General features: G+C 41.0%; 1 long non-coding RNA gene across 1 annotated transcript; it reads right to left on the bottom strand.

Annotated features, from left to right (window-relative positions):
- Positions 1-41,029: 41,029 nt before the first annotated feature.
- Positions 41,030-63,220, bottom strand: LOC134346358 (uncharacterized). Its single transcript, XR_010017917.1, has 3 exons — positions 62,913-63,220; positions 53,947-54,018; positions 41,030-41,230 (listed from the first exon to the last, which is right to left on the bottom strand). It is a non-coding gene; the product is annotated as an uncharacterized LOC134346358 (long non-coding RNA).
- Between the last annotated feature and the right edge of the window lie 8,869 nt (positions 63,221-72,089).

The following is a 72,089-nucleotide window of genomic DNA, read 5'->3' as shown; positions in this document are numbered from 1 at the left end:
GTTTTCTGGTCCACTGCTGGCCATGATCAATTTCGTGCTTTTGCTGATTAATTATTTATTATCAGCCTATCTTGAAATTGCTTTATTTCGACAAATGCCTGAGTAGTAAGCATTAATTTTAGCTGAATTTAAATTAAACCACTTTCTGACTTTATTCACTCCACTCATTCATTTTTAAATCAATAGCTGTAAACTTTAAACCAAATACTTTCTCTGTTTACCATTCCAAGCAATATCACAATCCAGATTATATCTGGCCACTCAGCTACTGCCTCTGAATGCCATTACCAACAATTCTTGGTTTCCCATTAAAACCCCTTGATGATCTACATTAGCTTTTATGATGCAATAAAACTGTAGCAGTTTATAATTTCCAACCCCATTCCAGAATGACAGTGGCTTGCACTTCTCAATATTTCTTGAATACCTCATCACTTCCACAAAAAACTCTTTGCAAGCTGAATAAATACGTACACATCTGCTTTGCCAAGCACATTGGTTACTTGCTTAACAACCTGAGGAGCAATGATGCTCAATTCGTAGACCTTTCACATCTTTCTGTTGGTTCCACCAGTAGACAGAATGGCTTCAGTTCATGCATTCATTGGGCAGGAGGTACAGGAGTCTCAGCACTCACGCCACCAGGTTCAGGAACAGTTAATAACCTTCACTCATCAGACTTCTGAATCAGTGTGGATAACTTCACTCAGTTCAACACTAAACATTTCCACAACCTATGGATTCACTTCCAAGAACTCTGCAATTTATGTTCTCGATAATATTTATTGCTTATTATTATTATTATTATTAGTTTTTATTTTTTTTGTTTCTCAGCTCAAGCTGATAAAACCTGAGGTATAGCCAAGCACGCTCATTTGTCAATTGCTAGGAACTTGCAGACAATTTTAGTGTTGTGGCTTTCTGAAGATTTATGTAGATATTCCTGTGTAGCCCTAATTGTTTAATCCAATTGTGTAGTGCCTTTGGGATGAGACCAATTGTAGATATGCTATCGGGACAATGTATATCTTGTTCATGTTTCAAAGTCTTTCAATTATTATTATTTGTAATTCCAGTTTGTCATCTTATGGTTGTTTGTCCATCTTTGTTTGTGTGTAGTTTCTCATCGATTTTACTGTGAATGCCCACAAGAAAATGAATCTCAGGGTAATATAGAAACATAGAAAATAGGTGCAGGAGTAGGCCATTCAGCCCTTCAAGCCTGCACCGCCATTCAGTACGATCATGGCTGATCATCCAACTCAGAACCCTGTACCTGCCTTCTCTCCATACCCCCGATCCCGTTAGCCACAAGGGCCATATCTAAATCCCTCTTAAATAAATCTAATGAACTGGCCTCAACTGTTTCCTGTGGCAGAGAATTCCACAGATTCGCCACTCTCTGTGAAGACGTTTTTCCTCATCTCGGTCCTAAAAGGCTTCCCCTTTATCCTCAAACTGTGACTCCTCATTCTGGACTTCCCCAACATTGGGAACAAGCTTCCTGCATCTAGCCTGTCCAATCCCTTTAGCATTTTATATGTTTCAATCAGATCCCCCCTCAATCTTCTAGATTCCAGAGAGTATAAGCCTAGTCGATCCAGTCTTTCATCATATGAAAGTCCTGCCATCCCAGGAATCAATCTGGTGAACCTTCTTTGTACTCCCTCTATGACAAGAATGTCTTTCCTCAGATTAGGGGACCAGAACTGCACATAGTACTCCAAGTGTGGTCTCACCAAGGCCTTGTACAACTGCAGTAGTACCTCCTTGCTCCCTTACTCAAATCCTCTTGCCATGAATGCCAGCATACCATTCGCCTTTATCACCGCCTGCTGTACTTGCATGCCCACTTTCAATGACCGGTGTACAATGACACCCAGGTCTCGTTTCACCTCCCTTTTTCCTAATCGGCCTCCATTCAGATAATCTGTTTTCCTGTTCTTGCCACCAAAGTGGAAAACCTTACATTTATCCACATTAAATTACATCTGCCATGAACTTGCCCACTCACCTAACCTATCCAAGTCACCCTGCATCCTCTTAGCATCCTCCTCACGGCTAACACTGCCGCCCAGCTTTGTGTCATCCGCAAACTTGGAGTTGTTGCATTTAATTCCCTCGTCTAAGTCATTAATATATAATGTAAACAACTGGGGTCCCAGCACTGAGCCTTGCGGTACCCCACTTGTCACTGCCTGCCATTTTGAAAAGGTCCCATTTATTCCCACTCTTTGCTTCCTGTCTGCCCACCAATTCTCAATCCACATCAATACCTTACCCCCAATACTGCGTGCTTTAAGTTTGCACACTAATCTCCTGTGTGGGACCTTGTCAAAAGCCTTTTGAAAATCCAAATATACCATGTCCACTGGTTCTCCCCTATCCACTCTACTAGTTAAATCCTCAAAATACTCGATGAGATTCGTCAGACATGATTTTCCTTTCACAAATCAATGCTGACTTTGTCCGATGATTTCACTGCTTTCCAAATGTGCTGTTATCACATCTTTGATAACTGACTCTAGCAGTTTCCCCACCACCGATGTCAGGCTAACCGGTCTATAATTCCCCGGTTTCTCTCCCCCTCCTTTTTTTAAAAAGCGCAGTTACGTTAGCCACCCTCCAATCCTCAGGAACTAATCCAGAATCTCAAGAATTTTGAAAAATTATCACTAATGCATCCACTATTTCTTGGGCTACTTCCTTAAGCACTCTGGGATGCAGACCAGCTGGCCCTGGGGATTTATCTGCCTTTAATCCCTTCAATTTACCTAACTCCACTTCCCTACTAACATGTATTTCCCTCAGTTCCTCCATCTCAGTAGATCCTCGGTCCCCTACTATTTCCTGAAGATTATGTATGTCCTCCTTAGTGAAGACAGAATCAAAGTAGTTATTCAATTGGTCTGCCATGTCCTTGTTCTCCATGATCAATTCACCTGTTTCTGACTGTAACGGACCTACATTTGTCTTAACCAATCTTTTTCTTTTCACATATCTATAAAAGCTTTTACAGCCAGTTTTTATGTTCCTTGCCAGCTTTCTCTCATAATCTTTTTCTCTTTCCTAATTAAGCCCTTTGTCCTCCTCTGCTGGACTCTGAATGTCTCCCAGTCCTCAGGTGTGCCGCTTTTTCTGGCTAATTTGTATGTTTCTTCTTCAGAATTGATACTATCCCTAATTTCCCTTGTCAGCCATGGGTGCACTACCTTCCCTGGTTTATTCTTTTGCCAAACTGGGATGAACAATTGTTGTAGTTCATCCATGCGATCTTTAAATGCTTGCCATTGCATATCCACCGCCAACCCTTCAAGTATCATTTGCCAGTCTATCTTGGCTAATTCACGTCTCATACCTTCAAAGTTACCCTTCTTTAAGTTCAGAAACTTTGTTACTGAATTAACTATATCACTCTCCATCTTAATGAAGAATTCCACCATATTATGGTCACTCTTACCCAAGGGGCCTCGCACGACAAGATTGCTAACTAATCCTTCCTCATTGCTCAATACCCATTCTAGAATGGCCTGCTCTCTAGTTGGTTTCTCGACATGTTGGTTCAGAAAACTATCCCGCATACATTCCAAGAAATCCTCTTCCTCAGCACCCTTACGAATTTGGTTCACCCAATCTATATGTAGATTGAAGTCACCCATTATAACTGCTATATATGGTAATATATATGTAATTTGATAATAAATTTACTTTGAACTTTGAAATTTGATGGTGTCAGTTCACAGCAATGCATTACAATGCCACGTCAGGTGGCACTGGCAAACTAAAGATTCAGAGAATTATAAAAAAGAGTTATTGCTTGAAATCACCCCATTTGGTCCTTTGAACCCAGTTTGGTACTTTCCAAGAACCGGCCAGTGAGTGTTAGTCATCTACCTGCTCCTCAAATCACAGGTCAGTCCTCCCCCTGCATAATCAATATGTGGATGGCAGTGAATCTGCGGAATTAATTGTCACAGCTGGCTGTGGAAGCCAAGTCATTGGGTATATTTGAAGTGGAAGTTTGATAGGTTCTTGATTAGCAACAGCATCAACGGTTATGGTGCAAAGGTAGGAGAATGGGGTTGAAAGGGATAACAAATCAGCCTTGATGGAATGGTGGAGCAGACACGATGGGCCAAAGGCCTAATACTGATCCTCTGTCTTATGATCAAATCATCAGATGGAACAATGGCTGTTGAACTCAATGCACAACCCCAGCAGTCCCGAAGATACCCTGTCACCATATTGTCTGACCAGAGCTACACTGATAAGATCCAAGGTGGAGGTATGGCATCTTTGAGAGGTTTGTGAATTCAAAATGGTGGGGCTGTACACATCCATTATCATATCTTCCTCAATTACCCATTATCACTGCAATGGGGACTATTTCTCTGCTGTTGGATCATTCTGCATATGTATATATAATTGGTCCTGCTCTGACCACCAACGGTAGGATCGTATGCATCTTTCAGACAGTGATAGCCAATGGTTTCTACTTTCTCACTGGAATGATATTACCTTATGTGGGTCAGCTTCAGCCAGTTAAAGAAAAAGGAAATGATTTACAGAGAATGCCTGACTCCCACTACAGCTGCAGAAAAACATCTAATACCCCGTGGAATCCTTCTCAGAACAATGCAGAACTGGTATAGCAAATCCACATGAGGAGTTGTGACAGGAACATGACAAGGGCGTTAGGGTAACTGAACAATTTCCTGTGGGAAGGAGAGAGATGGACCACCCAGAGCCCCTAAACAGACCGTCTAGCCAAACTGGTTGCTCAAATTCAACATGGACAACCATACTTGCAAATGAGAACATAGAATGTGGAACTTAGAACATGGAACAGTACAGGTCCTTCAGCCTACGATGTTGTGCTGACCCTTTAACCTACTTCAAGATCAATTTAACCCTTTTTTTCATCCACGTGCCTATATAAGAGTTGCTGAAATATCTTTAATTTATCTACCTCCACCACCACCCCTATCAGCAGTGTGTTCCATGCACTTACATTCACTTTGTAAAAATCCTCTTCCATTCCCTCTATGCTTTCCCCCAATCACCTTAAAATTATGCCCTCTCATATTAGTAATTTCTGCTCTGGGGAAAAAGGTATTGTCTATCTATACCTCTTATCATCTTTTGCACCTCTTTCAAGTCACCTCTCATCCTCCATTGCTGCAATGAGATAATTCTTAGATCACTCAACCTTTTCTCATAAGATATCCTCTCGGATCCAGATAGCGTACCGGTAAATCTTCTCTTCCTCCTCTCCTAATCTTCTACCCTCTTCCTACAATGAGGGAAGAAGTTATTGGCGTGACATCTTCTAGAGTGCATGTTGCTTGGGAACATCCCAGGCACAGATCGACATCTTAACTAGGGTAATCTGCGAGCTTTGCAATGCTCCCAATAATGTAAAATCCATGATTTTGGTGGAGGGACACAACAAGAAGATCTGCCTCGTAGTACTCCACTGTACATATCTGGAAAATTATATTAGATGTGAGATTAGTAACTTGCTCAGCGGAAACATTTGCTGTCTACTTGCGTCATCCATCTCCTTCCTGTGTTTGAATAGGGACCAGTTGAATGAACAATAGTTCAATTTATTTCCTCAGCAAATTTAAAGAATTTTATAATTGTGAAATTATTTCATAAAATCATTTAACAATGTATTTGTAGCTCATTTTATGCAAGGAAAAAGATCTGATAAATGACCTTGTTCTAAAGGGGCCTTTGGGAAGTAGTGACAATGATGTATAGGAATTTTACTCTGAGTTTGAAGGTGAAATAGTTCAATGCTAAATAAAGATCTTAAATACTAACAAAGAAAACTATTAAGAGAGAAAATTAAGGGGTGAATTACTGAAAGATCACATAGAAAAGGGACAGGCGATGGTTAGTAGTTAAAGATGCTTAATTTGCAAAAGAAATACATTCATTTAATACACAAAACCCATAACAGGAAAGTGGAATTAAATTTGTTATTCAGTGAAAGGAAGAAGTTTATAAAGTTGATAGAAGTAGGCTAGAGGATTGGGAGCATTTTAGGACTCAGCGAAAGAGCATCATGAAAGTGATAAAGAAAGTAAAGATAGAATATAAAACTAGTCTGGCATGAAACATAAAAAACAGATCTGAAGAGCTTTTATGGATATGTAGAAAGAAAAAAAACTTCAAGGAAATGTGTAAGCCCTTTACTGTCAAGAGACAAGAGAATAAGTAATAGAGAATACGGAAATGACAGAGGAATTAAGCAAGTTTGTTTCATCCATCTTCATGGAAGAATACACAAAGGCTGAATACATTAAAGAATAAAGGATCTAGCAAGAATGAAGAATTGAAAGAACTAACTAACAGTCAAAAAAAAGGAACAAAAGAAATTGCTGCACGAGGTTGGACTAGGATTGGGGTAACATTCTGAAATTGATAGAGATTCGCTTATCCACCTTAATTCTAGATAGCCAACCATTTTACTTCCTATCCCCATTCCCATTCTGACATGTCAGACCATGGCCTCCTCTGTTGCCATGATGAGGCCACTCAGGGTGGAGGAGAAACACCTCATATTCTGTTGAGGCAGCCTCCAACCTGATGACATGAAAATCAACTTCTCCTTCCCCCTCCCCCCCCCTTCTTCTATTCCCCACTTTGGCCTCTTCTCCTTACCTGCCTGTCACCTGCCTCTGGTGTCCCTCCTTTTTCCTTTTCTCCCATGGTCCTCTCTCCTCTCATCAGATTCCTTCTCCAGTCCTTTACCTTTCCCACCCACCTGACTTCACCCATTATCTTCTAGCTAGTCCTCCTTCCCCTTCCCTCACTTTCTAATTCTGACATCTTCCTCCTTTCTTCCCTATCCTAAAGAAAGATCTTGACCTGACATCAATTATTTATTCATTTCCACGGATACTGCCTGAGCTGCCGAGTTCTGCCAGCATTTTGTGTATGTTGTATCTGTTAAATGGTGAGATTCTGTGTTGTATTGGTGTTCAAAGGGAGTCTGGGTGTGCTTGGTCAACATGCAGGTACAGAAGGTGATTGGGAGGGCAAATTGAATACTGTATTAGCCTTTATAACCAAGCTGTGGGTATCACAAATCTTAAAAGAAACCATCAGTTATGGGAACTCTCAGCAGGTCAGACAGCACCTATAGAAGAAAAAACAGGATTAATAATTCAGACTTAAAGATCCCGTTCTTTGTCTCCACAGATGTTGTTTTGACCTCAGAGTTCCTCCAGCAGTTTGTTTTATCATTCTGATAAAGCTGCAATTGTTAAGCAGTTAACAGACAGATTTTATTAGTATCACTTTATAAATGTATATGGAGGTGTGTTTTCAGGGGTGTTGGATTCAAATATGGATGTTGGACTGAAATCTATGGCCAAATTCCAAGCTGTAGCATATAGCCAGAATCCACAATTTATCATAATACTCATCAAAGTTGCTGGTGAACGCAGCAGGCCAGGCAGCATCTCTAGGGAGAGGTACAGTCGACGTTTCAGGCCGAGACCCTTCATCAGGACTCTGCCTGAAATGTCGACTGTACATCTCCCTAGAGATGCTGCCTGGCCTGCTGCGTTCACCAGCAACTTTGATGTATGTTGCTTGAATTTCCAGCATCTGCAGAATTCCTCGTATTTACCATAATATATTGTTTTTCTCTAATGTCAATGAGTGGTGATTTTCTTCTCTTCTTTGGAACTATGTGAGCATTGTGGTTAAGTTACTACACTTGCAATTCAGAATCACTCAGTGGGGAGGTAATTTAGGCATCGTTAATGGCTACTCTGAAATTACTGGGTTAGTGTTGTAACCAAACATGTACAAGCATGTCCTTTGGGGCAGGAGGTCTGCTGCACTTACCTGGTTTATATTTAATTCAGTTGTTGACTCTGAATTGCCCACTGAAATGACCTAGTAAGATATTTTTCTCTTAGATTGTTATGGAACAGTGGCGAGCATTTGGCTAATCACGACTATGCCCTTTCCTACAACACAAACAAATTGCGAGAGGAATTCAGCAAGTCAGCCATCATCTATGGAGGAGAGTAAACAGTCCAGCTTTCAGTCCTGATGAAGGGACTTGGCCCGAAATATCGATTGATTATTCCCCTCCATAGATGACACCTGACTTGCTCAAGATTTCCAGCAGCTGCAGAATCTCTTATGTTTCTGCCGTTTCTCAATAAATCAATCCTGTCGGCTCCTTTTCCCCATTTATTTTCATATATATTTGTAAATTATTCCCTTCTAGGTGCCCATCTGTCTTTTAAAGTCACTGATTCTGTTTTCATCACTCTTACAGAACCGAGCTTCAAATCATAACTCCTCTCAAAGTAAAAATGTTCTTCTTCATCCCTCTTGTATGTTTTGCTCTTTGGCCTTTGAAATGGAAAGAGCTTCCTTTATTTCCAAACCAGTCGCAATCTTATCCTTTCACTTAATCTTCACAGGTCTAAAACATACCGGTTCAGTTTTTTTATGATCTATGCTTTCAGCTGAAGTCTCACATTGGAAACATCTGGTAGATTGTTTCCACATTCTCTCTCAGGACTTTACGTCATTCTTTTTGGGAAGCAGAAAGTCCTTGCCGCTTGGTGAAGTATTGAACGTGTTGTACCCTGAAACTGTAATGCTCCATGATCCTATCTCCAGTCAGTAGGAAGTGCATGCAAGAGATTAGGATGAGCTGCTGTTCATCATCTTTCCATGAAGTCATATTCTGGATATGCAAAATGCCCCGGCTAACTAGTTTGTTAGACCATTCCAACTATCACTTCATAAGTAATACATGCTTTTCCATAGCAATTTTGCCTCTGCATATTTATCAATTATTTTCACGTAGTCATAGTCATAGCACAAAAACAGGCCCTTGTCCCTTCTAGTCTGTGCCAACCTGTTTTTCTGCCTAGTTCCATCTATCTGCACCTGGACCATGGCCCCCCATACCCTTCTCATTCCAAGTATGTATACAAAGATTTCCTAACTGTTGCAATTGAATCTGCTTCCACTATTTCCACTGACAGCTTGTTCCACACTCACACCATCCTCTGAATGAAGCGGTTCCCCCCTAGGTTCCCTTCAAATATTTCATCTTTCACCCTAAACCAAATCATTCTCATTCTTCTCTCACCCAGCTTCATGGGAAAAAAGCTTGTATGTAGTTATCCTGTCTATTTCCCTTATAATATTTGTATATTTCCATAAGATCACTGCTCATTCTCCCATGTTTCAGGGAATAGAGTCCTAATATATTCAATCTTTCCTTAAAACTCACATACGACTTGGATCTTATATCTGATTTTAATGGATTTGAGTATATAAACCCGGATTTCTCTGTGTCTCCTGTCATATCTTTAAAACAGTAATGAACTGATCTAACGGAGGTTCATATCTGTCTGTGGAGAGATGCTCATGACATTACTATCCCATAGGCAAAAGGACATACTGATTTCCATTTTAATCTGCTCTTCTCAAGCAAGGACAAAACAATATTGCAATTTTCAACAACTAGCATCAAATTATTAAATAATGTTCAATAGTACATGAAATCTTCTCTGCTAAATTACAGTTTACAACAGACCTCCTGAATTACTACTCATACTGATCAGTGACACAGTGGAGACTAGAATCATCAATGCTCACAGTATTAAAAATAACCAACTCTGTTCATCAGACCTGTCTTAAATCTTGGCCCAATGGATGAAGAGGTAGTAACCGGACAAATGTCTACTGCCACCCAATGCATAAGTCATCACAGTTTGGAATGCAGCTGCAAATTCTTCAGGCACAGCAGGTCTTAGTATAGCTTTGGTCCAGCTGTTTGTTCCCACTTCGCTAACTCTGATTCTTCCTCAGGTACATGTGTTTTAATGTTACTGTAGTTGTGTCAATCATGCATGGCTTTTTCCTTCTATGCTTTTACCTGTTTTTCTATCTTTATATTTCTCAGTCTTTGTCTATCTATCTGTCTAGCAAGCTGGTTAATGAGCCATATATAGCTATCTAGCTATTTGTCTATCTGTCGGTCTGCCTGTCTTACTATCTATCTACCTATTTATCAATCTAGCAAGCTAGCTATCCACATACAGAACTGTGTAAAAGCCTTAGGCACATATGGAGAGGGTGCCTAAGACTTTTGCACAGTACTGTATATCTAACTATTTGCCTGTCTATCTCTCTATCTATCTATCTATCTATCTATCTAGCTAGCAAGCTGGCTAGCTAGCCATAGGTAGTTATCCAGCTATTTTCCTGTCTTTCTGTCTATCTATTCATCCTATAAAAAGTATTCACCATCTTGGGGATCACCTTTGCGCAGTCAAGGTGTTTCAATTGATTATGGTAAAAATACACCTGTATCTGGAAGGTCCAATGACCGGTGAGTCAGTATCCTGGCAAAAACTACACCATAAAGACAAATGAATACTTCAAGAAACTTTGCAAAAAGGTCATTGAAAAACACAAGTCGGGAAATGGATACAAGAAAATTTGCAGGTCACTGAATATTGTTTGGTGTACAGTTAAGTCAATCATCAAGAAATGGATAGAAGATGGCACAGAATAAATCTGCCCAGAGCAGGCCATCCTCAAAAACTGAGTGACCGTGCAAGAAGGGGACTAGTGAGGGAGGCCACCAAGAGACCCGTGACAACTCTGGAGGAGTTACGAGCTTCAGTGGCTGAGATAGGAGAGACTGTGCATGCAACAACTGTTGCCTGGGTGTTTCACAAGTCGCAGTTTTATAAGAGAGTGGCAAAGAGAAAACCACTTTTAGGAAAAAAAACTTACATGAAATTTCAGCTAGAGTTTGCCAGAAGGCATGTGGAAGAGTCTGAAGTCAGCTGGAAGAAGGTTCTATGCTCTGATTAAACTAAAATTGAATATTTTGGCAATCAGACTAAGCCAAACATCGCACATCATCAAAAACACACCATCCCTACTGTGAAGCATGGTGGTGGCTGCATCATACTGTGGGGATGCTTCACTGCAGCAGGCCCTGGAAGGCCTGTGAAGGTAGAGGGTAAAATGAATACAGCAAAATACAGGAAGATCCTGGAGAAAAACCTGATGCAGTCTGCAAAAGAACTGCTACTTGGGAGAGGCTTTGTTTTCCACCAAGACAATGGCCCCAAGCATAAAGTCAAAGCTACACAGGAATGGCTTAAAAACAACAAAATTAGTGTCCTGGAGTGGCCAAGTCAGATTCCAGATCTCAGTCCAATTGAGAATTTGTGGTTGGACTTGAGAAGGACTGTTCTCTCACAACCCCCATGCTATCTGACAGAGCTTGAGCAGTTTTGTAAATAAGAATGGGGAGAAATTGCAATGTCCAGATGTGCAAAGCTGATAGAGACCTATCCACACAGACTAAAGGCTGTAATTGCTACCAAAGGTGCATCTACTAATTGCTGACTTGAACGCGGTGAATAATTATGTAATCAATTATTTTGTTTTAATGATTGTAATAAATTTGGACCAATTTGTAGAAATTTGTTTTCACTTTGACATGAAAGAGTCTTTTCTGTTGATCAGTGTCCAAAAAGCCAAATTAAACCCACTGTGATTCAATGTTGTGAAACAATAGAACATGAAAACTTTCAAGAGGGGTGAATACTCTTTATGGGCACTGTATCTATCTGTCTATGTGCCTGTCTATCTGTCTATCTATCTATCAAGCTGGCTGGCTCACCATGTGAAGTTTCCTAGTTATTTTCCTCTCTGTCTGTCTATGTACCTGTCTATCTATCTATCTATCTCTCTAGCAAGCTGGCTGGTTAGCCATGTGTATCTATCTAGCTATTTTCCTCTCTGTCTGTCTGTATCTGTCTGTATCTGTCTGTCTGTATCTGTCTATCTGTCTATCTATCTGTATCTGTCTATCTATCTGTATCTGTCTATCTACCTAGATAGATTATTGATCCCAAGGAAATTAAAGTGCGACAGTAGCATTACAAGTTCACAAATATGCAATATTAGAGAAAAAGTAAGAAGAATAAATTTAAAAAATATAATTTACTTTAAAAAGTCTAACAGTAGGGAGGTCATCACTTTCCCAGCTAAAGGTTGACTCATTATGGAGCCTTATGACCAAAGGGTAAGAATCACCTCATAAAGTGCTCTTTGGAGGTGTGCAGTTGTCTTAGTCTATTACTAAAAGTGCCCTCCTCTGTTCAGCAAAGCTGGCATGCAAAGGGATGAGAAACATTGTCGAGAATTGCCAGGATTTTCCATAGGGTCCTTTGTTCACCTCAGCCTCCAGCGTGTCCAGTTTGACTCCTAGAAAAGCTGGCTCAGTTATAATCAGTTTATTGAGCCTGTTGGCATCACCCATGTTGATGCTATTGCCCCAGCACATCACCGCATTTAAACATTTTACTGACGACAACAGAGTAGTAGAACATGTGAAGGAGAGGCCTGCATACTCCAAAGGACCTCAGTCTCCTCAGGAATTAGAGGCAACTCTGGCCCTTCCTGTAGACAGCCTCTATGTTGGTACTCCACTCATGTCTCATCCAGGTGCACCCCCCCCCCCCCCCCCAGTTACTGTAGGTCCTCATCACATCCACATCCTGACCATCAATAGCAACTGGGAGCAGTGCAGTAATAGACTTCCTAAAAAGTCCATCTCCATCTCCTTTGTCTTACTGATGTTGAGCTGCAGGTGATTCAGCTTGCACCATTTGACAAAACCCTCCACCAGGGCTCTGTATTCATCCTTCTGTCCTCCCCTTATACACGCAACTATTGCTGAGTCATCAGAGAATTTCTGCATATGATGTGACTCAGCATTGTATTTAAAGTCCGAAGTAAACAGGAAGGTAACCAATACCATCCCCTATGGCAGGGGTCCCCAACCTTTTGCACATTGTGGACCGGTTTAATATTAACGATATTCTTGCGGACCGGCCGACGGGGGTGGTGGGGTGTTCAAGTTCAACAGTGCGTGACAGGGAATGAGGGAAGGTGCAGCTGACTCATATTGGTTCATATCGGCAAATCATATTATTTTCTCGCGGCCCAGTACCACGTGCTCGCGGTGGTTGGGGACCACAGCCCTATGAGGACCCAGTGCTGCATATAGCCATGTCTGACACATAGCTTTGAAGCTACACAAACTGTCAACTGTCAGTCACCTATCCAGGTTACAATGGAAGTGCCAATCTGCATTCAACGGAGCTTTTGCCCCAGCAGTGAGGTATTGAAGGGCACTTGAGAAATCAAAAAACCTTGTATGTAATGATCCAGATTTAGCTAGGGAATTTAAGGTAGAGGAAGCTTAGGAGGCAGTGATATGATAGAATTCACCCTGCAGTTTGAGAAGGAGAAGATAAGATAGAATGTATCAGTAATACAGTGGAGTAAAGCGAATTACAGAATCATGAGAGAGGAGCTAGCCAAAATTGATTGGAAGGGGACATTAGCAGGGAAGATGGCAGAGCAGCAATAGTTGGTGTTTCTGGGAACAATTTGGAAGGCGCAGGATAGATACAACCCAAAGAATAGGTCTTCAAAAGGCTGAATGACACAACCATGGCTGGCAGGGGAAGTGAAAGACAACATAAATCAAAACAGAGGGCATATTACAGCGCAAAAATTAGTGGGAAGCTTTTAAAAACCAACAGAAGGCAACAAAAAAACCATAAAGAGAGAAAAGATGAAATATGAAGGTAAGCTAGCTAATAATATAAAAGGATACAGGAAGTTGTTTTCAGATATATAAAGAGTAAAAGTGGGAATAAAGGGAGATTTTACTGGTTGGCTGCCGGTGACTAGAGATATGGAGCATCACTTCCCAGCTATAGGTTGACTCATTATAGAGCCTAATGGTCAAGGGTAAGAATGACTTCATATAGCGCTCTTTAGAGTAGCACAATTGTCTTAGTCTATTGCTAAAAGTACTCCTCTGTTCAGTCAAGGTGGCATGCAGAGGGTGAGAAACATTGTCAGAATTGCCAGGATTTCCCATATATGTTTTACCACAGCCTCCAGTGTGTCCAGTTTGACTCCTGTAACAGAGCCAGCCTTTCTAATCAGTTTATTGAGCCTGTCAGCATCACTCATGTTGATGCCATTGCCCCAGCACACCACCGCATAGAAGATTGTACTGGTGACAACAGACTGGTAGAACATGTGAAGAAGAGGCCTGCAAACTCCAAAGGACCTCGGTCTTCTCAGGAAGAATATCTATCTTTATCTGTCTGTCTATCTACCTATCAATCTGTATCTCTCTGTATATCTATTTAGCTGTATCTGTCTGTATATCTATCTATTTATTTATCTATCTATCTGTCTGTCCATCTATCTATAAGTTTTCTGTACTGCACTGTTACACTTGACTGGCATGTCAGATGAACTTGATTATGTTTATTTCCTTTTGAGATGCTGAGTTGTTGTTACCATGTACCAGTTTTACACAGTAATTTGGTAACATTGTTAATCGGTGTCAATTAGGATCCTTGAAGACGTGTTTGCTGCACCGTGGTGGATTAGAGTGAAACGGAGCTGCCGCACTGTGTTCTGTGCAAGCTACTTTCCATGCAAGCCAGGAGGTAATGCCTTTACAAAATGCTAATCTCAGCATGATTGGCAGTCTGATGCTTGAAGGGCAGAATACGTCCTTCGCCCATGGAGGAACCTTATAAAAAGCACATTCTCGAAGCTCGTGTGTCTTCTGTTAACCAGCCCTTGGAATAAAGGTAGGAAGGCAGACTGATTATCATTTTATTTAGTGAGATGTTTAAGATTATGCAGAATTTATCCTGGCTATAAAACCATACAGCATAGGAGCAGAATTAGGCCATTTGGCCCATCCAGCATGCTCTGCCATTCTATCATGATTGGGTTAATGTCGTCCCAATCCCATTCTCCTGCTTTGTCCCCATAACGTTTGATACCTTCACTAACCAAGAACCTATCAACCTCTATCTTAAATAAATCTAATGACCTGGCCTCCAGAGCCGTCTGTGACAATGAATTCCACAGATTCACCACCCTCTGGCTAAAGAAATCCCTCCTCAACTATGTTCTAAATGGATGTCCTTCTATTCAAAGGCTGTGCCCTCTGATCCTAGACTCCCCCACTATAGGAAATACCCTCTGTAAATCCACTCTATCTAGCCTTTCAAGTTACCGCAAGAAGAATCCCATTTGTATTTTTCTGCGTTAGAAACTTGAAATATTGATCTGGAATTTAATCCATTTGTAATGATTAGCCAGAACTATTAATAAACCCAATTATTTGGATTCAGACCCAAACATTAAATTCAGATGAATATGTTCAATTGTAATCATCTTCCAAACTTTTTCTTCATTGTCATTTTTATCAAGTTTAAATCTTCACCCCATGTACAATCTTACTATCTTGATGAACAAAAGACATATGAATGAATATTTGACAGTATTAGGGAAAAGTAACAGATTGTTTTGAGAGCAGCATCAAGAAGAGAAGGGGCTGGTGAAATGAGGGGACGGCAGGCAGGTCCATTTAGAGTTTGCAGAGACTCAGAATTAAATAATTGGCCTTGACAATTTGTTTGATTTTTACCTCATGTGAGATGTCCCAAAGACATTTTTCAGATTTTGCAAAGTACAATTTATCATGTGAGCAATAAGTACAGTGTAGGCACATAGGCAGCAGTGGCAATGCTAAGAATTTCCAATGTTGCTGATTTCTTTTTTTTCACTACACAGTGTCTCACAGTCCATTGTTTCAAGTTATATTCAGAGGCTTTCAAAGTAGTAGTTTGGAACTCTAATAGACTTGTGAAGGGCAAGTCTTGATTGATTAATCAGATTGACATTTTATGATTGGAATTAACAGAGGTACATTCCTCGAAGTGTCCAGATGAAGGAGCTCGACCTGAAACATTGTCTATTTTCCTCCATGGATGTCGCCTGACCACCTGAGCTCCTCCAGCGGTTGGTATGTTGCATCAGTTTACGGTATCTACAGACTCCTATGTTTCTAAGTTTCTCAAAGGTGGTTCCCCTCTAACGGTTAATAGGACCCAACTAAATATTAATAAACCAATTTACCAATTTATGAAAACAAATAGCCCACTCCTGCTTCTATTTCTTTTGGTCTTATAGGAAAAACAATATACAAATCATAGAATGATATCTTTTTTCCCTCCCACATGAACCTCATCCCTTTTTCCATTACAATATTTAACAATCAAATAAGCTAATGGCAAAATTGTACACCATGAGTGACAATAGTTGGATAAAATATTTGCTCAGGAAACTAGTTTTTGTGTTCTCGTCAATACTCTGTGTGTGTGTTATCAATTTTCCTTTCAAAGCAAGAATGCAGTGCAGGATGTGTCACTTTCTCCTCCATAGGTATTTAGTTAATTATTGCAAGGCCTTGATATTCGATTACACACCTAATTCTCTCTTCTGGTGGGCGGCGGAGGCTGGCTCATCATGAGTCTGAGATGTGCAGGTCCTGACACAATGCCATAGGGAAACAACCTGCAGGTTTTGATCCAGCAGTCACAGGGTAGTACTCCCAGTCCTGGAGTACCTGGCTGGGTGCTGAAGACCATTGCTGACCAACTGGCCGGTGTGTTCAACCTCTCGCTCCGGCAGTGTGTGGGATCCAGGCTTCAATCATACTGGTCCCCAAGAAGAACATGGTAACCTGCCTCAATGATTATCACCCAGCGGCATTTACATCCACAGTGGTGAAGTGTTTTGTGAGGTTGGTGTTGAAGCATATTAGCTCCTGTCTCAGTGGTGACTTGGATCTACTCCAATTTGTCTACTGAAGCAACAGGTCTACAGCAGATTCTATCTCATTGGCTCTTTACACAACCCTGGAACATTTGGATAGTAAAGATGCGTACATCAGAATGTGCTTCATCAATTACAGCTCAGCATTTAATATCATAATCCCCTCAAAACTAATCGGTAAACTGTAAGACATGGGCCTCAATATCCTCTTGTGCAATTGGATCCTGGATTTTCTCACTTGTAGACCCTAGTCAGTTTGGATTGGCAAAAACATCTCCTCTGTAAATCCATCAGCACAGGAGCACCACAGGGATGCGTGCTTAGCCCCTGCTCTACTGCTTTACACATATGATTGTGCTGCTAAGTACAGCTCCAAAACGATATTCTAGTTTGCTGATAACACCACTGATCTGGCCTGTATCAAAGGTAGTGATGAATCAGTGTACAGGAGGGAGACTGAAAATTTGGCTGAGTGGTAATAGTTCAATTAATAACCAATGTATTTTGCTTAAACAATGGAGACTACAATGGGATGAGGGAGGATTTGGCTAGTGTAGACTGGGAACACAGGCTGAATGGTGGGACAGTTGAGGAACAGCGGAAGACTTCAAAGAAATTTTTCACGGTGTTCAACAAAAGTATATTCCAGGTTAAGCAAGGACAGTAAGGATGAGAAGAGCCAGCCTTGGGTAACTAAGGGAGTAAAAGAAGGCATCAAACTAAAAGCTCTTGTGTACAAATTGGCCAAGAGTAGTGGGAAACTGGAAGATTGAGAAAACTTTAAAAAGCAACAAAGAACCACTAAGCAAGCAATAAAGAAAGAGAATATAGATTATGAAAATAAATTAGCACAAAATATAAAAACGGGTAGCAAAGGTTTTTTATAATTATATAAAGCTGAAAATGGTGTCTAAAGTAAACAGGTAAAAGATAGGTAACTATAGGCCAATTAGTTTAACATCTGTAGTTGGGAAATGCTGGAAGCTATCATTAAAGAATGATAGGAAAGAAATGGATTCATCAGGCAGGTGCAGCATGGAGTCAGTAAAGGCAGGTCATGTTTGACAAACGTACTGGAGTTCTTTGAGGATATAACAAGCACAGTGGATAGAAGGGAATAGATGGACATTGTTTACTTGGATTTCCAGAAGGCATTCGATAAGGTGCTACATAAAAGACTTGTCTATGAAATAAGGAATTATGGAGTTAGGGGTGATGCATTAGCATGGATAGAGGATTGGTTAACTAGTAGAAAGCAGAAAGTTGGGATAGATCGGTGTTACTCTGGTTGGCAATCAGTGATGAATGGTGTGTCGCAGGGGTCGGTGCTGGGCCCACAACTGGTCACAATATACATTAATGATCTGGAAGAGGGGACTGACTGTAGTGTGTCTAAGTTTCCTGATGATACCAAATAGAGTGGAAAAGCACATTGTGCAGAAGACACAGAGAGTCTGCAGAGAGATATAGATAGATTAAGTGAGTGGGCAAGGGTCTGGCAGATGGAGTACAATGCTGGTAAATGTGAGGTAATCCACTTTGGAAGGGAAAATGGAAGAAAAGATTATTATTTAAGTGGTTAAAAAAAATTGCAGCATGCTGCTGTGCGGAAAGACTTGGGAGTGCTTGTGCATGAATCACAAAACATTGGTTTGCAGGTGCAGCAGGCTATCAAGAAGGCAAATCGGATTTTGACCTTCATTGCTTGAATGGATTGAATTTAAGAGCAAGGAGGTTATGCTGCAACTGTACAGGGTACTATTGAGGCCACACCTGGAGTACTGCATGTAGTTCTGGTCTCCTTACTTGAGGAAGGCTTTAGAGGCAGTACAGAGGAGGTTCACCAGGTCAATTCCAGAAATGAGGGGGTTAGACCATGAGGAGAGATTGAGTTGCCTGGGACTGTACTCACTGGAATTCAGAAGAATGAGAGGAGATCTGATAGAAACATATAAAATTATGAAAGGATAGATAAGATAGAGGCAGGAAAATTGTTTCTACTGATAGGTGAGACTAGAACTAGGGGACATAGCCTCAAGATTCGGGGGAGTAGATTTAGGACGCAGATGAGGAGGAACTGCTTTTCCCAGAGGGTGGTGAATCTGTGGAATTCTCTGACCTATGAAGCAGTGGAGGCAACCTTAGTAATATATTTAAGACAAAGTTGGATAGATTTTTGCATAGTAGGGTTCTGGGGAAAAGGCAGGTAGGTGAAGACAAGTCCATGGCCAGATCAGCCATGATCTTATTGGATGGTGAAGCAGGCTCGATGGGCCAGATAGCCTACTCCTGCTCCTATTTCTTATGTTTTTATGTTCCAGATGGTTGAAAGGCCTGTTTCTGTGCTGTACTTGTCTATGACTCAATGACTCTAAGAACATTCAGTGATGGTTGAATAGGTTTAAAGTATAGATAGGTAGGCCTTTTGGCCCAATTAAACCATACTGACAATAGTGTCCACCTAATCTAGTTCCATATTAGCAAAATTTGTTTGTTCATTTGAGGGCCTTTGCCTGATGAATTTAATGTCATGTATATTACTGGGTGGTGGGAATGGGGTTCAACTTTAGTTTTATATTTTTTTCATTTTATTCCCACTCACCTTCATTGGTCAGGACACTAAATACTGGAGTTGGAACTCCATATTGCAACTGTACCAGTCGTTGGTGAGAGTATATTTGGATGGGGGGGACGAATGGACAAGGGAGTTGCGTAGGGAGCGATCCCTGCGGAATGCAGAGAGCGGGGGGGGGGAGGGAAAGATGTGCTTAGTGGTGGGATCCTGTTGGAGGTGGCGGAAGTTACGGAGAATAATATGTTGGACCCGGAGGCTGGTGGGGTGGTAGGTGAGGACCAGAGGAACCCTATTCCTAGTGGGGTGGCGGGAGGATGGAGTGAGAGCAGATGTACGTGAAATGGGGGAGATGCATTTAAGAGCAGAGTTGATAGTGGAGGAAGGGAAGCCCCTTTCTTTAAAAAAGGAAGACATCTCCCTCGTCCTAGAATGAAAAGCCTCATCCTGAGAGCAGATGCGGCGGAGACGGAGGAATTGCGAGAAGGGGATGGCGTTTTTGCAAGAGACAGGGTGAGAAGAGGAATAGTCTAGATAGCTGTGAGAGTCAGTAGGCTTATAGTAGATATCAGTGGATAAGCTGTCTCCAGAGACAGAGACAGAAAGACCTAGAAAGGGGAGGGAGGTGTCGGAAATGGACCAGGTAAACTTGAGGGCAGGGTGAAAGTTGGAGGCAAAGTTAATAAAGTCAACGAGTTCTGCGTGCGTGCAGGAAGCAGCGCCAATGCAGTCGTCGATGTAGCGAAGGAAAAGTGGGGGACAGATACCAGAATAGGCACGGAACATAGATTGTTCCACAAACCCAACAAAAAGGCAGGCATAGCTAGGCATAGGCCTGCTGCGTTCACCAGCAACTTTGATGTGTGTTGCTTGAATTCCCAGCATCTGCAGAATTCCTGTTGTTTGCGCTAAAACAGAATGTAATGGATTTGAAGTCAAATCACTGTTTGGGGTTTGGTAGTGTATTTGTGAAGGTCCAAAATCACTTCACAAAATAATTTCTTTACTGGGGTCACTTGTTGATTTTATGATTCACATCAAATATGGCATTTAGTGAACGGGGATGTGATGGGTTCTATGGGGACCGCTTCATGTTCTTGCGTACTGTACTGAAATGTATGACTAACAGTGTTTCAAAACACTTGCAGCAATGAATGACATACAGGCCTATTGATTTTGTAACCGCTGTAAATCCAGAAGAATGCAAAATAATACACTTGTTGCGTTGAGTCAGAACTGGATTCTTCTTGTGGGTGGCTGCAACTCATTGAGATCCTCTTTGCTGATAGTTTGGGAGAGACTTTTTGTAGAGCATTTCGGGTTAATGAAGGGAAAAGGTTGTCAAGAAAACCTGTTGAACTGAAGGCTAGGCTTTGATCACCTTTAATATAAGGTTATGTAGTGAATTGGGATGTGGTAGAAAAACCCTCCAAATATCTGGACCTGCCTCTCAGTTTTTTTGCACTACCTTGCTTCCCATTTTTCTATTTTCTATTTATGATTTATAATTTAATTTTTTAATATTTACTAATTTTAACTATTTTAAATAGTTTTAATATTTAATATTTGTAATTCAGGGAGTGTGAAGCGCAGAATCAAATATCACTGTGATGATTGTATTTTCTAGTACCAATTGTTTGGCGACAATAAAGTATAAAGTTGAAAGCAGCTGGGAGCATCTTGCCAGAGGTTTGTACAACAGCTAATTTACATCAGTACTGTAAGATATAAATATTGCCATAATTACAACAAAAATAAAAATACTAACAAACAAATAAGTCAATAAATACAGTGCTGCTCAAAAATCTTGGGCACATATATATAGCTCGGGTGCCTAAGGCTTTTGCACAGTGTTATATTTATCAATGTGGAACAGAGCGAGTTTGTAAATCTGGCGGGAGCAAAGGATGTTGAGAATGAAGAGGGTGGAGCACCATGGGAGAGGTGTGAGACAGGTGGCTGAGAAGGAGTGCCAGGGGCAGGGGGTTGGCACAGATGTGGGCACACCCAGCCCTGATACAGCAGGCAAGGTGATTTGATTCCAAACAATTGGGTTATTGATCATTACAGTATGTCTGTTCAGTGCTTCCTGCTTCTTCTCTCCCTTTCCTTTTTCCCAACCATGATTCCCCTCTTCCTGCCCCCTTCCCACTCTCAGTCCACATAGAAATCCATATCAGATTCAGAAATCTGATGGCAGAAGAAAAGAAGATGATCCTAAAACATTGAGTGTGGACCTTGGGCTCCTGTACCTCCTCCCTGATGTTAGTAATGAGAAGAGGTCACATCATAAGTGGTGGGGGTGCTTAATAATGAATGCCACCTTCTTGAGGCACTGCCTTTTGAAGATGCTCTCATCGGGAGGGGGAGTAGTGGGAAGTTTGTACTAGTGATATAGCTGGTTGGGTATATAACCCTTTGCGGCATCTTCTCATCCTGTGTACTGGAGACAGTGATGCAGCTGTTCAGAGTGTTCTCCAGGGCATACCTGTAAAAATTTCCATGAGAAATATGAAGACTGCAAACACTGCTACGTCAGTACACGAGAGACACAAGTGGCAGCAGATGCTGGAAGTTAGGAGCAACACACAAAGGACCTGGAGGATCTCAATAGGTCCGGCAGCATCTACAGAGGGAAGTAAACAGTTGGTGTTTCACCTTGAGAACTTTTATTGGGAATAGGAAGAAAGAGGAAAGATAGATAGTATAAAAAGTAGGGGGAAGGCTGCCTATCACGCCCCTCACTTGGATCTACTTGTTACCTGCTAGCTCTTGCTACACCCTGTCTCCCACCTTTATGCTGGCATTTGATCATTGTGCACCTACATACAGAACCTTACCATACATGTACATATGACAATACTTCGACTTGATTTGACTATTAAGTACAATCTTCTATGCAGGTGTGTTTTATTAGTAGAGTGTCCGTTTCTTACCTACTTTCAGTCTTTAGTTAGAGTAAAGCCTTCTGTCCTTCCTTTCAAATCTGCCGTAACTTCAAAGGATAGTGTCCATCTAAACATTTGAAACATTTTGTTTTCTTTAAAAAGTAATATCTAACATGGCCTAAACCACATTCTTCATTCTGAATATATTGGGGAACCAATAGGAAAATCTCCAATTTGACTTAAGTGCAGGGATTTGAAGAGTTTCCTCACTTAACTTGTTTGGTTAGATAGATCTATATAATAGATTGACAGCAGAGGAAATGTATGATAATCAGAGACAAGGTTTGGTCAGGTATTGTATGGGCAGAATAATAAGTTTGTTGAGAATTTGATGGTAAAATCTTTCATTAAAAAAGTAATGATATTGGAAATGTATATTTCCATTAGAAAATATTGTGGTTGCAGGATGGGAATAAGAATTATATTCAATAGATAATTAATTATGTTGAGATGAAATATTGATGTTTTATTAAAAAAATATTATAGTGCTAGGATCAGTTCATAGGGTCATTAAAGCAGGAAATGACCATCCAGAGAGTGTGCCATGTGACCAGATAGATCTGTGACATCTTGCATTTTCCCTAAGCCATCATGAAAGTTTACAAACAAGCTTAGAACTGGAGGAATAATTTCAGTATTTGTGTTTCTTCAATATCACTCAGTCCCGATCTTTCCTAATTAGGAACTCAGCAATTATGCAATTAGACTCTTCTTGCTCAAATAAATTTCAACAATCTCTTCATAACATCAAGGTCACAACTCTCATTAAAAGGATGAGTATCCAGACATTGGAAATACAGAATTTGCTCTCAAATTGAACAGAGGAGATTGTGAACATTTTTTCAGTTTTGCCGTAGTAATTTACCATTAATTGGGTTACAGATCATTAAATCATTTTAGGAAGGGCTTCTTAGATAACAAGGATACAACCAATGGTAGCTAGTTAATCTTTATAGATATTGGAATTTACCTGCTGAAATTAAACAATGATTTCAAAAATTGTGAATCGTCCTTTAAGTCACATCTTAAATAGCCATTCTTTCACCGAGCTTTTTTATCTTTGGAATCTAATTTCTTCTTTTGTGGCTTTGAGTTAAGTTTTGTGAGGTGACTTGAGATGATGACAGCATGAAGATGTGACACAAATGCACATTAATATATGGATTAACTGGTTAATTCTCTTTCCCTGGGAAGTCAGACCTATTAACCCCCAACTGTTCAGCTTTATGTTCCTAAGATTAATGAATCTTTGGTAAACATAGCCATATGACATAGCTAGCCAAACTGATTTCTTACAGTACCTGTGTGGAGTTTGCACATTCTCCCTGGAAGTTCATGTTTTTTTTTCTCTCTCCTGTTCCATTTCATATCCTGAAAACGTGCAGGTGAATTGCCCACCGTAAATTTTCCTGAGAAAAAGTTTGAAGTTTCAAGTTTGAAAAAAATGGGCTGAAAAATGGCAGATGGAGTTTAATACAGGCAAGTGTGAGGTATTGCATGTTGGAAGGAGAAACCAAGGTAGAACATACAGGGTTAATGGTAAGGCACTGAGGAGTGCAGTAGAACAGAAGGATCCTGGGAATACAGATACAAAATTCCCTAAAAGTGGCATCACAGGTAGATAGGGTCGTAAAGAGAGCTTTTGGTACATTGGCCTTTATTAATCAAAGTATTGAGCATAGGAGCTGGAATGTTATGATGAGGTTGTATAAGGCATTGGTGAGGCCGAATCTGGAGTATTGTGTTCAGTTTTGGTCACCAAATTACAGGAAGGATATAAATAAGGTTGAAAGAGTGCAGAGAAGGTTTACAGGGATGTTGCCAAGACTTGAGAAACTCAGTTACAGAGAAAGGTTGAATACGTTAGGACTTTATTCCCTGGAGCATTAGAAGAACGAGGGGAGATTTGATAGAGGTATATAAAATTATGATGGGTATAGATAGAGTGAATGCAAGCAGGCTTTTTCCACTGAGGCAAGGGGAGAAAAAAACCAGAGGACATGGGTTAAGGGTGAAGGGGGAAGAGTTTAAAGGGAACATTAGGGGGGGCTTCTTCACACAGAGTGGTGGGAGTATGGAATGAGCTGCCAGGTGAGGTGGTAAATGTGGGTTCTTTTTTAACATTTAAGAATAAATTGGACAGATACATGGATGGGAGGTGTATGGAGGGATATGGTCCCTGTGCAGGTCAGTGGGACTAGGCAGGAAATGGTTCGGCACAGCCAAGAAGGGCCAAAAGGCCTGTTTCTGTGCTGTAGGTTTCTATGGTTTAAAGTTCAACGTTCAAAGGACATTTGTTATATATTATACAACTTTGAGATTCATCTCCTAACAGGCAGCCACAAATCAAAGAAACCTATAAATACCTATACAAAAAGAAGTCCACGAACACCCAACGTGCAGAGAAAAAAATTTAACCAAATAGCGTTCTAGGCTGAAGTCCGCAAGAGTCCCATAGTTCAGCATAGTGTAGCACAGAGCCGAGTAAAGCCAGGTGGAACAGCGATCTGAACTGGCCCATCCCCTTTGGGCCCTTATACCCTGACCTTTTCAATCTGGCCGGTGTCTAAATTGACGAACAAACATCTGGTTTAATCACCTCAATATGCTCTGGGATCTCGACTTCGCCATCTCCATTCAGCCTGTAACTGACCCTTCGATTTGGCATGTTGCTTAAATCTCCGTCCAGACATCGAGTTTAGTCAAATTGGCACACTCTAGTGCCTGAACCTCACCGCCTCAATTCGGCCTTCGGCATGGCGCTTAAATCGATTGAACGTCGAGTCCTCCTTGTTCCGGCGACAGGCCTCATCTCGCCTCAGTTCTGCCACATTGAATTGCCTTCAAGTCCAAAGGGAAGTTACAGACTTTTACTTGCAAAGATCATTTGCCAGAATAAGTGTGATTAACAATGGTTTTAGTTGTTTTCCTTGTTTCATTAGCCATCAGCCAGCGTCACTGAAGTTCACCAGGGTCATCCAAGGGCTGTAGAACAAGGAATCTGAAGGGAACGGAAAATAACCAAATAATATGTGGTTTGGGTGGGAGGGGAGTAGTGGGCGGAGTTTGTGGGTGATGGGCAGATGGAATCAGTGGGGAGGGGGAAGGGAAAAGCTAGTGATAGAGCCAATAGCAGGTGTGTATGTGGGAGGATTGGTGTAGATCAGGAGAGGGGAAGGGGCCTGTGGGGAAAACATACCTGAAATTAGAGAGCTGCATATTTTCAACTACCAAGAAAGAAAACAAGGCGCTGTTCCTCTAGGTTGCTTTTAACTTCACCATGGCAGTGGAGGTGGTCAAGTACAGACAAGTTGGTATGGGAAAGTGGGGGTGGGGGGGGGTGGAATTGAAATGGCTTGCAATCAAGTGCTCCAGGTAGCCACCACACAGTGCATATGCTTTGCAAAGCAATTGTCTAGTCTGTGGCACCTACTTCATCTGCCCACCACACATCTCTCCTCCTCTGCATCCTCTCCTTCCAGTTACCATCTGTTCTCTACACATTCTTTACTTGATCCCATGGTCCAACTCCCTTTCCCACCAGATGTCATCATCTGTAGCTATCTATTTCCTCCACTTATCTCCAGACAAAGCATTCTTTGGCTGGGTTTGTTTCCTTCAGAGCAGAGGAGGTTGAAGGAAGACCTGCTGGAGATGTTGGCTTACAGACAGATCTCAGGAATAGACCCCTTATGACACCTGAGCTCTGCTCTGGTCACTGCTTCAAAATTCAGTCAAATTCTGCTTCTATTATGTTATAGTCAGGGTAGATAGTTAAAAGTGGTTCACCATGTCAGAATTATCTGAAAACAGAGAGTATTGGATTAGGGTAAGCAATATAAGGAAGAATTTGGCCAAGATGGGTTGATCCTCACCTAACGTTTAAGAGGCTGGGTTAAAGAATGAACCAGAAGATGTTCATAAACTGCGCAGATAATTTTTGCATAGGATGCAGGGAGATGCAAGGTCTTGCTGAAGAACTAATATGAGAGGATGGTTGAAGTTTGGAACATACTGCCTCAGAGGTGGAGGAAGCAGGGACTCTCACAACATCTAATTAGTATCTGGACAAGCACTTGATTTGTCAATGGACCAGGTGTTAGTAAAGGGATTAGTATAGATGAATACCTGATGATCGGTCTGTTCACGGTGAGCCAAAGGACTTGTTTCTGTGCCTCATGACTCCATAACTTTATAAGCCATAGATATTAAACATTAACATTAACCTCTGAGACACATTTAGAAAAGTATATGTAAAAAATCACTCAAAATGACCTGTAGCCATCACCATGTTAGGAAATAAAATATCTCTAGAAGTTTGACATTGTGACAAGACAGATGCTAATGTTTCTCTACAAGTATCTACATCCCTGAGGTAATGGGTATACTGGAACCCTGAGGGCAGTTTTCTCTGACAAGTTACTTTGCTGTAAAAATTTAATAGAGCTTCTCAGATCTAAAGCAGGATGAGAGACAATGGCATCGAGGTAACATAATAGAAGCAGCTCATCAAAACGCATGGCTTCCCTCTGCTGAAACTTAGCTTGAAGGACAAGTCATGGCTGATGAACTTGATTGAATTTTTGAAGCAGTGGCTGAAGAAGGGGACAGGGGAATATTGATGAATATAATTTATGGGGTCTTTCAGAAGTTGTTTGATTAAGCCCCTTCCAAGAGACTGCAAGCTTAAGCTGAAGCTCATCAAACTGAAGGCAAGTTATTGACCTGGTTAGTATGCTGGTTAATTGGCAGGAAACAGATGAAGGGGAAAGGGACGGGCTCACAAATTGCCAGGACGAACTGATAATTTCCCACAAGGATCGGTGATGTGGCAGCATCTATTGATGCATTTTTAAGTGACTTGGATGATGGGGTTAGAAAGTCAAGGATGGTCACAGAAGAAAGATGGGGTGGCTTTGCAAATCATTAAGTGACACAGGGATGGTGACAGATGCAGTAAACAACCAAAACCTTTGACAAATGGATTTCGACATAAGCAATTGTAATTCTAGATCAATGAATCATGGGGGAAAATACTTTCTAAATAATGAAAATCTAAAAACAAAGGACTTTTAAATCAGACAAGTGAAAAAACAGAATGAGAAATATAAGTAGAATGCCTATATATCCTAAATGATTCCTAAAAAAGAAGCACAAAGAATAAATGGATGACAGATGAAATCAAAAATCTAACAGAAGAAAGAAGACGGAAGAAAGCAAATCCTATAGAATATAAGTCCATAGATAAAAAAGTTAAAAGCTTATGTCAAAAAACCAAAGAAGAATGGTTAAACCAGGAATGTGAGCAATTAGAATGAATCCCTATTACTGATCCAAAAAGGTTACGTTAGCAAATCAAGAACATCACTGGTAAAAAGCTCCTCTGTTCTTCAGGCAGATGTTTGAAAGCAAAAGACGGTACCATTATCATGGAAAAAGATGAGATTATGAACAGATGGACTGAGTATATTCAGGAATTGTTTGAAGACAATCGAGGCAAAAACCCAGAAATTAAGAAGAACATTGAAGGTCCAAGTATTTTAAAATCTGAAGTTCGTAATGCAATAAATAAGATGAAGAAAGGAAAGGCAGCAGGTCCTGATGAATTAGTAATAGAACAAATTATCACCCTTGAAGATTATGAAATTGAAAAACTTACTGATTTAATCAATGACATTTATGAGACTGGAATAATACCAGAAGAGATGAAAAGATCAGTATTTATTACTCTTCCTAAGAAACCTGGAGCAATAGAATGTGAATTACATAGGACCATAAGTTTAATGAGTCATATCACTAAGATACTACTAAGAACTTTGATGACTAGAACTAAAAGTAAGATCCAAGCTGAAATAGGTAAAGAAAAATGTGGTTTTGTGAAAGACAAAGGTACAAGAAACGTGATATTGATGTTAAAGATACTATCAGAATGAGCTATTCAAGTGCAAAAAGATTTGTTTGTTTTACAAACAAAAAGCTTTACAAAAAGCATTTGATGAAGAGAAGCAAGTTATTCAAAATGTTACAGGAAACTCTAGATCTAGATTTGAAAAACCTCCGCCTAATCAGAAATCAGTACTGGTAACAAACTGCGGCTGTAAGAATAGATGGAGAAGTGAGTCAGTTTACGAAAATCAGGAGAAGCGTTAGACAAGGGTGTGTTTTCTCCCCTGATTTGTTTAATGTGTACAGTGAAACAATATTACAAAAAATAAAAGACATCTTTGGAATCAAAGTTGGTGGTGAAAACATCAATAATTTCAGATATGTGGATGACACTGTTAATTGCAAGTACGGAGGAAGAACTACAAAACTTAATTGATATAGTTGTTGAAGAAAGTGCAAAAATGAGTCTATCAATCGCAAAAAGACAATGTATGGTGATATCCAAAAAGAAGGAGAATCCTATCTGCAGGCTGAGAATAAACAGGGAAGACATAAAACAAGTACAGAACTTTTGCTACTTAGGAAGCTGGGTGACATCAGATGGCAGGTGCGACATGGACATCAAAAGGAGAATAGGGATGGCAAAAGACACCTTTATGAGAATGAAGAGTATACTGACCAATACTAAACTAGGCATGACAACCCACCTCAGAGCACTAAAAACATAAAATGTTATATTTATCCAGTTATGTTATACGGCTCAGAATGTTGGACAATATCTAGTAACATGAGGAAATGGATTGAAGCAGCAGAGTTGTGGTTTTTGAGGAGGATGCAAAGAATACAGTGTATCATGGACGAAACAAATATCTAATGAGGATGTCATGAACAGAGCAAACACAAAAAGAGGAATAATGTATGAGATCATGAAAAGGCAATGTGACTTTATTGGACACGTGATTAGAAAAGAGGAGTTAGAATGCACGGTAATTATGGGAAAGATTGAAGGGAAGAAAGCAAGAGGAAGACAAAGACAAATGATGATGGAGACAGCAGCCAGAGAACTGGAAATGAATACCAATGAATTGATCCACTTGACCCGAAACAGGAGTATGTGGGCCATGGCAGTCAAAGCTCAAACTGGGTGTGGCACATGATGATGATATATCTAGAGTGCTAGAGTACAAGCAAATGGATGTTAGGGTGCAACCAGATCATGAAGACCATCATACCTTTCAGGGACACTTATTGGGAGGAGCAAGTAGTGGCACAGACCCCCTTATAGCCATCCAAATTAATGTGTCAAGAGATTAACTTACAGTATACATGCAGTCCCATCCAAAGGACCAATTACCATTCAGTGCTTGACATCACTGGATCCTTTATTAGATACGTGGATCAGAAAGTATGCATCAGCTTGCAAGAGTCATTCAGCTAAGAGTTAAACTACAGAGAAAGGTTACACACTTGAGATATATGATGGTATACAGTAGCTGTTACTGTAATGTGTTACTGCTCCATTTCCACTACTCCTTGTAAGTTTGCATGTTCCCCCTGTGATGGGACGGTTTTCCTCTGCGCGCTGTGGTTTCCTCCCTCATTCCAAAGCCGCACGAGTTGGGATTAATAAATTGAGCACATGTTATGTTGGTGCTGAAGCAATGGTGGCTGTCCTCAGTGCATCCGCTAACTGTATGGATCACTGACCCAAATAGATATAAAGGCATAGATCATTGCTTTGTTGTTTCAGTGTACACGTGACGACTAAAGTGAATCTAATCTAGATTTGCACTAACTGGAATTTGGAAGCTTGACCAATAATTTTCACGCGGTTTTAAATGTAACAATGTGAGTTTCTGCTGAGTGATGTTCTGAAGGAAGGAAAGGTCTTAATCAGCCGATGCAGAAAAGTGGCTGATTTTCTTCTTCCATCAAGGTCTGTGAAATCTTTTAACAAATGCCAGTAGTTTCACTATTGCTATCACCAATATTACCAGCTTTTAAAAGTATACTCCTATTATTATATATAATTACTTGAATTTAAATTCCCCCAGTGGTTATGGGGTTTGAACTTCTGTTTCTGATTTTGCAACTAGACAGTTTAACGATCAATGCAGGCGGCCCTGATGGCTGCATGCTTAGTCCACTGCTCTATTCGCCCTACTCTTGTTAAGGCACTGGAGCAACTCAGCAGGTTCAGCGGCATCTTTCGGGGGGAAAGGAACTGGTGATAGTTTGCAGTGAAACATTGTAAACAGGAGGGAGAGTGGGGAGGGAAAATGATCAGAATAAAGAGGAGGGGGTAATACAGGCTGAAGGTGATAGGTGGATGGGGGTGTTGAGGGTGATTAAGAGATCAAGGCAGGTGGAGGAGGTGGAGAGGTGGCATTCGGAGAAATGAGGGACAGACAGTAAAAACGAGGAAGGTGGAGCCAGATAGAGGATGAGGAGAGTGAAGCTGACCACAGCTGTCAGTCAGTGAGAAGCATGAACACAATGGCTATTATTGCCGGAACCTGATAAGGTCCTTCATTTGAATGATCTCTTTTTCTCTCCCTTGATGCCATTGGAATATGGTGCCAAAGTAAGGTTTAATCAATGTGGATTGTGGACTCTACTTCACATTAAAGATGTGTTCTAGTTTCTGGTTACTCTTTTTTGTTGCTATTTTTGGGTGAGTTTTGAATAATAGTAAACACTGAGCTGAAATATGCCTTTTGATATTGTATTTTATATCCGGTGTTTTTGCTCATTTTTTGTTGTTTGCGTGATTTGTTTTGGTTTGCATGTGTGGACTGCGGGGGTTGATGCATTTTCTTTGAACAGGTTCAATGGTTCTTTGTTTCGTGGCTGTCTGTGGGTAAGACGATTCTCAGGGTTGTATACTGAATACGTACTTTGATAATAGATGTACTTTGAAAGGAAGATGATCATGAGAACCATTACATGAAAGGTTAGAGGCAGGAGGAACCAGGTCTGGATAGGGGAGGAGGGGATTCAGATTAATTTATTTATCACATGCACATTGAAACATACGCAATGCATTGTTTACGTTAACAACCAACACACACAACCTATGGATGTTCTGGGGGTGGCCTGTAACTGTTGCCACACATCCAGATGCCAATGTAGCATCCCTACCATGTTCAGCAGAACCACGTGGAGATCATCTCCTTATCGCTGACAAATAGAGCTGGAAAAGTATGGAGTGAAAACACATGATAGATAGCTGTGGGCAGCAGTGGTTTAACAATTCTGTTTAATCAGAGCTTAAAGGCAGAGCCGCCAATGGGTAACCTATGTGGATATGTCCAGAGAAGAATAGGTTATGGAGAAATGCACGGGGGAATGGGATTAATGAGATTACTCAGGAAGCTGTTATTGACAAGAAGATTAAAAAATATAAAATATTCTCAAGTACAAGGAAGACTAAAGATGCTGGAAATCCAAACCAACACACATAGAACACTAGAGGAACTCAGCAGGTCAGACAGCATCTATGGGAAAAGAATAAACAATCAACGTTTCAGGCTGAGACCCTTCCCCAGAATGGGTGATATAAAATATTTCTTGCAAAGAGAGCTGTTTACTATTTCAACTCCTGAAAGGCCTGATAGTCGTTTTTAATTTCTGCCCATTTAGTTTGGGAATCTTCTTACTCCAGCCCCAACAGAGAAGTTGGCTCTTAACTTTCTTAAAAAGCATGTAGTCCTTTTATTGGAAGGCCAGCATTTAACATCCTTTATTGCCTTGGCTTGCCAGCTGGTAGCATAGTGGCATCAGCGCTGGACTTCGGAGCAAAGGCTCCCGAGTTCGAATCCAGACAGCTCCCTTGCATGCTTTCCATCCATGCTGTGTTGAGCATCAAGCTAGCAACTCTGCCTCAAAAAATAAGAAAACCTGCTAAAAAAAAAAAGAACGCTGTCATGACAGCGTCCCGATGACTCCATTCGGAGTTAAGGGCTTTCTTCTTCTTCTATTACCTTGTCTGCAAACACACCGGTGGCAGCTCTACATTACATTCTTCTGTTTCCTGTCTTGAACTGTCTTCATTTCCCCACCTTTGCATTCTTTTGTTTGTTTTCTCTCTCTCCCCCCCTCTCTCCCCCACCCCCCTTACTACCCCCATTAACAATTCTCCAGATGACGTCATTTACCCAAATCCCTCTCCTGATAATTCTGGTCCTCCCATATCAGATGTTTCCTCTGTCCGGTCCATGCCTTCTCCATTCCCTCTGCAGCTTAAAACCTACCTGATGAAGGCTCTCAGACTGAAATCTAGATTCTTTATTCCTCTCCATTGATGCTATCTAACCTGCTGAGTTCCACTAGCATTTAGTGTGTGTTGCTCTTAAAATCTACCAGTTTTCTCTCTGACAAAGAGAAAATCTATTTCTCTTTCCATAGCTGCTGAATATTTCTAACATTTTCTGCTTTCATCCTTGGTTTTCCAATACCAGCACTAGCAACTTAATAATTGCACAGAAAACCTTGCTCTTTGCATTGCTGAGTAATTAAAGATGAAAAATTGTAGCTAGTGATGCCAGTGCATCCTGCAGACAAATAGGTAAACAAGGAAATAACCTTTCGAACTGATAAACCACCATTTCATCTGAACATTGCCATGACAATGATTGTGATGTTTTCAGTGCACTTCCTCGGAGGTAAGACACCGAGAAAACAAAAGAAAAATATTGTTGATGCGATACAGCACAAACAGAAAAAGAAATTGCTGGGAGTATTCAGCAGCCTCTGTGGAGAGATATCAGTGGAACCTGCATCGCTGGAGCTCTGATTAAACAGAGTTGTTAACCCAATGCTACCCACTGCTATCTACAATGTGTTTCAGCTCTGTATTTTTCCAGCCCCATTTGTCAGTGACAAGAAGGTGATTCGCTGCTCCTCAATAGACATCCAATAGGGGGCGCCAGGAGCAGAGTCTCTCTGAAGAAGATTCCCTGGTTCTGCTTTGTACCTCCATCTTGTGGACCAGTTATTCAAAGGATGAGGGAGGGTGAGATTTGAGTGTGTGTGTGTGTGTGTATCTGCATGTGGGTATGTCTGTGTCTGCTTGTGCACATGTGTGTGCCTGTGTCTTCATGAGTACACAGGTATGTATGCATATGTGTTTTCTGTGTGTGTGTGTGTGTGTGTGTCTGTTTGTACGTGCACACATATACACAATTATAACCTTTGGAATTCCGACTTTTTGTTGTTCTTTTTGCCTCTTGAAGGTGATATTGCTTTTCTCAGGTTGTCTGAAGGAGGGGTGAAAATGGCAGGTCAAGAGATAATGGTGGTGGGGGCAGATTTCAGACCTGATGAACGAACTGGTCTTTCCTTTCCTGTCATTGTGGTTGTTCTATCTGTATCCAAGTTGTATTCTGCCATCCAGACACTTCAGTGTGGTGGTATCTCCAATGTGGGTTGTTTGTCTATTTCATTTGACATTGGTAGTGCTTCGGTTCCACAATATCTTTATTCTTTTACCTCAAAGGGTTTCAGCTCTAGCCATAAACTTAACCAATATAATTTTCTGGAGTGTTTTAAACTGTGTCACTGGTTCACTTTCATTTGACTATCACCCAGGCATAAAGGTGATGAAGTTATAAATGTGGGAAATTCTACAGAGGCTGAAAATCGAAAACAAAACACAAAAATGCTGGAGGAACTCTACAGGTCAGATAGTATCAATGGAGAGGAATAAACATTTTACGTTTCGGACCAGACCCTTCATCAGGACGTCCTGAAGAAGGAAGGGTTTCAGACCCTAACGTTGACTGTTTATTCATTTCCATAGATGCTGCCTGACCTGCAGAGTTCCTCCGACATTTTGAAGGTAATGAAGTGCTTTGCGTGATCTGTATTATTTTATGCTGACACGTGCCCTGGGATAACATCATGCCTTTTTTCTATGGAATTCACAGGAATAAAAAAAAATGGCAGGAACACAAGGACCTCTCACTCAGTTTAATTTAATTTTCACTTGTCCCCACTGGTAAATTCTAACTAAATTAGGTAAATACATCTTAACCCAACTTAACTTAGGTGTAGTTACTTGTAGGAATGGTTTTCTGATGTGTGCATATTAGGATACTTATTGTGCACTGCTTACTCAATTGGAAAAAATTAGATTTTACTATACCTTCAGCAGGCTAACAAACAATTCAATCTGTAAATTACACTTTAAAATTTCTTTCCATAATACTTAATGATCCTGTTTTTGCCTCTCCTTATTTTTCTGTTGGGTCTGTTGCTTTCCTTTGGAAATTTGCAAGCACCATTAAAAGTGCCTTCATGTTCTGACCATCCCAATCCCAGTTCTACAACTCTACGACTCGATAACTCGTTCTCAGTACTACTTATTTATTACTATTATTGTGCTTTTTTTTTGTATTTGCTCAGTTTGTCTTCTATTGCACATCAGTTGTTGGTCAGTCTTCGTGTGTATTTTTTCATTGATTATATAGTATTTTTTGTTCTACTCTGAATGACTATAAGAAAATGAATGGTGAAATATATGTACTTCGATAGTAAATTTAATTTGAACCTTGAGTTCCCCATTTAACTCAAAAATCCGAATGCCTTATCAAACATTTTGTGCCAAAGATCTAAAAAAAAAATACTGGAAGCTTAATTTTAATTCAGGGGAGGGTGACCAATGCAAAAAAATCACCTGATTGTTCCTATAGTCAGGTGAAACCTGTCACCTTGTGATTCTATGTTTAAGTTAATCAGAACCAGAAGCAGGTTTAATGTCACTGGAATATACTGTGAAATTTGTTATTTTGCAGCAACAGAATATTGCAATACATAATATCTACACATTACAATAAGTACATACTAAAAAAATTAAATTAAATAAGTAGTGCAAAAAGAGAGAAAAAAATACGAGGTGGTCCTCATGAGATTATTGTCCATTCAGAGATCTGATGGTGGAAGGGAAGAAGCTGTTGCTGAAACAATAAGTGTGTGTCATCATGCTGCGCTACCTCCTCCCTGATGGTAGCAATAAGAAGAGGATACTGTGTGTCTTGGGTGATGGAAGTTCTTAATGATGGATGCTGCCTTTTTGAGGCATTGCCTTTTGAATTTGACCTGGATGCGAGGGAGGCTACTGCTGATAATGGAGCTGGCAGAATTTACAACTTTCTGCAGCTTTTGCCAATCCTGTGCAGTGTCCCTCCATACCAGACAGTGATGCAGCCAGTTTGAATGCTCTGCATTATAAATCTGCAGAATTTTTTTGTCTTTGGTGACATACCAATTCTCCTCAAACTCCCAATGAAGTATATCTGCTGTCATGCCTTCTTTGTAACTGCATCAATATGTTGGGCCCAGGATAGATCCTCAGAGATGTTGACACCCGGGAACTTGAAACTTCTTACTGCTGATCCCTCGATAAAGATTGGTGTGTGTTCCCTCAACTTTGCCTTCCTGAAGTCCACAATCAACTGCTTGGTTTTACTGTTGTTGTTCTGACACCACTCAAGCTGCTGACCTGCCTTAGTCCTATACTCTACACTGGACAGCAAGATGTTTCAAGACTGCAGATAGTTCCACTGTCCCCTTACACGATTGAGTTTTTCTGTCATCTGAAGAGCTTCTTGCAAATCATGTTCAAGGTTGGTTTCAGTCGAAGCAAGCAGCTGAAGAAGGGAGTGGAAGAATTCGGGTAGAAAAAGTTGTTTTTTTTTCTTAAAAACTGCTCGGGGAGAAGGGTCTGCACTGTGCAGGCGTGTGACGTAGCGCGCCAAGGTTTAAAAGCAGACCACCATATACAGCGGCCATCGTCGGAGTGAACTGAGTCAGAGTGGGACGGCTTTGGCTCAACAGGCAGAGGCCAGGGTAGGTTCCGGTAAGTTTTTTGTTCAGATTGTTTAGTGCAGAGAGAATGCCAGGCAGGATGTTGGAATGCTCCTCTTGCAGGATGTGGGAAGTCAGGGAGCCCTCTGGTGTCCCTGACAACGACACCTGCAAGAAGTGCATCCAGCTGCAGCTCCTAACGAACAGCGTTAGGGAACTGGAGCAGGAGCTGGTTGACCTGTGGATCATTCAGGAGAATGAGGAGATTATAGACAGTAGCTACAGGGAGGTAGTTACGCCAAAGGAGCAGAGGACAGTAAATTGGGTCACTGTCAGGCGAGGGAAGAGGAAAAGGCAGGTAGAGCAGGGTTCCCCTGTGGCCATTCCCCTCAACAACAAGTATACTGCATTGGATACTGTTGCGGGGGATAATTTACCTGGGACAAGCTGCAGTAGCCGGATCTCTGGCACTGAATCTGGCTCTGCAGTGCTGAAGGGAGGGGGGGAAAAAAGAGGAAAGCGGTAGTGATAGGGGACTCGATAGTTAGAGGTGCAGATAGGAGGTTCTGTGGTCGTGACAGAGAATCCAGGATGGTTTGTTGCCTCCCAGATGCCAGGGTCAAGGATTTCTCTGATCGATTGCATGACATTCTGAAGTGGGAGGGTGACCAGCCAGATGTCGTGGTGCACATCGGTACCAATGATGTAGCAAGGAAGAGTGAGGAGGTCCTGGAGATTGAGTATAGAGAGCTTGGTAGGAAGTTGAAAAGCAGGACCTTTCGAGGGTGGTAATCTCAGGATTGCTACCTGTGCTAGGTGCCAGTGAGGGTAGGAATAGGATGCTCTGGAGGATGAACAAGTGGCTGAGGAACTGGTGTAGGGGGCAGGGTTTCAGAGTTTCAGATTTCAGGATCATTGGGACCTCTTGGGGCAGGTGGGACCTGTACAAGAGAGACGGGTTACACTTGAACTACAAGGGGACCAATATCTTTTCAGGGAGGTTTGTTAATGCTGTTGGGGAGGCTTTAAATTAGATTTACAGTGTGATGGGAACCAGAGTGCCAGAGCTGACAGTGTGGCTGGGGTTAAAATAAATGATGTTAAAAGTTCAAGCAAATCCACTAATAGAAAGGTTGTGAGTGGTGGTAAAAATCTTCTGAGGTGTATATATTTCAATGCTAGGAGTATTGCGGGGAAGGCGGATGAGTTGAGGGTGTGGATTGACACGTGGAATTATGATGTTGTAGCAATTAGTGAAACTTGGCTATAGGAGGGGCAGGACTGGCAGCTTAATATTCCAGGGTTCCGATGTTTCAGATGTGATCGACGCAGAGGAATGAAAGGTGGGGGAGTAGCATTGCTTGTTAGGGAAAATATTAACAGCAGTGCTCAGGCCGGACAGATTAGAGGGCTTGTCTACTGAGTCCTTATGGGTGGAGCTGAGAAACAGGAAAGGTATGGCCACATTAGTGGGATTATATTACAGACCACCCAATAGTCAATGAGAATTGGAAGAGCAAATCTGCAGAGAGATAGCAGGCAACTGCAGGAAACATAAAGTTGTGGTGGTAGGGGATTTTAATTTTCCATATATTGATTGGGACTCCCATACTGTTAGGGGTCTAGATGGTTTAGAGTTTGTAAAATGTGTTCAGGAAAGTTTTCTAAATCAATATATAGAGGGACCAACTAGAGGGGATGCAATATTGGATCTCCTGTTAGGAAACGAGTTAGGACAAGTGACAGAAGTCTGTGTAGGGGAGTACTTTGGTTCCAGTGATCATAACACCATTAGTTTCAACTTGATCATGGACAAGGATAGATCTGGTCCCAGGGTTGAGGTTCTTAACTGGAAGAAGGCCAAATTTGAAGAAATGAGAAAGGATCTAAAAAGCGTGGATTGGGACAGGTTGTTCTTTGGCAAGGATGTGATTGGTAGGTGGGAAGCCTTTAAAGGAGAAATTTTGAGAGTGCAGAATTTGTATGTTCCTGTCAGGATTAAAGGCAAATGAATAGGAATAAGGAACCTTGGTTCTCAAGGAATATTGCAACTCTGATAAAGAAGAAGGAGTTGTATGACATGTATAGGAAGCAGGGAGTAAATAAGGTGCTTGAGGAGTATAAGAAGTGCAAGAAAATACTTAAGAAAGAAATCAGGAGGGCTTAAAGAAGGCATGAGGTTGCCTTGGCAGTCAAAGTGAAGGATAATCCAAAGAGCTTTTACAGGTATATTAAGAGCAAAAGGATTGTAAGGGATAAAATTGGTCCTCTTGAAGGTCAGAGTGGTCGGCTATGCGTGGAACCAAAGGAAATGGGGGAGATCTTAAATAGGTTTTTTGCATCTGTATTTACTAAGGAAACTGGCATGAAGTCTATGGAATTAATGGAAACAAGTAGTGAGATCATGGAAACTGTACAGATCGAAAAGCAGGAGGTCCTTGCTGTCTTGAGGAAAATTAAAGTGGATAAATTCCCGGGACCTGACAGGGTGTTCCCTCGGACCTTGAAGGACACGTGTTGAAATTGCAGGGGCCCTGGCAGAAATATTTAAAATGTCGCTGTCTACAGGTGAGGTGCCGGAGGATTGGAGAGTGGCTCATGTCGTTCTGTTGTTTAAAAAAGGATCGAAAAGTAATCCGAGAAATTATAGGCCAGTAAATTTAACGTTGGTAGTAGGTAAGTTATTAGAGGGAGTACTAAGAGACAGAATCTACAAGCATTTGGATAGACAGGGACTTATTAGGGAGAGTCAACATGGCTTTGTGTGTGGTAGGTCATGTTTGACCAATCTGTTGGAGTTTTTCGAGGAGGTTACCAGGAAAGTGGATGAAGGGAAGGCAGTGGATATTGTCTACATGGACTTCAGTAAGACCTTTGATAAGGTCCCGCATGGGAGGTTAGTTAGGAAAATTCAGTCGCTAGGTATAAATGGAGAGGTGGTAAATTGGATTCGACATTGGCTCAAAGGAAGAAGTCAAAGAGTGGTAGTAGAGAATTGCTTCTCCGAGTGGAGGCCTGTGACTAGTGGTGTGCCACAGGGATCAGTGCTGGATCCATTGTTATTTGTCATCTATATCAATGATCTGGATGATAATATGGTAAATTGGATCAGCAAATTTGCTGATGATACAAAGATTGGAGGTGTAGTAGACAGTGAGGAAGGTTTTCAGAGCCTGCAGAGGGACTTGGACCAGCTGGAAAAATGGGCTGAAAAATGGCAGATGGAGTTTAGTACAGACAAGTGTGAGGTATTGCACGTTGGAAGGACAAACCAAGGTAGAACATACAGGGTTAATGCTAAGGCACTGAGGAGTGCAGGGGAACAGAGGAATCTGGGAATACAGATACAAAATTCCCTAAAAGTGGCATCACAGGTAGATAGGGTCGTAAAGAGAGCTTTTGGTACATTGGCCTTTATTAATCAAAGTATTGAGTATAAGAGCTGGAATGTTATGATGAGGTTGTATAAGGCATTGGTGAGGCCGAATCTGGAGTACTGTGTTCAGTTTTGGTCATCAAATTACAGGAAGGATATAAATAAGGTTGAAAGAGTGCAGAGGAGGTTTACAAGGATGTTGCTGGGACTTGAGAAACTCAGTTACAGAGAAAGGTTGAATAGGTGAGGACTTTATTCCCTGGAGCGTAGAAGAATGAGGGGAGATTTGATAGAAGTATATAAAATTATGATGGGTATAGATAGAGTGAATGCAAGCAGGCTTTTTCCACTGAGGCAAGGGGAGAAAAAAAACAGAGGACATGGGTTAAGGGTGAGGGGGGAGAAGTTTAAAGGGAACATTAGCGGGGGGCTTCTTCACACAGAGGGTGGTGGGAGTATGGAATGAGCTGCCAGACAAGGTAGTAAATGTGGGTTCTTTTTTAACATTTAAGAATAAATTGGACAGATACATGGATGGGAGGTGTATGGAGGGATATGGTCCGTGTGCTGGTCAATGGGACTAGGCAGAAAATGGTTCAGCACAGCCAAGAATGGCCAAAGGGCCTGTTTCTGTGCTGTAGTTTCTATGGTTCTATGGTTGAGACCCAGTCCATGAAAGATAGGAAAGGTGGCGAGGAAGTAATAATGACTTGTTATAAGGGGTTTCATTAGGTAATCTTTAGTACACCACCTAGGTGTCTGACCCATTTTGGTAGATTGAATAGTGCAAATAGGGTCCCAGGAAAGAATGGTTGTGATAGGCAGGGGAGTTTGGGCTGATGGGTCTGGCACCATCATAGAAGTTGTAGATTGTAACTGGGGAGATGGGGGCTATTCTTTACTCCAGTTACCTTTGGGTGTTTTTATTGTTTTATTGTTACAGTTTTCTATTTAAGATAGAGTTGATAGCTCTGCTCACTTCTCCATGGGGGATTTCTTGTCTCTGCACTGAACTGTGGCTATGGCCTGTAACTAACGGGCTCCTGGATTGGCTGCAGAGATGATTGGCTTCGTGGCTGTGGACTCACTTTTGTGAACTTCAGTTCTAAAGGTTACTTGTTTACTCTCATTGTATGTTCCATTTTTTTCCTGCACATTGGGTGTTTGACAGTCTTCTTTGTAATGGGTTCTGTTCAGTTTCTTTGTTTTGTGGCTGGGTGTAAGGAGACAAATCTGAAGGTGGTATATAGTATACATACATTGATAATAAATGTACTCTGAACTGGAACTTTATTGTCGTGGTTAATTCTTCAATGTGTACCATTTGAGAATCTCATTCCCTCATAGGGATTTCTCAAAATTCCATACTGTTTAATCGAGCCTGTCATACATAGCAGAAATGATTGCTTTCTGAACTCCCCATGGCTCTATTTTGTACTATTTGCGAAATGCAGTGGAATTTGACAGCACCTCTCAAATACATGACTTCTACCATCAAAAACAACAAGGGCAGCAAGACCAGCATCATTAGACAGTTGAAAACTGCACACAATCCTCACTTGAAAAAGTCACCACCACCACATTCAGGAGCAATTATTTCTCTACAAAGAATCAGGCTCCTGAACCAGCGTGGATAACTTCACTCATCACAACTCTGAAATGATTCCACAATGTACAGACGCCGTTTCAAGGACTCTGCAATTCATGTTCTCAATATTATTTATTTTTTATATGCACAATTTGTCTTCACTTCCACATTGGGTATTTGTCACCTTTGCTTATGTAACATTTTTTCATAAATTCAATTGTCAGGATCCATTGAGAGTTCTGCTGCCACACGAGTCGCCTCGAGGCGCCCTGGAAGTCATAATTTTTCTTATTTCTTTTCTTTCCTGTAAATGCCTACAAGAAAATAAATCTCATGATAGTATATGGTAACGTATACATACTTTGATAATAAATTTACTTTGACTTTAACCAAAACTTCTTTATTATTGCTAGTTCTAAACTCTGAAACACACTACCCAAATAACATGAGAAGTACGTCAGTAGTTATGGAAGATGGCTCCCGACCACCTTCTCAAAGATAATAATAGTTTGTAATAAGTACCTACTTTACCAGCAATAGCCACATTCCAAAATCTGAAAATGCACAAAGGTTCATTTAAGGCGAGGCAAAATGATATCAAAAGCCACACGGTATCTTTGAACATGTAAAGAGAGATGGAGAGTACAAAATCAAGGAAGCTAGCTTTACCTTCATAAAACACTGCTTTACTGGAAAATTCTAGGGAATTGTTTCCAGTTTTGGGCACTACATGTTGGGAAGATTGTCAAAGTTTTGGAGAGTGTTTGAAGGTTTCCACAGAACACAAGAGATTGTTTCCAGTGATGGAAAATGTGGTCATTGTCGTACACTGTGCTAAAGTCATTCATTGTCATCAGCGTGTCCTGGGTCAGCATTGAAGATCAAAGCCTGAAGGTCGATCGAAAGTCTAAAAGTTGAGGTGTGATGGCCGGAGTCCTGGGTCTGTGAGTCCGCTGGAGAAATTGAAGGCCATTTGTCTACATGTCTGAGTCTGCTGAAGTCTAGAGGCTGAAGATGACCTGTCCTGGTTTTGGAGAACTGTCTTGTGTGTGCTTGGCTGAGTAGGAGGGAGGAAAGGGATTTATTTTGCCGTTGTTTTTTTGCAATTGTTCTGCTGCTGTTGTTTTTTATGTTGTTCCGTGAACACTGTGAGCATGCTATGCTAGCACTAGAATGTGTGGTGACACTTGCAGGCTATCCCCCAGCACATCCCTACGTTATGTTGATTGTGAAAGCAAATGATGCATTTCACTGTATGTTTCAATGTACTTACGATAAGTGGTTGAATGGGAATCTGAGGGTAAGTTGAGAAAGGAACATTAAAGTTTTCTAGCAGTCAAAAAAGAAATAGATTACTTTTTGGTAGAAATATCAGTAGGATGCTTCAGAAAGAACATGTGAATAGGATGAATCCTTAAATCAGCCAGCACATACACAAGGGGCTGAATGATCTCCTTGTACACTGGAAGATTCATTGAGTCTTGGCTCATCCATCAGTCACTTTGCTGAAAAATTAATAGGTAAATATACAGAATTGATTCTGTTTGACTTTTGTTGAATAGGTGCTTTCCTGGAGTTATTTGATAGGTTTGGCAAATCCAATGATCCTAACCGTAGTTTCAGTGATATTAATGTGTTTAATGAGCTAGGCACATTGGTGGAGTGAAGCAGATGTCCCTCTCTAAGTCACAAATCAAATACTAATACTTAATTATGACTTCAAAATCTGTAGCTAGTTGAATATGTTTTTCTTTGAGGATCTATGGGAATTGTAATCTTAATTAATTATTATTTGACATCTGGCAGAAATATAGTCATTGAAGAAAATATAGCTGCATTTTGTTGCATATATTAAGTTAGTTGACACATAGAAACTGTTTTGACAACACCATAAAATATGCAGCAAATCTGCTTTATTCTGCATTTTATCACATTGCCAATTTTTCAGCTGATAGTCCTGTCTAAACGAGGGACTAGATTGCCATTTTCTACAATTCCTTAATGATTCAATGCTTTTGCGGTAGTGATAGGGCATAAAAGCTTTTAAATGGAGAGATTTTCCCAGTGTTATCAAGATGCAGGCATTTTATCCACTACATTAGCGTGCATCTAACAAGGACAAATATTTCACTTGATTGAGTCCAATGGTCATTATAAGTAATAAAAGTTTCAAGACCATGTGTGCAGTTGTCAGGGGTCAGAACCCTAGCCTTTCAGTTTCCTAATTATTACTTTAACTGTTGTAGTTTATTTTATTAACTCCCACTTACATTCTATGCTCAAGGAATTATATCTAAAAGTGTTCTACAATGGTATTTAAAACAACATTAATGGAAGGCCACACAGAAATTTTTATTTGGATTAATGGAGGATAAGGTGCAGTCTAAAGACAACAAACCCTGGGAGTTGGGTTGGCAAGTGCTCTGGACAAAGACCAGTGATCCCCATGGCTGGCAAGTCCTGGACATCCCAGCTCCGTGAACCCTGGGTTATGAGGTCTGTGTGGTCAGGAGGCACGATGACCAGTGATCTCCCAGGCTGGTGACCCGGTGTCAGAGGTCTGTCTGTGATCAATGGGTCCTGGGGTCAATACTAGAGGTCGAAGTCCAAAGTTCCAAGCCCAAAGTCGGCAAGTCTGGAAGTCTAGACCCAAAAATGCTTGGGTCAGTGTGTCTGGAAGTTGGAGGCTTGATTTCTGCAAGTCTGGACCATGGACTGGAGATTGGAGGCCAATTGTCTGACAGTCTTCGGCCAAAGAATCTGGAGGCAGCCTGTCTTGTGGTTGGACACCTGTTTGTATATGTGAGAGGGTGAGTGTGTGGTGGGAGGAAAGGGAACTTTTTTTTGCTGCTGTTTTTGTTTGTGTTGTTTTGCTGAACATTGTTAGTATGCTATGTATGATGCTGGAATATACAGTATTCTTTAGCACACATATATAGCTAGCTTGCCCAAGGCTTTTGCACTGTACTGTAGCATAAATTTCTGTGGCTGGGAAAGAGAAACTAGGATGTTATGTTGCCTCCCAGGAGATCAGCCAGCATGTCTCAGAGCAGCTGCAGAAAATTATCAAGGGGAAGGGTGAGTAGCAAGAGGTCATGGTGCACATTGGCACCAATGACATATGTTGAAAAGGGGAAGAGATCCTGTACAAAATGTATAAAGAGTTAGGAAAGAGGCTGAAGAGTAGGACCTCTAAGGTAGTAATCTCTGGATTACTCCCGGTGCCATGTGCCAGTCAGGGGCAGGATTAGGTTAATATTACAGATGAATGAATGGTTGAGGAACTGCTGAAGAGGCAGGCTTTCAGGTTCTTGGATCATTGAAACAACTTCTGGAGCAGGAGTGACCTGTACCAGAGGGACTGGTGCACCTAAATTGGAAGGAAACCAATATCCTGGGAGAGAGGTTCACTAGTGCTACTCAGGAGGGTTTAAGCTAGCTTGGCAGGGGGATGGGAACCAGAGTGCCAGAACAGAAAGTGCCGGGATGGAGAGGAAGGTAGATGCCAGGGTCAATAAAAACAGGAAGGAGCAAAGTAATAGATACAAAAGGAAAGATAGTTTGAACTGTGTGTATTTTAGTGCTTGAAGTATGGTGGATAAAGAAGATGAAGTCAGAGTATGGGTCAGTACATGGAACTATATTGTTGTAGCCATTACAGGGATTTGGTTAAGAGAGGGACAAGAATAGGTGCTTGATGTTACAGGGTTTTGATGTTTTATAAACGATAGGGAGGGAGGTAAAAGAGGGATGGTGAGTTTCACTACTAGTCACAGCTGCACCCAGAGGAGACATAATGGAGTCGATATGGGTAGAATGCAAAAATAGAAAGGTTGCAATCACTCAGACCCCCAATAGCCACCGAGACATTGAGAAACAGATATGCAGGCAGATTAAGGAAAAGTGAAAACAATAGTGTAGAAGACTGGCAAAGAATACAATGGGATACAGAACAATTGCAGATATGGGTGGAGAAATACCAGATGGAGTATAAACCAAGCCAAATGTGATCTGTTTGCACCTTAGTAGGTCAAATGTAAAGAAACAGTAAGGGCAAGACCCTTAGCAGTGTTGATGAGCAGAGAGATCTTGGGATCCAAATTCATAGCTGCTTGAAAGTGGCTACGGATATTGATAGGGCAGTTAAGAGGCATATAACATGCTTGCCTTTATTTGTCGAGGCATTGAGTGTAAAACTCAAGAGGTAATGTTGCAGCTTTATAAAACCCTAGTTAGGTTGCATCTGGAATATTGCATAAATTTCTAGTCACCCCATTATAGGAAGGGTGTTGAGGTTTTGAAGAGGTTTCAGAAAAGCTTTACCAGGATGCTGCCTAGATAAGAGGGCATAGACAATGATGAAAGGTTGGACAAACATGGGTTGTTTTCTCTGGAACGGCAGAGGCTGAGGAGAGATCTGATAGAAATGTGTAAGATTATGAAAGGCATAGATAGAGTAGACAGACTGTTTCTTTTTCCCAGGATCAAAGTGTCTAATACCAGAGGGCATGTATTTAAGGTGAGAGGGGGCAAGTTTTTTTTACACAAAGGGTGGTGGATGCTTAGAATGTATTGCCTGGGGCGATGGTAGAGGCAGATGCATTAGGGACTTTTAAGAGATGTTTCGATAGGCACAAGAATGTGAGGAAAATGAAAGGATATGGACATAGTATAGATAGAAGAGATTAGTTTATTTTGCTATTTGATTATTAATTTATTTGGTCCAGCTCAACATTGTGTGCTGAAGGACCTGTTCTTTGCTGCACTGTTCCATGTTCTTAATCACACATGTTCAAGGTATGTTCATATCCAACCTGGCAAGCATTTGAACTGATTTCTACATAATGTCTCTCTACCATTATCATTAAGAGACTGATAGATTACCTTTACCATGGTTATGACATTTAGAATTATTATTAAAGTCTAGGATAAATGTCTTAGTCATCCTCCAAAATCCTGACATATTTACCTCAAGAATAATCTTCAATTTAAAGAAAAATGAGATAAGGTGATGTCATTTTAATACATTAAAATGTAACAATAAAACTCATCAAGCTCTAACTACTGTATGCATTGATTATCATTTCTTGCAGCAAGGTTAAATTAAAACAGTGGGAAATGAGAAGTAATCATCTTATTCAACAAATCTCACTGAATTAGAAGACTATCCACTCAATCAGAATCAAATTCAGGTTATATATCACTGACATCTGTGTGTGTGTGTGTGTGTATATATATATATATATATATATACACACACACACACACATATATACACACACATACACAAAAAACTATACATATACATTCAACGAAGTAGCACAAAAAGAGAGTAAGTAATAAAGAGGTGGTGTTCAAGGGTTGGTTCTTTGTTCATTCAGAAATCTGATGGCAGAATAGAAGAAGCTGTTCCTAAAATGTTGAGTGTGTGTCTTCAGGCTCCTAAACTCTGAAGGTTTTCACAAATAAAATGACGTGAGGCATTTTATGCTTAAGAAAAACCATAACAACTCAATTATTATACTCCAAACACAACACAAAGAGCTTGGTAACAAATTCACATGATACACCATCACGTAAGACCGGCCTCTCAAACTGAACCCTAATTCAATGTCCCTAGTTGTGAATTATGCGCGTTTCCACCAATTGCATTATCCCCACCCCCAGAATTCACTAAAAATGGCATTATAAGCCTGTCTGGAGCTGGTCAAACTTCAGTTCAGGTCCTATGTTTTATGGGTGGAGGACAGCAGGTGCCTCTGGCTCGCCTAGAGGTGTGTTCACATGCTCAAGGTCATGTCATGACAGCAGGGACATGGTAGCAAAATCTTCCAAATCTTGGTGGGCAGGTTTAAGGTGGACTATTGAAACACATTCAGGTTTACCCCTCTTATCTATGATAAAAGTCTTTTCTCTCCATTCCAAAACATGGAACAGGCCATCATGAGGGGCCCTAAGGGAATGTTGGTGTGCATCATGGCAGATGAAAACAAACGAGGCAGAATGTAGGTCCACAAGAACCCAAGAGTGATGCAAAGGAATTGAATTTACTGAGGAGAGTGGAACGCTGTTAAGAGGCTGATCAGATAGTCATGGCACTAGGAATAAAATCTACTGGCACACATAACGGCTGCTGTATACTAACTCAGCTGCAGATGACTGCAGGTCCTCCTTTGGAGTTGATCTGAGACCCAGCAGGACCCATGAGAGATGATTGTTCCAATACTCATCCATCCGGGAAGCACTCAGAGCAGCCTTTAAAGAGCGGTGAAACCGCTTTCATGGACATTGAACTGTGGGTGACACACTGTGGTGTGATTATAGCCTAACGTTGAGATTCTGGGCTATCGCAGCCCAGAGGTCTGATATGAATTGGGGACTGCGGTCAGAAAAAATGCCAAACCGAGCAGCCCAAGTGCTGATGAATGCCTGAACCACATCTGCGGCCATCATTGATACTAGAGGGATGATCTCAAGCTACCTGGTGGTATGGTTCTCCATGGTAAGGAAGTGTGTGAAACCACGGGAGAACAAACAAGGTCCACATTGATGTGGTCAAACTGTCACGCAGGGGCCTCAAAAGATGCCAATACCACCTGAACATGAAGGTAAATTTTTGCTCCGTGGCACTGATCACAGACTGCCGTCCAATTACACAGATCCTTCCTCAACCTTAGTCCAACCATTTTCAGTGAGGCCTTCCAACCTTGATGTGAAAGGCCACTTATGGAGTCAAGAACAATAGTGATGACTGGGCTTTTTGAGGTAGGGAAAGGAGGACGAATTATGAATCGCAGCCTGGCTGCGTGTTGACTGTCAGCCATTTTAGCAAGCTCCCTATAGCCCTTCATGGGTACATTAGTGCGGGCTATGTGAACTTGATCAGGTATTTGCTGCATGAAGTACTCAAAAACTTCTATGGATGTGCCATGGAGAGCATTCTGACAGGCTGCATCACTGTCTGGTCTGGGGCTGGGCTACTGCACAGGACCGAAAGAAGCTGCAGACATTTGTAAATCTAGTCAGCTCCATCTTGGGTACTAGGCTATAAAGTACCCAGGACGTCTTCAGGGAGCGGTGTCTCAGAAAGGCAGCGTCCAGGGCATGTCCTTTTCTCACTGTTACCATCAGGTAGGACATACAGAAGCCTGAAGGCACACACTCAGCGATTCAGGAACAGCTTCTTCCCTTCTGCCATCCAATCCCCAAATGGACATTGAACCCTTGGACACCACCTCACTTTTTTTTTAATATACAGTATTTCTGTTTTTGCACTTTTTAATCTATTTGATATATGTATACTGTAATTGATTTACTTGTTATTTATTATTATTTTTATTTCATTTATCTTTCTTTTTCTATATTATGTATTGCATTGAGCTGCAATATTGAGCAGCTATCCCCTGATTGTGATTCTGATTAAAAATAAAACAAGATGGTGATTTCCCAGGAAAGACAGCATGTGATCCATTAGCCCCAAAAGTCTGTTAAAGGTGACCTTTCAATGATCGGTATTTGTTGTGTTCATCTGGGTGTTCTAGTAGACTTGACTGAAGCTGCTGAGCGATGCTACCTCATAGGAATATTTGATGTTGTCAGTGGAGAATTCTTGCAGTGTGAATTGGGCCTCGGCTTGTATGAACCAAACAACGGCATTTTGCTCCCAAAACTCTGACAGTTTCAAAGTGACTACATCGGCCGACATGTTTAATAAACTCTGGAATCGTCCTGAAGCATCGTGGTCACCAATGTAGGTGTTCACAAATAAAACAGCGTACGGCATTTTACATTTAAGAATAACTGGAGAGGCCTGCTGGCAGCTGATGGGGTAACATCTTTTTGAACTTCCTCCTACCTTATCTATCTTTTTGTTTCCTACTAGTTTTTTGAAACCTTATTATAAATCTCAATGTTGCTCTATTATGTCTTTGAGAAAGACTAAAGCTTCTGCAAAAGAAAAAGAAGATGATTCTCCAACCACTTTGGAATCAATTGGAGATTTCCAAGAACAGAACTCTCTGAGGAATTTCAATATCTTAATGTCAAGTTGGACACTATTCAACAAACGCTAATCGAACATGAAAAGTGAATTAAGGAGAATAAAGAAACTTTGTCGATACTGGAAGCAGACTTGGAAGACATGAGTAAGCTCTGAAAAAAATTATTATTATCTAATGAAAAATTAACAAAGAAGGTAGTCAACCTGAAAAGCAGGAACAGAAGGAACAATTTACGTTTTCTGGGTCTTGAAGAATCAATTTAAGGTGCCCACCCCATGGAGTTCTTTGCAAGCTTTTTGAAGCAGCTATTCCCTGATTTATTGCCGTCTGTGCCTAAGTTGGACTGCACCCATCGGTCGCTGGCCCCCAAATCAAAGTTGGGAGAGCAACGTAGGTCGGTTATTTTACGTTTTCATAAATTTCATACTAAGGAGCTTTTAATCCGTCATACCCATTGAGTAGGAATGATCGATTACAACGGGAAGATGATCAGATTTGTGGAAGATTATACACCGGAGGTAATTGGCTGAACGTGCTAAGTACAAAGAGGTTATGGTGCTGCTTTATAATAAAGGGTTTAAGCCCTCCCTTTGCTTCCCCACACGGCATAGAATCGTTCTGAAAAATGGTGTGCAGAAATGGCTGGGATTGGTTGAACATGCACAGAAGTTTTTGAAAGCAGAAGATTAATTGTGTTATATCTTTTACAAGAGCAATTATCTTTTTAATGTTGGATAGAGTAAGGTTTTAATAAACTTATGTTTTGACCGTTTATATATCTTGTTTTTTGATATTTTCTTTGATTTTCTTACTACTTCATTCTTTTTTTGAGGTTTCTCTATATTTTTTTTGAAATTGTTAAAATGAATGCTTTTATGTTTTGGATTTCTGATATAAGTTTTTTTTGTCTGTTTTGTCTTGGTAGGAACATAGTAACCTTGGATGATTGGAGTTTTGCCAGCAAGATTTCTTTGGGAGGGTTGTCTTTAAGGTTAGTATGCTCACTGTCCTTTAGCCGGCTTTTTAGCTTTGGGAGGGGGAGGGGATGGGGTCTCTTTTTTCTTTTTTCTCTGGAAGCTGGGTTGGGCTACCATCCAAATTTTCTGTTCGAGTACCTTATTTTATGGTTCGTTCTCTGGTTTTAATACTTTATGGTCAGATCTTTTAACTCTTCTGTTAATTATTATTTAAAATGGATCGAAATACTAATTTACTTAGTTTTAATGTGAAAGGGTTAAATCATCCTGTGAAAAGGAATAAGATTTTTGCTTATTTGGAGCGATAGAGCAGTGAAAGAAGTGCATGGAGTAGAGCCAGATCTAACATATAGAGAGGCTTTGAGGAAAGAGGAGCAGAATAAACGGTGTAAAGACAGTAAGGTAGAAGGGCTGAAATGTGTGTACCTTAATACAAGAAGCATCAGGAACAAAGGTGATAAACTGAGAGCTTGGATACATACATGGAATTATGATGTAGTGGTCATTACAGAGACTTGGCTGGCATCAGGGCAGGAATGGTTTCTCAATATTCCTGAATTTCAGCACTTTAAAAGGGATAGAGAGGGTGGAAAAAGGGGAGGAGGGGTGGCATTACTGGTCAGGGATACTATTACAGCTAAGAGAGGGTGAGTAATGTAGCAGGATCCTCTTTTGAGTCAATATGGGTGGAAGTCAGGAACAGGAAGGGAGCAGTTACCCTATTGGGGGTATTCTATAGGCCCCCAGGTAGCAGCAGAGATACAGAGGAGCAGATTGGGAGGCAGATTTTGGAAAGGTGCAAAAATAACAGGGTTGTTATCATGGGTGACTTTAACTTCCCTAATATTGATTGGCACCTGATTAGTTCCAATGGATTGGATGGGGCACAGTATGTTAAGTGTGTCCAGGACGGATTCCTGTTACAGTATGTGGACAGGCCGACTAGGAATGCCATAGTAGATCTAGTACTAGGCAATGAACTGAGTCAGGTCTGTGACGAATACACATAGATAAGATGTTAGCTGTCCTGTGTGATCAGCAGTTGGTCTGCCACCTGTCTTCAAGAGAGGGATAAGGGACACAATGAAACAGCATCTGGAGATGTGTAATGAAGGGACGGGGGAGAGAGAGCTGTCTGGAGCGGCTCCCCCCTTTGAATCTTGAACTGTTTGAAGTGATGGACAGGCGATACCCCAGCAGGGGGATAAAAAGGGACAGGTTCGCTAAGGCAGGACACACACGCCACCCGAGGTAACGAGACCCTGGAAGCGGTATGCCTCTCACGAGTCGGTGGGAAGTACCAGACAACGGCCAGGGTGGAAAGGTACGATCAGCAGGAACCCGGTGTGTGTCCGCCCTTGCCTGGGTGCCGGGTTCACTGCAGAGGATCGACCGCATCTGGAGGAGGGGTCACAGTCGGTGACCTCAGGTGACATCACCAAGGACCTGCCCAAAAGCTGCTTGTGAGCCATATCGCCGGTCTGTGAGTGAAGCCGTGTCTGAATGATCAGTTGTTCCTGTTCTCTCTCTCTCCCCCCCCACGTTGTCCATCGCCATGGCAACGATTACTGCGAACTGAACTACTAAACTGGACTGAACTTTGAGTCACTTTGAAATTTGGTGATTTACCCCTAGACAACAATAGAGCTTGTTTGATGCTGTTATCTTAATTCTGTGCACATGTGTGTTTATCATCGCTGAACTGTTGCATTTATTATCCTTTCGATTACTGTGTTGCTTGTTTCTTAAAGAAAACTTCCTTAGTTCTAGTACTCCAGACTCCAACTGAGTGATCCATTTCTGCTGGTTTGGCAACCCAGTTACGGGGTACGTAACAGGTCACAGATCTCTCAGTGGGTGAGCATCTGGGGGACAGTGACCACCGCTCCCTGGTCTTTAGCATTATCATGGAAAAGGATAGAATCAGAGAAGACAGGAAAATTTTTAATTGGGGAAGGGCAAATTATGAGGCTATAAGGCTAGAACTTGCGGGTGTGAATTGGGATGATGTTTTTGCAAGGAAATGTACTATGGACGTGTGGTCGATGTTTAGAGATCTCTTGCAGGATGTTAGGGATAGATTTGTCCCGATGAGGAAGATGAAGCATGGTAGGGTGAAGGAACCATGGGTGACAAGTGAGGTGGAAAATCTAGTCAGGTGGAAGAAGGCAGGATACATGAGGTTTAGGAAGCAAGGATCAGATGGGTCTATTGAGGAATATAGGGAAGCAAGAAAGGAGCTTAAGAAGGGGCTGAGAAGAGTAAGAAGGGGGCATGAGAAGGCCTTGGCGAGTAGGGTAAAGAAAAACCCCAAGGCATTCTTCAATTATGTGAAGAAAAAAAGAATGACAGGAGTGAAGGTAGGACCGATTAGAGATAAAGGTGGGAAGATGTGCCTGGAGGCTGTGGAAGTGAGCGAGGTCCTCAATGAATACTTCTCTTTGGTATTCACCAATGCGAGGGTACTTGATGATAGCGAGGACAATATGAGTGAGGTTGATGTTCTGGAGCATGTTGATATTAAGGGAGTTGTTAAAATACATTAGGATTGATAAGTCCCCAGGGCCTGATGGAATATTCCCCAGGCTGCTCCACAAGGTGAGGGAAGAGATTGCTGAGGCTCTGGCTAGGATCTTTATGTCCTCGTTGTCCATGGGATTGGTACTGGAGGATTGCAGGGAGGCAAATGTTGTCCCCTTGTTCAAAAAAGGTAGTAGGGATAGTCTGAGTAATTATAGACCAGTGAGCCTTACATCTGTGGTGGGAAAGCTGTTGGAAAAGATTCTTAGAGATAGGATCTATGGGCATTTACAGAATCATGGTCTGATCAGGGACAGTCAGCATGGCTTTGTGAAGGGCAGATTGTGTCTAACAAGCCTGATAGAGTTTTTTGAGGAGGTGACCAGGCATATAGATGAGGGTAGTGCAGTGGATGTGATCTATATGGATTTTAGTAAGGCATTTGACAAGGTTCCACACGGTAGGCTTATTCAGAAAGTTAGAAGGCATGGGATCCAGGGAAGTTTGGCCAGGTGGATACAGAATTGGCTTGCCTGCAGAAGGCAGAGGGTGGTGGTGGAGGGAGTACATTCAGATTGGAGGATTGTGACTAGTGGTGTCCCACAAGGATCTGTTCTGGGACCTCTACTTTTCATGATTCTTATTAACGCCCTGGATGTGGGGGTAGAAGGGTGGGTTGGCAAGTTTGCTGACGACACAAAGGTTGGTGGTGTTGTAGATAGTGTAGAGGATTGTCAAAGATTGCAGAGAGACATTGATAGGATGCAGAAGTGGGCTGAGAAGTGGCAGATGGAGTTCAACCCGGAGAAGTGTGAGGTAGTACACTTTGGAAGGACAAACTCCAAGGCAGAGTACAAAGTAAATGGCAGGATACTTGGTAGTGTGGAGGAGCAGAGGGATCTCGGGGTACATGACCACAGATCCCTGAAAGTTGCCTCACAGGTGGATAGGGTAGTTAAGAAAGCTTAAGAGGAATAGATAGAGTGGATAGCCAGTGCCTCTTCCTCAGGGCACCACTGCTCAATACAAGAGGACATGGGTTTAAGGTAAGGGGTGGGAAGTTCAAGGGGGATATTAGAGGAAGGTTTTTTACTCAGGGAGTGGTTGGTGCGTGGAATGCACTGCCTGAGTCAGTGGTGGAGGCAGATACACTAGTGAAGTTTAAGAGACTACTAGACAGGTATATGGAGGAATCTAAGGTGGGGCTTATATGGTAGGCAGGGTTTGAGGGTCGGCACAATATTGTGGGCCGAAGGGCCTGTACTGTGCTGTACTATTCTATGGTCTATCTATGTTAATTTGATACCAACCGATATTAACCTTCCTTTTAAAATTGCAAGAAAACAATTTACATATTTGGGTGTAACAATCACTAGGAATTATAAAGATCTATTCAAAGAACATTTTCTAATCTTAATGAAATATGTGAAAAAGACACTTTCTAATTGATCACCTCTCTATCGTTGTTTGGTCGAATTAATTCTATTAAAATGAATATTTTACCTGAACTTATATACCTTTTTCAAGCCGTACCTGTTTTTATTCCTAAGTCTTTTTTTGATTCTTTAGATTCGATTATTTCTTTCTTTTTTTCTTTCTTTCTTTCTATGGAAGAACAGAAAATCCCAATTAAATAAAGCCCACCTTCAAAAAAATTAAGAAGAACGGAGGCCTTGCTTTACCCAATTTTAGGTTATATTATTAGAACATAGAACATAGAATAGTACAGCAAAGTACAGGCCCATACGAAATCTTACGTTCTGTTATATTATATTAATCGTGAGGATTGTCCAATATGGGTCTTTTTGGAAGCTAACTCTGTAACAAAATTTTCTATTATTTCTCTTCTTGGATCCCCTCTTCCTTTATCTTTAAATAAATTAACTGACAGTTTGGTGGTTAAACACACTTTGATGATCTGTCTACAGGTTAGAAAACATTTTGGTTTATTGAGATTTTCCCTTTCTACTCTTATTTTTTCTAATTTTTTAAAAAATCATCTATGACTGACCTGTTTTTTAGAGAATGGGATAGATTAGGCATTAAACTATTTCAGGATCTGTTTGTTGGAGGGCTTCTTTCTTCTCCTGGGCAGCACTCAGTGAAGTATAACCTATTAAATACCCACCTTTTTCGATATCTACAAGTTAGAGATGTTTTAAGGTCTAAACTACATATATTTCCTACTAGCCCAGATAAGAACATAATAGATGTAGTTTTTTTATTTGACACCTTTTGATAATGGCTCAGTATCTTATATTTATGGTCTGTTGTTGGGGCTGAGAATGGCTCCTTTAGACAAAATTTAAAACGATAATGAATTTAAAGCCTTCATTATCTGATGAGACCTGGAGGGCTATTTTCAAAATGGTTAATTCTTTGTCATTATGTACTCATCATTCCCTCCTACCATTTAAAGTGGTACATGGGGCTCATAGTTCTAAAGACAAGCTCCCTAGTTTTTTTGCAGATATATCTCCTTATTGTGACAGATGTAATAATGGAGAGGCTTCATTAATTCATATGTTTTGGTCATGTTCGAAAAATATTGGAAAGCTGTATTCCAAACTTTTTCTGTACTTTTTAAAGTTAACTTTAAGCCCGATCCTTTGACTGCCTTATTTGGTATTGTTGGGGAAAGAGCTATAATTTTGGAGCCTTCTCATTTGTGGATACTGGCTTTTATTTCTCTTATGGCTAGGAGGGCGATCTTGCTTAATTGGATGGAGGTTGCCCCCCCCACACATACTCAATGGATATGTGATGTTATGTCATAGAACCATAGAACACTACAGCACGGAAACAGGCCGTTTGGCCCCTCTTGGCTGTGCCAAACCATTTTTCCGCCTAGTCCCACTGACCTGTACCCGGACCATATCCCTCCATACACCTCTCATCCATGTACTTGTCCAAGTTTTTCTTAAATGTAAAAGTGGGCCTGCATTTACCACTTCATCTGGCAGCTCATTCCATACTCCCACCACTCTGTGTGTGAAGAAGCCCCCCTCCCAATGTTCCCTTTAAACTTTTCCCCCTTCACCCTTAACCCATGTCCTCTGGTTTTTTTTCTCCCCTAGCCTCAGTGGAAAAAGCCTGCTTGCATTCACTCTATCAATACCCATCATAATTTTATAACCCTCTATCAAATCTCCCCTCATTCTTCTCCACTCCAGGGAATAAAGTACTGACTTATTCAACCTTTCTCTGTAACTGATTTTCTCAAGTCCTGGCAACATCCTTGTAAACCTTCTCTGCACTCTTTCAACCTTATTAATATCCCTCCTGTAATTCGGTGACCAAATCTGCACACAATACTCCAGATTCGGCCTCACCAATGCCTTATACAACCTCACTATAACATTACAGTTTTTATACTCAATACTTTGATTAATAAAGGCCAATGTACCAAAAGCTCTTTTTATGACCCTATCTACCTATGACGCCACTTTTAGGGAATTTTGTGTCTGAATTCCCAGATCCCTCTGTTCTACTGCACTCCTCAGTGCCTTATCATTTTTCTTGTATGTTCATGTTGCCATCAGGAAGAAGGTACAGGAACCTCATAACAGCACAAGGTTCAGCAATAGTTATTACCCCTCAAACATCAAGCTCTTGAACTAAAGGGGATCACTTCACTCAACTTCACTTACCCCGTTATTGAAATGTTGCCACAACTAATGGACTCACTTTCAATGACTCTTCATCTCATGTTCTCGATATTTATTGCTTATTTGTTATTTCGTTTTGTTTTTTCACACTAGTTGAATGCCTGATGTGTTTCTATTATGGTTATTCTAGAGATTCATTAAGTATGCCCACAAGAAAATAGATCTCAGGGATGTATATGGTAACATATACAGTATATACTTTGATAATAAAATTTACTTTACGTGGCCAAGTGGTTAAGGCATTGGCTCTCCTCATGTTTAAATTTAGAGAAGATTCGTTTTTCGATTTCTGATTCTAACCAAGATTTTCTAACGCTCGGACCCTTTCTGAACTATTTTTGAAATCTTTGAATTGTTATTGTTATTGAAATATAGATCTGGGTCATTATTATAAAACACTATATGGTAAAGTACTCTTTTTTTTTCCTCCTGTTTTTTTGTCTTGGTAGTGGGTGTAGTTTTTTTAATAATTAACCATATTATTGTATTTCATAATTCCATTTATTTTTTTTGATTGATCATGAATATGGGATACCACGATTGTATCAGTGTGATTTATACATAGAGCATTTTGTGATATCTTATTTTGATTTATAATAAGTATCCTTATGAATTCTATATTTGTGTATATGAAATTTGATAAAAATATTGGAAAAAGAAAGAAAAAGAATAACCACAACAACTCATTTATTGTACTCCAAACACTGAATAATAAAAGTGTGGTAACAGATCTTCTCATAATACATCATCATGTCAGACCAGCCTCTTAAAGTGAACCCCAGCTCAATATCAGTGTTTGTGAATTATGTACATTTCCACCAATTACACTACTCTGCAACCTCATTCCGATGAGCAATGAGAAGAGGGCATGACCTGGGTGATGACTATTGGATGCCACCTTTCTGAGTCATTGCCTTTTATTTTATTATTTCCTTAGATATTTTATTTAGATATGCAGCTTGGAACAGGCCCTTCCGGTCTAACGAGTCGCATCGCCCAGCAACTCGCCTGATCAATCCTAGCCTGACGACAGGACAATTTACAATGACGAATTAACCTAATAACCAGTAGATCTTTGGAATATGGGAGGAAACTGGAGCACCCCGGAGGAAAACCAGGTGGAGGATGTACAAACTCTTACAGAGGATGCTGGAATTGAACTCTGACCTCCTGAAGCCCTGAGCTGTAATAGTGTGCTAACTGCCACAGTACTGTGGTGCTATCTTTTGAAGTCGTCCTTGATGCTGGTCAGATTTCCAATCTGAATTAGGGATGGCATGCTGGCGTAGTGGTTAGCACAGTGCTTTGCAGTACCGGTGACACGTGTTCAATTCCCACCGCTGCCTGTAAGGAGCTTGTACATTCTCCCCGTGATGGTGTGGGTTTCCTCTGGGTGCTCTGGTTTCCTCCTACATCTGGTACCGTGATTAGGCTAGGATTAAATTGTGGGAAAGCTGGGCGGCACAGCTTGAAGGGCCGGGTGGGCCTACACTGCTCTATTCAATAAAAAAATGAAAAAAAAATCTTCTCTCAGCATTACACAGATGATTTGTTCAATTGAATATTTATTAATGCTGTTAAATTGTGGTTGAAGAAGTGATAGTAATTCTTCTTGTTAATAGAGGAAAAGCTTACCAGTGAAGGTTGTTGTAGAGAATTGCATGGCTGGAACTCATATTTAGGTCCGCCGACCTGTTTCTTTTCCAATAATCTTGATGGATGTGTAAATCATCACCTGCTTTTGAACCATGTCCACCTGTCACTCAAAGCCCTGCTGTGGGAATGTAAATCGGTAGGACCTGTCCTCACTTGACATTAAAAAAAACTGCTAAGTGCACTGAAAGCTGTGGGCCTGACAATTTCCCAGATGTAGTGCAGTAAACTAGTGCACCACAACATCTGGTCCCTGAGCTGTGCTATTCCTGTTCAGCTGCAGGGCTGGCTGCTATCCAATAATGTACAGAACTGCCCAGCTATGTCTTTTCCACAGAAAGCAAGAGAAAGAGTTTCCACCAGTAAGTAGGTATCCAAAATAAAATAAAATGCATGATTCTTTAAAAATGGATGAGGGGTTGGGGAGAGTACAATAGGATGAGAAATGCCTTTCTTTAATTACCAAGTCCAGAATGTAGGTAGAAGCAGATTTAATGGTTCAGATTTTGACAGGTAAACCTCCTACATAATCATCCATGTTTTTATCTTGGAGTCTCTTAAAGGCCCCTGATGTAGCTGGCTCTACCACCACCCCTGGCAGGGCATTCCACACACTGTGTAAGGAATTTACCTCTGACAGCCTTCATATACTTTCCTCCAATTGCCTTAAAATTATACCCCACCCCATATACCCCCTAAAAGTTATGGCACACATAAATAAGTTTCGGAAAAGCATCAGACGAACTGCTGGAGAAAATCAACAGATGTGCGGTAAATAAATTATCAAAGTTTCAAGTGTTTATTGTCTTTTGTTTTAGTTTACAGCCTTTGCAGTCTCTTGTGCCTGAAATAATTCAAAAAGAAAACTATTACATATCTTATTCTTTGTCCTCTCAACTATAAGATCTTTAGTCAAATTGATTGCCTTAAGGATTTTGTGCCAGGTCTAACCTGAGAGAGGACATAGGAGTGGGTTTCCTGATATAAATGTTGAGGAATTAAAGTTCAAAGCACAAAGTAAATTAATTATCAAAGTACATATATGTCACCAGATATAAATACCCCTGAGATTTATTTTCTTGTGGGCATACTCAAAAAATCCATAACAGAATAATAACAATAATACAATCGATGAAAGACTGCACCAATCTGGGCATTCAACCAGTGTGCTGGCGACAACAAACTGTGCAAATATGAAAAGAAAGAAATATTAATAATTAAATAAGCAATAAATATCAAGAACATGAAATGAAGTGTCTTTGAAGTGATCCCATTGCCTTTTGTAACATTTCAATGATGGAGCAAGTGAAATTGAGTGAAGTTATCCCTTTTGTTCATGAGCCTGATGGCTGAGGGGCAAAAAGTGTTCCTGAACCTGGTGGTGTGAGTCCTGAGACTCCCGTATCTTCTTCTTCATGGCAGCAGTGAGAAGCCAGCATGTCCTGGGTAGTGGGAGTCCCTGATAATGGATGCTGCTTTGCTGCAACAATGGTCTGTGTAGATGTGCTCAATGGAGGGGAGGGCTTTAACCATGCTGCACTGGACTGTATCCACTACATTTTTCAGGATTTTCTGTTCAAGAGCATTGGTGTTTTCGTACCAGGCTGTGATGTAGTCAGTCAATATACTCTCCTCTATACATCTTCAAAAGTTTGTTAAAGTTTTGCCAAATCTTTGCAAACACCCAAGGAAGTAGAGGCTCTGCCTTACCTTCATTGTAATTGCTCTTGTGTGCTGGGCTCAGAACAGGTGCTCTGAAATCATAAAGCGAATAGAGCAGGGGCTAAGCACACAGCTTTGTGGTGCACCACTGCTGATAGAGATTGTGGAGAAGATGTATTCGCCAATCCAAACTGACTGGGGTTCAATTGCACAAGGAAGTATTGAGGCCAAAGTCTTGAAGGTTATTGATTAGTTTTGAGGGGATGATAGTGTTGAATGCGGAGCTGTAGTTGATAAAGAGCATCCTGGTGTATACACATTTGATGTCCAGATGTTCCAGAGTTGAGTAATAGCCGATGATATGACATCTGCTGAGGACTTGTTGTGAAGGCAGGCAAATTGGAATGGACCAAGCTGCTTCTCAGACAGGAGTCGATATGTTTCATCACCAACCTCTCAAAACATATTTACCTTTTCTATACCACTTACAGTACACCTCTATCAAATCTCTCCTCATTTTCCTAAATTCCAGGGAATAAATTACCAACATATTCAACCTTCATGCGAGTGTATTGACTGGCTGCATCACATCCTGGAATGGAAACTCCAATGCCCTTGAATGGAAAATCCTGCAAGAAGTAGTGGATGCAGCCCAGTCCACCACAGGTAAAGCCCTCTCCACCATTGAGCATGTCTACATGAAGTGTTGTTGAAGGGAAGCAGTATCCATCATCAGGGACTCCCACCAGCCAGGTCATGCTCTCTTCTCACTGCTGCCATCAGGAAGATGGTTTAGGAGTCTGAGAATTCACAACACCAGGTTCAGGAACAGTTATTACTCCTCAACCATCAGGCTGTTGAACCAAAGGGGATAGCTTCACTCAACTTCACTTGCCCCGTCATTAAAATGTTCCCACAATTTATGAACTCATCTTCAAGGACTCTTTATCTCACATTCTTGATGTTTACTGCTTGTTAATTTGTTATTATTATTTCCTTCTTTCTGTGCTTGCATAGTTTTTAGTCTTTTGCACATCGGTTGAATACCTAAGTTGGTGTGGCCTTTCATTGACTCTATTATGCTTATTACTCTGTTATGAATTTGTTGAGTATTCCTTCAAGAAAATGCAACTCAGGGTTGTTGTATATGGTGGCACATACCTATGTACTTTGATAATAAATTTACTTTGAACTTTGAAATGCACGCAGGATTTTTCCTCTGAGGTAAGGTGAGACTATAACTAGAAATCAAGGGTTAAGGGTGAATTTATTTATACAGAGATACAGCAAGGAACACGCCCACCAAGCTGTGTCTCCCAGCAACTCACCTATTCAACCCTAGCCGAATCACATTGGATTAGATTAGATTCAACTTTATTGTTGTTGTGCTGAGTACAGATACAAAGCCAATGAAATGCAATTAGCATCTGAACAGAAGTACAAAAGAATAGTATTATTTACAAAATAACTGCGAATAAAAAGTAAGTGCTACAGCACACAAATATACAAGTAGTGAGACAGTACAATATGGGTGCAATGCTGCTCAGCGCTGTGATGTAAGGTTCAGCAGAGTCACAGCCTCAGGGAAGAAGCTCTTCCTGTGCCTGCTGGAGCAGGAGCAGAGGCTCCTGTAGTGCCTACCGGATGGGAGGAGAGTTAAAAAGTCCATGGTTAGAGTGAGATGCATCTTTGATAATGCTTTTAGCCCTGCCCAGGCAGTGTTTATAATAACTAATTACAGTTTATAAAATAATTACAGTTTATAATGACCAATTAACCTATTAATGGGAACATCTATAGACTGTGGGAGGAAACTGGAGCACCCACAGGGAACCCAAGCATTTGTGAGAAATACGTACAAACTTTCTTACAGAGGATGCTGAAATCAATTTGAACTCTGAACTCTGATGTCCTGAACTACGGTATTGTTCAATAGGTCAATGGTTCAATTTAATATCAGAGAATGTATATAGTATACAACCTGAATTCCTTATTCTCCACAGACGTCCACTCAACAGAAGAAAAACCCCAACGAATGAATGACAGAAAATGTTAGAACCCCAAAGCTAATCATTTTGCTACTGTGCTAACTATTACACTACTGTGGCGTCTCATAATTGAAAAGTAAGATGTTGCCAGAGGAAGTGGAGGATGAAGGTTGATCAACATTTAGGAGATTTGGATAAGCATATGGATGGGAGGGGATGGAGTGCAATGGTCTAGGTGCAGCTTGATGGGACTAGACAGAATAATAGTTCAGCACAGACAAGATGGGCCAAAGGGCTTGTTTCTGTGCTGTAGTGCTCTAGAACTCTGTTAAAACATTCATATATCCATGATGGAAGGGCAGAGGTGTGGGATTAGTTCTTCAACTGTTTCAGATCACCAACATAGATACAGAAACTGAATAACTCCTGCATTGCTGTGCTATGAAACACACTCCCTCGAAGTTTCTTCCTCATCAGCACTATACGGTGGGAGGAATAATTTGTCTTGCATTTAAGTAATGCATTTTCACCAGCATTCTACCGTCCAGAGATATTTGTCCCAAACATGGATGCAAGGGCTGACTGGCAGCCATCTACAACATTGGGATAGCATTTTCCCAAGTGGGCAGCAAGAAAGCTGTGTATACTCGTAATCAATGAAGGTAAAATACTCTTCTGTTGAAGTTGTATATGACAACATAAAAATAAGAAGAATTGGCCATATGGTCCTTTTAATTTTTAAAGCTAAGAACATTTAAGAGTCACATGGTTAATAGAAAATTAAGGACATTAAAGAAACTCTTAGGTAGGTGCATGGATGATAGAAACATGGAGGGCTGTGTGGGAGGGAAGAGTTAGATTGATCTTAGAGTAGGTTAAAAGGTTAGCACAACAAGATGGACCAAAGGGCCTGTATTGTGCTATAGTGCTCTTCATTCCATCTTGCTCTGCCATTAATCAACATCATGGCGGATCTACCTCAGTGCCAGTTTTCTGCATTACCCCACCCCCCCACCATATCCCTTAACATTCAGTTATGTATTGATCCTTGTGTTTGCAATGAATTAAGTTAATGACAGGGCCAACACAGTCCTCCAGAATGGCAAGTTTTCCAAAGACTCCAGATGAAATAATTTCTCCTCATACTAAATATCCTTATCCTGAGATTGATACCCCAGATTCTGGACTCTTCAGTGAGGGAAAACATCTTCCCTTCATCCAATCTGAGGTGCTGTAACAAATTTTCAATGAAATCTATTCTGTTTTTTTTCTAAACTCTGAAGAATGTAGGTCTAGTCAACTCAATCTCTCCTCATACAACCTACCTCCCATCCCGAGAACGAATCTAGTGAACTTTTGCAGTATTCCCTCCATGATAAATATATCCTTATTTTGGTAAGAAAATCTAAACTATATATTCACTATAGGCTAGGTGCTTTATAATCTTTATGCATCCTTTTCTCCTGTACTCAAACAATCTCATATCAAAGGCCAACATAATATTTGCCTTAATCACAGCATACTGTACCTGCATGTTGACTTCAGTGATGTCTGTCCACTTGCTGTTTAAGTAAGAACATCACTTTTATTTTGTCACCAACTTGGATATCTTCACATTTTTTGACATTATATTGCATTTGTGTTTTGTCCACACACTCAGCTTGTGTATATTCCCTTGAAGCACTTTTTCATCCTCCTTCATACGCACAATTCTACTTTCAATTTACCATCTGTCAGAAAGGATGAGCAGTTGTGCTTATTGGAGGTCAGCTATCAGCTGCTGGATGAAGTTCACTCACATGGACTTGTTCCTATTATCGTGGCTCCCAGCGCAAACTGGCACCCGACTGCAACAGATTAGATTGACGGAGTTTCTGTGACGCAGACTATCTAGAACGTGGCTATGGATGAACCAGACATAAGCAGGAGGTGTTCTAAGATAATCACATGGCAGTTTATCATTTAGGCCAGCTGGAGAACTCAAACATTAAATATTTTCAGTTTAGTATTTCCAAGTGGTCAGCCTAGATTTTGAATGAGATAATTAATTTCATGCTAGAAATAACCTGTTTGTGAACTCCTCAGTGTGGGTAAATCCATCATGGTAACATAGTGGTTAGCATAATGCTATTACAGTTCAGGACATTTTGGAGTTTGGAGTTCAATTTCGCTGCCGTCTGCCAGGAGTTTGTATATTCTCCCTGTGAGCATGTGGGTTCCCTCCAGATGCTCTGGTTTCCTCTCACAGTCCAAAGATGTCCTAGTAAGTAGGTTAATTTATCATTAGGCTAGCGTTAAATACAAACATTGCTGGGCAAAATCTTGCATTTCTCTTTCACTGCACATCACACACTGGTGTGCAAAATGCTTTCATGTTAAATTTACCATTCACTCTGCTCATGTTAGCCTCCCGGATCCCCCACTTTTTCATTTGAACCATGAATTTTACGCTATAAATGGAGCCTATGCTTGAGTGGGCTTCATAAAGCTAACCAGTCTGAGTAAGGAGTAGTGAAATTCTTTCCATCATTGTATTCTGCAATCTGGGACAAATACAAATAATGGACAAAGCTTCCTGGCTATGAGTATTGTTCAAACATTCCATGGCATACTGAGTGCAAAATGGTACTGTATCTCTTTCTAGACTCGACATGGAGTCTTTGACTTGAAATAGGATGATAAACCTCATTTGTTTCAGTGGTAAATCTAAACCTACTAATAATGAAGCAAGTATAAGAAACTAATTTAAAAAATGATTTTATTTTTAATGTTCTACTTACTGTACTTTAGAGTTTTAATGTTTTAATTAGGCTTTATTTGTTAATGATTTAAAAATTGTATTACTTTTATTGGATTTTCTATTGCCTTGAACATAGAATAAAGAATGTAACAGCACAGTACAGGCGCTTCAGCCCACAAGGCTGTACATATCTTTTAATCTACTCTAAGATCAATCAGACCCTTCCCTCTTTCATAGCTGTCCATTTTGCTATCTGAGTGCCTATCTAAGAGTTTCTTAAATGTCCCTAATGCACCTGCCTCTACCAGCACCTCTGCAGGGCATTCCATGCACCCACCACTCTCTATGTAAGCAAACAAGTCTGACATCCCTCTTGCACTTTGTGCCAATCACCTTAAAATTATGCTGCCCTGAGAAAAGACCTCTGGCCAGTCTTTTCATCTATGTCTTGTATGATCTTGTACACTTCTTTCAAGTCAACCCTCATCCTCCTTCACTTGAAGGAGAAAAAAAACTTTAGCTCACTCAACCTATCTCCCATAAGATATGCTCCCTAATCCAGGCAGCTTCCTGGTAAAATGTTAGAGAGATATGAAAATGCTGAAATTAATTGAAGTTTTCGACTGAGGTACTGCTCTGTCCTTGATTTGTCTTCTGTTTCCAAACAGGTCAGGAAGTTTGGGTGGCTAAGACCCTACCCTGCAGCTACCAGAGTGTCAGGCACACTGACCTCACTGAATGCCGTAAGTGTGAGAGGACAGCCTGTCACTTCTGGTCCAGGCAACACACACAAAATGCTGGAGGAACTCAGCAGGCCAGGCAGCATCTATTGAAAAGAGTAAATGGATGACGTTTTGGGATGAGATCCTTTATCAGGATTTCTGGCCCAGGTGAGTTGGGTATTCAGGTCTTCCAGGAATAAGTAGATGGGTGAGTCCAAGAAGATCCAGTTTTTGACAAACCCACCAGAAATGATTCAATTAAATTAGAAAATAGAGGGAAATTAGGAATGCAAAGCTGTTTGGTCAGCATCTAAAGAAATTGTATAGACACCTATTTCAGCTATGTTCCTATGCCAGGAACATACCTGGTTCCTTCAGAGTTGTCTGTGGATCTTCTGTTTCCATTCTTCACTTGCAGTGTTGATTGTTTTCTCTCCTGCTTGTATTATTTACTACAGCTGCTCCACAAACAAGAAAATTGAGACAAAGGCTATTTTCATTTCTAAATCTATTTCAATTAAATTTGTTCATATTGCATCCTGAGTACATCAGTGAGGTTAACAGATCCCAGGTAATAAATTGCAAAAGCGGTTACTGGCAAGGAGAAAAAAATACAGTCAATTTTACCCCCTGCCAATTTTCTACATTCTTTGTGATAAATATATTGAGAACTGTTTAATATTCATTTGTTATCTATTGGTCACTAATGGACAAAAATGGCAATAAATTAAAACAGAATTACTCTAGGCACAAGGTATTTACTTTCCCTGAATCCATACCTACTAACATTGTTTACAGTGTTTTAACTCATCCTCATCCTGCATTTAATTACTAATGAAATAAGCAAAGAATAATAAGCCACCTTTGTCAAGTTCATACATTCTGAACAATCCATGGCAAGCTAAGTAAAAAATACCAAAACAAGAATCTTCCTGTGCAGGTAATTAAGGGAAGAGAAAATACTGCTTTGCAAAAAGATCTTTTCTACAGATTTGAAAACAAAAGGAGTAGGAGCTAGTCAACAGGCCCTTCAAACACACCACCATTCAATAAGATCATCGTTGATCTGATCTAAGCCTCCGTTTCACTTTCTTATCTTTCACTGTGTGCAGAATAATGTGCCTATATTGATTGATCTCATTATCTTTTTAGTCTCACTCTTTGTCCTACCCATCCCTTTACTGCTTTCTTTGTGATTGAACACTGACTTGCTTTTCTCTCTTTCCCAGACCAAGAGTTGTGTATTTAATATTTCAATAATATCTGAGTGATCTTGTATATATATATTGTTTGATTAAGCACTCTTGTTCAGTTGAATAATTAATTATGGGTTGTATGTTAAAATACGTTAATTGCATACGTTATCACGCTACCATGTGATACATGTGCGTGTCGTAAAATAAAGACAAAGTTACACCCATATTTCGGACTCCCCATGCTTTCCTTTGAATCAGTTTAATGTTCTGAAGTTACATTGTTCACTGTTACTCTTTCTACAGTTGCTGCATGATCTGTTGAGTATCTGCATCAATTTTGCTTTTATTCCCTAACATTCACCTCTGGCCAAGCATTCAGCCTCATCCCCTGATATTTGTACCTTCGGCTAATGATTTATCTGTTGATTGTTTGTGGTCTCGTGAAGTTCCATCCTCTGCCACATTATCCTGTTTGCAGACTTTCTTTTAAGGAATCAAAAGCAAAGGGAAATGGCCTTGAGTGTGCTAAAGGATCTTTGTAGTTGCTGCTTGCATGGCTTGCTGTAAAAGGATTATTTCAATGGCTATCATTCACATTTATGGTAATAATAGAGGTCATCAATTTCTGTCAGGAGAGTGATACGTGACTGAGTTTTTTTTACATATAAACAGAAAACAGCAGCAGGACTGTGTCATTTTTTCTCTTTCAATCTACCCAGCCTTTCAATATCATGGTTGATCATTCAAATTCAGTAGCTTGTGCTAGCTCTCTCCATGTACCTCTTGATCCTTCAAGCCCTAAGGGCAATATCTAACTCCTTGAAAATATCTAAAGTTACATCCTGAATATATTTATGTTAATAACTATGCCCAAAAGAGATGCATCATGAGAAAAGAGAATCAGAGTCACTCAGCAGGGAGACAGGCCATTCAGCCCAGTGAGCATCTACAATCATTGCTCACCTATTTTATTTTCCCCGTATTCCCATTAACTCTCCCCAGATTCTACCACTCACTTACACACAAATGAAAATTTACTGTGGCCAACTAATCCACCCATCCCCATGCCTTAGGGATGTGGGAGGGAACTGGAACACCACACAGTTGCTTGCATTCTCCACACAGACAGCATCCGAGGTCAGGATCGAACCTATGACTCTGGAGCTATGGGGCAGCATCTCTACAAGCTGTGCCACTGAATTCCAGATCATCGTTGGGAAAGAGGTCAGATACCAAACATTTGGCACACAGTACATTCTTCAGTTTGCTGTGATTTGATTATATTGGCATAAGTTCAGATGTCAATCATTAAATCATGTTGTAAGAGTGGTGCCTGTCATGGTAAACCCTGCAGTGTATATGAACATTAAACATAGGAGCTGAATTAGGTCTTTCAGGGTATTGTCTGCTCTGCCATTCCATCATGGCTCATTTACTTTCCCTCTCAACCCCATTCTCCTGACTTCTCCCCATAAATTTTGATGGCCTTACTAATGAAGAACCTAACAACCTTGGCTTTAAATAGACCCAATGACTAGGCCTCTACAGCTGTCTACAGCATTGAATTCCACAGATTCATCACCATCCGGTTAAAGAAATTCCTTCTTATCTCTGTTCTAAAGGGACATCCTTCTACTCTGAGGCTGTGCCCTCTGGCCCTAGTCTGTCTCTCTCTGTCTGTCTGTCTCTCTCTCTCTCTCTCTCTCTCTCTCTCTCTCTCTCTCTCTCTCTCTCTCTCACTCTCACTCTCACTCTCACTCTCACTCTCACTCTCACTCTCACTCTCACTCTCTCTCACTAATGAAAACAGACAACCCGCCCTGCAAAAACTCATTTCAGGGAGGTAGCACCACCATTCGTAATAAGGTGGATGAATTGAAAGTGCAGATTGTTATTAATGATTATGATATAGTTGGGATCACAGAGACATGGCTCCAGGGTGACCAGGGATGGGAGCTCAACGTTCAGGGATATTCAATATTCAGGAGGGATAGACATGAAGGAAGGGGAGGTGGGGTGGCGTTGCTGGTTAAAGAAGAGATTAACGCAATAGAAAGGAAGGACATAAGCCGGGAAGATGTGGAATCGACATGGGTAGAGCTGCATAACACTAAGGGGCAGAAGACGCTGGTGGGAGTTGTGTACAGGCCACCTAACAGTAGTAGTGAGGTCGGAGATGGTATTAAACAGGAAATTAGAAATGTGTGCAATAAAGGAACAGCAGTTACAATGGGTGACTTCAATCTACATGTAGACTGGGTGAACCAAATTGGTAAAGGTGCTGAGGAAGAGGATTTCTTGGAATGTATGCGGGATGGTTTTTTTGAACCAACATGTCGAGGAGCCAACTAGAGAGCAGGCTATTCTGGACTGGGTTTTGAGCAATGAGGAAGGGTTAATTAGCGATCTTGTCGTGAGAGGCCCCTTGGGTAAGAGTGACCATAATATGGTGGAATTCTTCATTAAGATGGAGAGTGACATAGTTAATTCAGAAACAGAGGTTCTGAACTTAAAGAGGGGTAACTTTGAAGGTATGAGACGTGAATTAGCTAAGATAGACTGGCAAATGACACTTAAAGGATTGATGGTGGATATGCAATGGCAAGCATTTAAAGGTTGCATGGATGGACTACAACAATTGTTCATCCCAGTTTGGCAAAAGAATAAATCAAGGAAGGTAGTGCACCCGTGGCTGACAAGAGAAATTAGGGATAGTATCAATTCCAAAGAAGAAGCATACAAATTAGCGAGAGAAAGTGGCTCACCTGAGGACTGGGAGAAATTCAGAGTTCAGCAGAGGAGGACAAAAGGCTTAATTAGGAAGGGGAAAAAAGATTATGAGAGAAAACTGGCAGGGAACATAAAAACGGACTGTAAAAGCTTTTATAGATATGTAAAAAGGAAAAGACTGGTAAAGACAAATGTAGGTCCCCTGCAGACAGAAACAGGTGAATTGATTATGGGGAGCAAGGACATGGCAGACCAATTGAATAATTACTTTGGTTCTGTCTTCACTAAGGAGGACATAAATAATCTTCCAGAAATAGTAAGGGACAGAGGGTCCAGTGAGATGGAGGAACTGAGCGAAATACATGTTAGTAGGGAAGTGGTGTTAGGTAAATTGAAGGGATTGAAGGCAGATAAATCCCCAGGGCCAGATGGTCTGCATCCTAGAGTGCTTAAGGAAGTAGCCCAAGAAATAGTGGATGCATTAGTGATAATTTTTCAAAACTCGTTAGATTCTGGACTAGTTCCTGAGGATTGGAGGGTGGCTAATGTAACCCCATTTTTTAAAAAAGGAGGGAGAGAGAAACCGGGGAATTATAGACCGGTTAGCCTAATGTCGGTGGTGGGGAAACTGCTAGAGTCAGTTATCAAGGATGTGATAACAGCACATTTGGAAAGCGGTGAAATGATCGGACAAAGTCAGCATGGATTTGTGAAAGGAAAATCATGTCTGACGAATCTCATAGAATTTTTTGAGGATGTAACTAGTAGAGTGGATAGGGGAGAACCAGTGGATGTGGTATATTTGGATTTTCAAAAGGCTTTTGACAAGGTCCCACACAGGAGATTAGTGTGCAAACTTAAAGCACATGGTATTGGGGGTAAGGTATTGGTGTGGGTGGAGACAGGAATTGGTTAGCAGACAGGAAGCAAAGAGTGGGAATAAATGGGACCTTTTCAGAATGGCAGGCGGTGACTAGTGGGGTACCGCAAGGCTCAGTGCTGGGACCCCAGTTGTTTACAATATATATTAATGACTTGGATGAGGGAATTAAATGCAGCATCTCCAAGTTTGCGGATGACACGAAGCTGGGTGGCAGTGTTAGCAGTGAGGAGGATGCTAAGAGGATGCAGGGTGACTTGGATAGGTTGGGTGAGTGGGCAAATTCATGGCAGATGCAATTTAATGTGGATAAATGTGAAGTTATCCACTTTGGTGGCAAAAATAGGAAAACAGATTATTATCTGAATGGTGGCCGATTAGGAAAAGGGGAGGTGCAACGAGACCTGGGTGTCATTATACACCAGTCATTGAAAGTGGGCATGCAGGTACAGCAGGCGGTGAAAAAGGCGAATGGTATGCTGGCATTTATAACGAGAGGATTCGAGTACAGGAGCAAGGAGGTACTACTGCAGTTGTACAAGGCCTTGGTGAGACCACACCTGGAGTATTGTGTGCAGTTTTGATCCCCTAATCTGAGGAAAGACATCTTTGCCATAGAGGGAGTACAAAGAAGGTTCACCAGATTGATTCCTGGGATGGCAGGACTTTCATATGAAGAAAGACTGGATGAACTGGGCTTGTACTCGTTGGAATTTAGAAGATTGAGGGGGGATCTGATTGAAACGTATAAGATCCTAAAGGGATTGGACAGGCTAGATACAGGAAGATTGTTCCCGATGTTGGGGAAGGCCAGAACGAGGGGCCACAGTTTGAGGATAGAGGGGAAGCCTTTTAGGACCGAGATTAGGAAAAACTTCTTCACACAGAGAGTGGTGAATCTGTGGAATTCTCTGCCACAGGAAACTGTTGAGGCCAGTCCATTGGCTATATTTAAGAGGGAGTTTGATATGGCCATTGTGGCTACGGGGGTCAGGGGGTATGGAGGGAAGGCTGGGGCGGGGTTCTGAGTTGGATGATCAGCCATGATCATAATAAATGGCGGTGCAGGCTCGAAGGGCCGAATGGCCTACTCCTGCACCTATTTTCTATGTTTCTATGTTTCTATTTCAGGGAGGTAGCATCCCCGCCCCCCCGCAACCCCACATCCCACCGTCGACCTCCAAAGGTGTATGTAATACTTTGTTTAGTGATTTTGTCTAATCTGTAAACCAAGTTGGATATTGCCAGCAAATGTGACATTAATATATGTACTTATATTATCATGTTTATTCTATTGCAACTTTAAGCAAGTCTATAGGGAGTTTGGCCTCATCATGTAGGACATTAATAGCATAGCTCCTTGGTAGCTAGCCAGCTAGTTTAAATTAGGGGTACCCAACCTGTTTTGCACCGCGGACCGGTTTAATATTGACAATATTCTTGCGGACTGGCCGACCCGGGGGGCGGGGGGGGGGGTTGTTAAATGCAACCGGAATATAGGTGATACGTCAACTATAAGTCACTTATAAGTGGCTAATACACTCAATTTCGTTTCTAAAGGGGTTTATCTAACAAATTTAATATTAAACACACAGCGCATATTTTCCTCACATGAATGTAGTGATAAGTCAATTAGAACAGTGGTCCCAAACCTCCGGGCCGCGAAGAATGCAGCGGTACAGCAGTGGCCGGAACGCACCCAGCACATCTTTAAGAAAAAAGCTGAAATAAACAAGCTAATTGATTAGGTGCCGCCCAACATGTAAATGTCAGCCCAGATCAGAGGCGACGCAATCGTCAATTGCCTCTGATCTGGGCCGACATTTACATGCCGGGCGGCACCTAACTAATTAGCTTGTTTATTTCGGCTTTTTTCTTGAAGATGTGCCGGGTGCGTTCCGACCACCGCTGTATTCTTCACGGCCCGGAGGTTGGGGACCACTGAATTATAAGTCACTTATAAGTCAATAGCATTATAACATGTTAAGTAACATTTGGATGTTAAACACACAGCGCATATTTTTCTTGTTATGAACATACAAAATCATTGCAACACACCAATATCGTTGAATCAGTGGGAGCCCTGGGCTTATTTCCCTGCAACAAGACAGTGCCATCGCGGGGTGATGGGAGTCAATGATACCCGAAGGGGGTTCCTTATGTCCAGTCTATTCTGCAATTTAGTTTTCATTGTATTCATTGCAGAAAACTCCGCTTCGCAGAAATATGTTGGAAATGGAAGCAACGTTTTCAATGCTCTTGTGGCTATCTCAGGATATTCAACCTTGACTTTGATCCAGAATGCCGGCAGAGATGTTATGTCGAACATACTTTTCAGCCCGCCGTCATGTGCAAACTCGAGGAGTTGATCTTTTTTCCGCGCTAACATGGATGATTCACCGGGGACATTCACAAATGGGTCACTGATGACCTCGTG

The sequence above is a fragment of the Mobula hypostoma genome, chromosome 5, assembly GCF_963921235.1.
Source record: "Mobula hypostoma chromosome 5, sMobHyp1.1, whole genome shotgun sequence".
NCBI lineage: Eukaryota > Metazoa > Chordata > Chondrichthyes > Myliobatiformes > Myliobatidae > Mobula > Mobula hypostoma.
The sequence above is the reverse complement of the archived record's forward strand: the minus strand, read 5'-3'. Positions and strand labels throughout refer to the sequence as shown.